Source organism: Pantherophis guttatus, chromosome 1, assembly GCF_059756535.1.
Source record: "Pantherophis guttatus breed Tessera chromosome 1, ASM5975653v1, whole genome shotgun sequence".
Taxonomy (NCBI): Eukaryota; Metazoa; Chordata; class Lepidosauria; order Squamata; family Colubridae; genus Pantherophis; species Pantherophis guttatus.
Window position 1 is genome coordinate 234,731,645 of NC_142063.1, and position 68,237 is coordinate 234,799,881.

At 37.5% G+C, this 68,237-nt stretch overlaps 1 protein-coding gene and 1 long non-coding RNA gene across 2 annotated transcripts in view; one reads left to right on the top strand and one right to left on the bottom strand.

The window, feature by feature from the left end:
- Positions 1-18,130: 18,130 nt before the first annotated feature.
- Positions 18,131-47,954, bottom strand: TBX18 (T-box transcription factor 18). Its single transcript, XM_034408921.3, has 8 exons — positions 47,225-47,954; positions 44,185-44,362; positions 41,491-41,592; positions 35,621-35,792; positions 27,144-27,311; positions 25,906-25,970; positions 22,773-22,867; positions 18,131-20,734 (listed from the first exon to the last, which is right to left on the bottom strand). The coding sequence occupies exons 1-8, from the start codon at positions 47,676-47,678 to the stop codon at positions 20,010-20,012; spliced, it is 1,959 nt and encodes a 652-aa protein (XP_034264812.2). The 5' UTR covers positions 47,679-47,954; the 3' UTR covers positions 18,131-20,009.
- A 19,542-nt stretch (positions 47,955-67,496) lies between these two features.
- The window catches only part of LOC148116806 (uncharacterized), a 7,600-nt gene continuing 6,859 nt past the window's right edge, over positions 67,497-68,237 (top strand). Inside the window, exon 1 of the long non-coding RNA XR_015731374.1 lies at positions 67,497-68,024. This is a non-coding gene — a long non-coding RNA (uncharacterized LOC148116806). The remainder of the gene's footprint in view (positions 68,025-68,237) is intronic.

The following is a 68,237-nucleotide window of genomic DNA, read 5'->3' on the forward strand; positions in this document are numbered from 1 at the left end:
TCCTCACATCCTGGACATAAACTGTTTCAACTCCTACCCTCAAAACGATGCTATAGAGCACTGCACACCAGAACAATTAGACACAAGAACAGTTTTTTCCCGAACACCATCACTCTGCTAAACAAATAATTCCCTCAACACTGTCAAACTAGTTACTACATCTGCATTACTATTAATCTTCTCATCGTTCCTATTACCCATCTCCTCCCACTTATGACTGTATGACTGTAACCTTGTTGCTGGTATCCTTAAGATTTATATTGACTGCTTCCCTATGACTATTATTAAGTGTTGTACCTTATGATTCTTGATGAACATATCTTTTCTTTTATGTACTCCGAGAGCCTATGCACCAAGACAAATTCCTTGTGTGTCCAATCACATTTGGCCAATCTATTCTGCTCTGCTCTGCTCTGTTCTGTTCTGTTCTGTTTTTGTTTTTTTGTTTTTTTAATTTGATTTATATGCCGCCATTCTCCGGAGACTCAGGGCGGCTTACAATGTGCTAAGCAATAGCCTTCATCCTTTTGTATATTTATACAAAGTCAGCTTATTGCCCCCACAACTGGGTCCTCAACTGGGTCCTGTTCTGTTCTGTTCTGTTCCGTTCCGTTCCGTTCCGTTCCGTTCTGTTCCGTTCCGTTCCATTCCATTCCATTCCATTCTATTCTCTGCTAGAACCTTGATAATCCTTCCTTTCAGTATTTGCTGTCTGAAGTAACTGCCTCATTCTGCCTAATGGTGCAATCATCTTTGACTTTGACAGTGGATTGGGCAGCATAAGGATATTCAATTCACAGACTATTATGGATCCAGATGTTTCCGGCTCAAAACTTTAGCTGGTGGCCTGGGACTAACCACTTTGTCTAAATTTCTGCATTTCAAGGAATACCAGTGCCATCTAATGTTTAGGTCATTTGAAAGATGCAACTGGTTACTTCATGCAAAGCCCTTGAAACACTTGAAAATGCTCCAAAATATCTGATATTATTACTGGTAGTTGACCAATATTGCTACTGGAGATGATTTTCAAAAGTCTTTCAGTTATAAAATGCTACCATAAAAATGGATTTAGAGGAGATGAACAGGCTGAGCCCGTGTGAGGGGTCAAACGCGTCATAAGTCATGAGACCCTGCTTTTCTGCAAGAGATTTAAGTTCAGCCCATCTTAAATGCCTCTCTTATCTCCCGCACATTTCCCTTTGTGGTTAGTTGGCCAGATTCTTGTCGAGAGCTTAAGCTTGCAATAAATCTTTATACTCATTTGAACTTCCTGAATTTCCCAGGGGCATGACAGGGTTAAAATTAACCATTGTTTGGTGGTTAAGAGTTGACAATGATTTGATGGCACATAACATAATCAACTGGAAAATTAGGTCTGTTTAAGAACAAATGAGGAGAAGAAGGTGGTATTACAAAAGCATAGAATCCCTGAAACAACGAAAGGCAAATACTGCTTTTCAGCACAGCTCGTTCTCCGAGCTGGAATGATAATGAAAACAGTGGATGGAGTAGCCTCTCACGTCAAATAATCTGTGACAATTTTTATTACAAACTTGGCCTGTTCTGTATTTATGCAGTTGTCACCCATAAGATTGCTTCAAATCTGACTGTGCTTTGGATCAATGCCTGACAATAATTCTTCACAGCATCCCAAGTTTAAAATTAGTTTTCTCTATATGAGTGCCTAAACTGTAGAGGATTTCTGCCCTTTTCAAGTTCACATTTTATGTTCTTGATTGGCAGACAAACATAACAGCTGCCTATGTTGATGGCAAAGAATTATTGTGACTTTGGATATATAAAAAGGATATTCTGCAGAGGGAGGAGAGAAAGGTGCATTTAATACACTTTTCTATCTGCATGAAGATCATGCAGTTTTGATAATGGAAGCATAAAATCTACTCTGGAATAATTTCTGAAAAATTTGGTATCCAGTTCATAACAGTAGACTCAATAGAGTAGGGGTACCCAACCCCCGGTCCGTGGACTGGTACCAGGCTGCAGCATGCCAGAAACCAGGCCGCACAAACAAGTGAAGCCCTATCCGCGGGATGCAGGCAGCACATGAAACCATGCCTCCTCCAGTCCCAGAAAAACTTCTCTATATGGAACCGGTCCCTGGTATCCCAAAGGTTGGAGGCCACTGCAATAGAGTAACCTAGAGATCTGGCTCTCCTCAAATAGGGCTATAAAATCTGAACTACAAGTAGTTGCATGGCCACTAGATGGCAGCAGAGAGGAATAGAAAATTCTTCTTTGCTGCCATCTAGTTGCAGCCCAGACAATACATTTGTAGGATCATGCTACTTTCACCATTCTGATTAAGCTTTGCCATGAAACTGTGATACAAAATTTTGGGTGTACATGCAACCTCCAGACACATGGAGCAAAGGGCAGGACTTGGGCTGCAATGCCATAATGGTGCCTTCACCAGTCTGAGTCCTTTGCTAATCCCTACCCGTGGATAGTGGTTGCTCAATTGCTTCTGACTCCTTGTAACCTGATATTGCACCAAGTATGTTGTTATAAATTGAATTGGTAGAATAAGAATCCAATAAATAGTCATTAAATACTTCTTTGAGTTCTTGTGAGTTCATGCTAATTATCAATGATAGTATCACATCACCTGATCTTTTGTTGATTTACTTTTCAATCATCTTTGATTTTTCCAAGCATCTGTAATGCCTTCACGTTACACATCTAAAATAGCTAAGCTTTGGCTTCATGATTAGGTAAACAAGTTTAGCATAATCTATGCATTGAATTATTTGCTCTTTAGCCTGGCTAAGAAGAAATCTTGAAAATCTCCATTTCTTAATTTTCCTCATTTCCAGGAAAGTACTCTAACTGATGTTTTCCCAATATTTTTTGAGCTAATAAATTTTGTCGTAACTTACACAAACATATAACATATATAAGCTATTTCCCTTATGACCACAAGGTACAAAACTATTAATGCAAGAATATCTAACTATTATTTATAAATACAGATCAAACTGATGCTTTTTCTCAACATATACATTTCCCTGATGGTGATTCTTCAAATCTACATGCCTTGATATAAGATCTCTTTTTTAAAAAATAGCTAGAAATCTTTAACAAGAAAAATAAATTGCATTGTTTGGTTTGTTTGCAGATTTATATTGGAGAAAGACAAATCATAGTAGTCAATAGTCCATCCATTGAAATGTTTTGTGAAAGCAGAACAATTAAATTTGTTTGAAGTGGAAATAAGTATTAAGATGTCTTTTGACAAAATTTTGGCTTCAATTTGGAAACTGAGTGTGTGGAGGGGAGAAGGGAGGGAGGGAGGAAGGAAGGAAGGAAAGAAGGAGAGAGGGAGGGAGGGAAGGAAGGAAGGAGAAAAAGAAAATTGACACAAAAGTTATCTTCTTGAAAATATACACAGATAATAATCACAACTACTGTTTCACTTGGAAACAAACTGCTAAAACCAAATATTAAAATGATATTCAGCCAGGAATTCCTTGGCATATCTACCTTCTCCATTGTCTCCCTGTGATTCACACTAAAAAAAAAAGATGGCAGAAGAAGGGAAGAAGAGGGCTGCTTTCATAAGTTTCTAATTCTAGTCATGAGGTTCTCCAGCTCAGTGAACTCTCTTGCTCAGCTGGCTAAAAAGCCGATCACAAATCAGACCAGCTATTTATTTTTATTTATTTATCAAATTTATATGACTGCCCACCATCTCACTAAGAAGTGACTCCAAGCAGTGTACAGCAAAAAAAAAAAAAAAAAAAAAGTGCCAACAAAAGCAATAAACACGTCAAACACATTCATATTACAAAAAAGAAAAAGAAAAAAGAAAAGCAGACGCAGGAAATTCGATCAGCAACGGAGCCGCCTCAAGCTATGCCTGGAGTTTTCAGCAAATGTCAACGTGCTTGAAGGATGACAGGGAGCAACATTACCAGGACCTCTCTGCAGGCAGGCACAGGGCATTCTCATCAGGAACACGAACCTGATCCCATCCCTAAATTTGATGTGTTATTGGCAAATACAAACATTAGCTGAGGAGAGAGAGAGAGAGAGAGGGAGTGAGGGAGTGAGGGGAGGGTACGTTCCAAAAGAGATGTCAAAACAACATCTGAGTTTTAAAAGGTCCAAAGGATGCCTTTGCATTTCAATTGTATCTATAAACCGGAGCTTTCTGGGTTGCACACATAATTTGGTTTTGAGTTCACTGCTTTAGATTATAAGAAAGTGTGTGCCTCTAATTATCTCGTGCAAATTATCCTGGAAGTTAAAAAGTCTGACCAGTATCTTTTTAAATGGACGGCTTAAGAAATTGTAGCTTGACCACCAAGTGGGTCAGGAAACAAGCCCTGCTTCCAGATGGGGAGACTACTTAAGCAGTGGAGTGGTGACAATTATTATATATTATAAAAACACAGTATATAATCTTTTGAAAGCCTAGAGCATTCAGGAATACTGGTAGTCCTCAACGTACACCCATTCATTTAGTGATTGTTCGAAGTTACGGTGGCATTGAAAAAAGTGATCTATGACTGTTTTTCACACATATGAAACTGTGTCAGCATCCCCGCGGCCACGTGATAAAAATTCAGATGTTTGGCAACTGACTCATATTTATGATGGGTCCCAGGACCTTCTGACAAGCAAAATCAATGGGGAAGCCAGATTCCCTCAACAACTGTGTTACTACTAACTTAACAAGTGCGGTGATTCACTTAACAGCGGTGACAAGCAAGGTTGTAAAAGTGAGGCAAAACTCACTTTAACAACTGTCTCTGTTTAGTAGCAGAAAGTTTGGATTCAGCTGTGGTCCCAAGTCAAGGACTACTTGTGATATATTAGCAGTGCGTATAGCTGATTTTGGCATAGCTGACTTGCTTCATTAGAAGATGCCAGGAGAGAGCTCATGCTTCAAACTGAAGGTAACACAAGGAGGACAATAAAATACCTCATAGCCTCAGAGAAGCCTTCCCTAAATTTAATTCCCGGACATCCAATGGTGCAGTGCCTGGATTCTGTCTAATTATCTGCCTGCTGAGAAATCCTTTATTGCTGCCAAACAGCCCTTTGTGGCTAACAGCTGTTCAGCTTTTTCCTTCTCCCCTGTTCCCCCCCCTCCCCATCCTTCTCCTCCTCATGTGGAAGTGTTGTTATCTCTTTAGCAGACTTTAGTGATCCTGTCTGTCATTTCAACAACTCTGCTTTCTTGTGCTTGTCAGACGGGAAATGGGGTTTTCCTTTTGTTGCAAACTCTGGAACAAGGCCAATCTATTTCTTATTTAAGTCTCACCACCACCACCATTACCCCCCCAAAAAAGTCCAGGCCTAAAAAGTCCTAGACTAGGACAGCAGCTCATGGGAGAAATCAAGATTGCCCCAGTTCCAAAAGCCTAAATGATCTGATTTGTGCAAAAAAAAAAAAGGAAGACAATTTTGTCCAGCAGTAGAAGACACAAAGGGATGGCATTTACCACTCTCTAAGTTTTTGCTTCTATGACAATAGCAGTTAAGACCAGTGGTGGGATTCAGCCAGTTCGCACCACTTCGGGAGAACTGGTTGTTAACTTTCTGAACAGTTTGGCAAACTGGTTGTTGGGAGAAATCATTAGGGCAGAGAACTGGTTGAACTGGTTGAATCCCACCACTGGTTAAGACCCATGATGGTCATTGCACTAGGAAGGCCGAAGATTTTCTCAGTCCTGCATTGTCAAACATCTACAGCTCATTAGCTTTCAAAAGTCAATGTTCTCTTTCTATAATCATGAGAAGTAGAGGTGTCTGAGATGTTTGCTCATGCTTTCTACATGCCTTGGATTTAATCTATGTTTTTCTTCTTGGCTCTGTGGTAACAATTTCTCTTTCTTCCTCAAGGCCATCATCCTCTTTAATCTCCACAGCAGTGGTGAAATCCAATTTTTTTTACTACCGGTTCTGTGGGCGTGGTGTTGCTTGGTGGGCGTGTCTTGGTGGGCGTGGCAGGGGAAGGATAGTGCAAAATCTCCATTCCCACCCCACTCCAGGGGAAGGATACTGCAAAATCCCCATTCCCTCCCCACTCTTGGGGGAAGGATATTGCAAAATCTCCATTCTCACCCCACTATGGGGCCAGCCAGAGGTGGTATTTGCCGGTTCTCCGAACTACTCAAAATTTCTGCTACCAGTTCTCCAAACTGCTCAAAATTTCCGCTACCGGTTCTCCAGAACCTGTCAGAACCTGCTGGATTTCACTTCTGCTCCACAGACATGATAGATTGCAAATATAGTTTAAGCATGTTTACTGCAACCGATGAGGAACATGGCTGACTTCAGTAGGAATAGAATGAGACTAGTTTGCTTGAATGTAAAATCTGCTACATATAATCTTTTCATGATACACTGGACTATGGAATTCATTGTTGAATAAACTGCACCTGGTCAGATCCATGTCCTAATTCAGTGAACCAGGAAAGGATTTACCAGAATTTTGATTCAGATATTTCTGTTTCCTTGGACTGTAACATAATCAAGTAAAGATGTTACAAATGTCTTCTCAGGAAAATATTCAAGAACTATTTTGGATATAATTTTGTATGTATCTACACAAATTTTCAGGTTTTACTTTTTGGCATTTTAACTTGAGGTTCAGCTTCACTTTCAATTTCATTCTTTTCCTACTGCATTCATTCTGAATACCAAAATACCTTGACTGTTTTTGTTTTTAATCAATGTGGCCTTGGGAAACCATGAAGTGCAATATTTGGGTTGTTATTGATTGTTATTGAACAAGATAGGTTTCAGTGGAAAATGAAAGCATAGCAGCAGTGGAAGCTAGGACATATGTTATGAAATTTCTATTTATTCAAAACAGAGTCGGGGCACATCTTTAAAAGCCTCCCACCACCACCAATACACAAAACTTCAAAGAAATGAATTCTGGCATGACTAGCAAAGAATGTCAGCAAAGCCAATAGGGAACAGACTACAGGGACAGTGTAAGTCATTCAAGTACAAGAGTTTCAATTGGACTCCATTGGTGGAGCAACATATGGCTGACAGCATACTCTGGAAAAGCTCCAGGGGAGTTTCAGATTTCAGTTGTCATTTTGATTGAAGAAGCACCCATGCAACATGCCATTTGCATATGCAAAACAGCTCATTTAACTTTCACTATTCACTAGAGAAAAATCCACTGATTGGGTTGCTTCTGCATCTGCTAAGTAGAATATTAGGCACTGATTGGCCCACGATTAAGTAACGAGAAAATATCTTTTGCAGGATTTCCTAAATGAGATCCGTTACATTATAAATGCAATAACTTATTTGTGGCTAAAAGAATGCAATGTTTATCTATATTTACCTTCCTTCCAAATTAAACACATCCAGGAAAGAATTTACATTGTATATTGTGATACGTTCTTTTTCTTCTCTGTGGAAGAAAAAAAACATTATTTCAGTATTGAGAATGAATTGAAAATTTATTATGAATTGTATACACACTTCTATAATTCATCTTGATATTATCTTCACACAGCAGGTGGCCAGTTAAGAACAGTTTATTAAACAATTGAATGTTGAAGATAACAGCTTATAATATTTATTTATTTGATTTATATCACTACCTGTTTCAAATGCATGACTCTGGGTAGTTTACAACAAATAAAATCTGCAAACAGAAGAAAGTACAGTTTTGAAAGATATAAATAGCACAAATATAAATTAAATAACAGAATCCACAGCTGGTCTGAAAAACTATTTACCATTAACAGAACCATTGTATAGTAGAATATAGGAGTTGCTCGGATACCAAACAAGAAGAATATTATATAGCAAAGAAGATAGAAAGGAGAGGGGAGTAGGGGGTAGGAAAAGGAGAGGGAGTGAGAGGAAAGGAAGAAAGGGAAAAGGAGAGGAAGGAAGGGCAGGGGACAGGAGTAGGAGAGAAAGGGAGAAGGGGGAAAGAAGGAGAAGTAGGATGAGGTAGGAGAGGAGGAAGGAGAAAGTAGAAGAGGAGAGGAGGCTGGGAAGGGAAAGAAAGGAAGAGAAGAAGAAGGTTTGTTGCGAAAAGAGGGAAGAAAGGGTAGAAGAGCAACTCTGAATGTAATTATTTGAATGCTTTCTTTAAGGAAAATATATATATGGATGATTAACTATTATAAGAAAATGTACATTTTATATTTTGTGTAGAAAAAATAAAACTGAAAAAACTTTTTTTTAAAAAAAGAACCATTGTATGGGTAGTTTTTCACCAGAGGCATTGTGCTGTGTTCCAATGTTGCAACTGTATGAATAAATGCTATTTGTGCGTTTGTTTTAGTGGGGAACGGATGTGCCACACACAGCTATGCAGCCTGCTTCTCTGCTATTCAGCTCTATAAACAGCTTTGGGCATGCTTAAATGAGCAGTTGTGCACAGCTGTGCTGGCAGCCATTGTACACATCTGTATCCTACCTTGTGGGCATATCTACGTATATTTGTACACCTTTAAGTAGTTAAAATTGCACATGGGCCAGAACATTTATATGAGCTGCTGTCCATTGCTGTATAAACAGCTGTGAGCAGTCATTGCAAATTAACACTTTATAAATGGATGTTTGTTGCCTGTTTTTGTATAATCTGTTACAAATGCTTGTTAAGGCAGACATTGTGCTTTGTGGACAGTTGTAGATATTTGTGTACCTTTTTATGCATTGTTGTGTGTGTTTTTGCAAGCTGCTCTGAAGGGCATGGCTACCAAAACAACAGTAGTTTTGAATTTTCTGTTATTAGGTGATGTTTGTATATTTATATTGTCAGCTACACTACATAGCGATGCTTTCTATGGACAATTGTGAATTTGAATTTGTGAATTTGAAACTGTGTAGTGGAAAGCTATTCCCTGGGCCAGTGGCCAGGGTCATTAAACAATTTTAACTTGGGCTAAATGGTATGAGCCCTTAACTGAAATAAATAAAGATGCAATATAAATCAATGAACCAAATTACTAGCCAATTCTGTCCTTGATAAATTATTAATCCTGCTGCTCATTATTATTGTTCTTAAAATGTTGTTTGCTATCTTGCTGGATATGATTATTTATTTTAATAAAGTGCCTGAAATATTGTAATAAACAAAAAACTTATAAAAATGCATAACAAGTACTTAAAATAGGTGAACAAGATACAACATAAAAAAATAAAAAGTATGTGTCATTAAACACAATTCTATATATTCTAATGCAAACATGCAAATGTGTGTTTGTATACACGTATGTATGTATGGGTATAAGTCTTCAGTCTATTGAGTCTATGCTGCCATACAGTGCTTCAAGATTTTGGTTATCACCTTTAGAGCGCTCCATGGCTTAGGACCTGGTTATTTACGGGACCGCCTGCTACCACCAATAGCCTCCCACCAGCCAGTACGCTCCCATAGAGAGGGGCTCCTCCGGGTGCCGTTGGCCAAACAATGTTGACTGGCGGCCCCTAGGGGGAGACCCTTGTCTGTGGGGGCACCTACGATCTGGAACAAGCTCCCCCCAGAGATACGGAGGATCCCGGATCTGTGCATCTGTGCACCTTCCGTCGCGCGCTCAAGACTTTCTTATTTCATCAAGCTGGCCTGGCCTAAATCTTTTCCCCTTTTAAATGTAAATTTTAATTTGTTTTTAAATTATTGGGTATTTTAAATTTGTCTCAGCCAAATTATTTAATTCGTTTTTATTCTATTTTAAATTTTTGTATTTATGTGTTTTATTCTGTGGCTGTTCACCGCCCTGAGTCCTTTGGGAGTAGGGCGGTATATAAATCCAATAAAATCAAAATCAAATCAAATCAATGCTGCAATATTACTCTTTTATTTATTGTAAGGGCATGGAGAATTCATTTATGTTGTCCAGTTGTTAAATTCCATGTACTAGGTATATTGTTCAAGAGAATATAATCTTCAGAAAATTATTTTTTCCAGGACACATATACACATATTGTGTTTATGTATGATTTAATTAGATGACAGGATAGAAGGAGACTTTTATGTTATAATGATCCTTTAGGATGAATCCACAGTTCAAACTATAAAGATGCCAAATAACAACTTTCAAAATAAGGTTCAAGTGTAGCTATTAAGCAGAGCTATAAGATTAGATTGCTGTAAAAGATCTAGTTGTTCAACATTTACTGTGTTGCATCCTCCATTTTCTGCGCAACTTTTAGAGATATTTTTTTTTTTAGTTCAGAGAGGGGGAAAGCTGAAGAAAGATTTTCTCTCCTTGCTTGCTTGGTTCCTGTTCTCCTCAGCCTGGAGTCAAGATAAGGTTTTTCAAAACGAATAGAGACTGACGAGCAGAAAGAGAGATTAGTTTTAGCACCTAATTGGAGCAGGGGGAGGAAAGATCAACAAGCCTGTCCCTCCCAGCTTTTTTTTTAAAAAAAATTGAAGAAATATGGCTGGGGGAGGGGGAGAGAGGGAAGGTGTTTTAAGCAAGAGAAAGGTTTTGGAAAACCCGTCCCTGAAACTACCTTTTATTCAAGGACTGGTTTTCCAAAGCCTTGAGAGGCAAGAGAGCTTTGCAGCTTCCTGCTTGCCAGCTGATCGGGGTGCAGAAAGCAGAGAAAGCAGCTGCCATTTTAAGGGTGCTGAAAATGGCGGCTGCTTCCAGAAGGCACGGGGACCAGGCCTAAGCGCTGCTGAGGTCCCATCTGAGTGGGATGGGGGAAAATAGGAGGGGCATTGCAGCATCCCCATAGTCTGTAATAAGAGTAAATGACCGGAGGGGTACTATGTCTGTCACAGCTTTGAAACAGATTCATATATAGTTTTGGGGTGCTGGTCATTAAGAGGCTAGTGGTTTCTCAAGGACTACTTGTGCTGATACCTTTAGTCTGGTTCCTCTCAGAAGGATAAAGAACTCTTTTTTCTCTCACCTTGAGGAGACAAAATTTCAAAACCTAGATTTTCCTTCTGAAGTATATTTATTTATTAAATTTATTTGCCACCCATTTGGCTATGCAGCGTTTTGGAGTGGTGGGAGAAATCTTACTCATTTCTCTCTAAACTGGAACATTTCAAGCAGAGTCATCACTGGTAATCCCGCTAAAAGAGTTGCGATGTATATTTTCAGATTAAGATTAAACTAGTTGCCGTGCTAGACAAACAGGAAAATGATGTCAGGTATGGTTGAACATACAAAATTGTAAATTTAGCTTCTTGAAAGCAATGGAAGAGCAGACACTGCAGCCTCCTTTCCCCAGAATAAGCGTGTATCTAAAGTAACCAACTGTCTTGCTTGAGTAAATATCAACATAAACAGGATGAGTTATGTGAGAGAAGCTCACACAGTAAAAAAAAAAGAGTCCAAATATTGATTTGTGCTTCATTTGACTGCTCCACATAAACCATTCATCAAACACATAGACGGACAATTCTTTATCAGGAAATTAGGCCTAAATATAGGGAAACTACACATTATTTTTAAGCAATTGATTTTAAATAATTTTTGTCTCTCAGTTCAATTGTGTCCAATTCTTGGAGACTGCCTGGACAATCCATGCAGTTTTCTTGAGAAAGTTTTTTTGAAGTGGTCTGCCATTGTCTCCTCCCTAGGGTTGAGAGAGAGTGACTGGCCCAAGGTCACCCAGTTGCTTTGTTTCCAAAGCAGACTAAAACTTAACACTCCACTGTTTTCTAGCTTGATACCTTAACCACTACACCAAATTGGCACTCTTTATCAATACAATTTAAATAATAAGAGTTTGGGCTGATCTGCATGACCAGCTTGTCTCAGCACCACTACAGGCTACTGATAATTTCTTGAGGGCAGGATTGTCTTTACCAGCCCACCATGCATTTCGTTGCCATGTATTTATTGGCACTTCCACAACATCCACCCAACAACTTTAACATTGGCTTCCAATGGAAAGTCAAATGGGTCATTGAATGGCCAGACATAGGAAAACATATAAATGACCCCACAAAAGAAGGGGTGGACTTCCATGCCAGCATTAGGCAATCTTGAATAGGATTCACACCTCATATGGAGTCTGCTGGGACTCACTGTATAAATTTGGCATAGTATCCTCTCCTCAGTGTGACTGCAGGGTCCCATGTCAAACTGTAGATCACATTTTGACCAGCTGTAAGCTGAGGGCACATACCAGTTCAGTATCTGATTTTCTCCCCCATGTAAACGATGCTGCGCTTCAATGGGTAGGTGGTCTAGACATTGGTATTTGAACATAGATCTTAACATTGATATTTTATTGTGTTTTACCAATCTAGGTGAAATATTAATGTCGGAAGCTTCACAATTAATATATATTGCTAATCCATGTGTGGTATGCCATATGCTAAATAAATAAAAAAAATAGGCCATCAGGAAGGGAACCCTTTTTCTCCTATGTTAAAATATAGTGTTTCCCTTTATTCATATTTACTATATTCCCTATATTCATATTTTTCAATACTCATGTTTTCCTTTCAAGATTTGGGGGGTTAATAATTTTTTTAAAAATTAATATACTTAAACTATTTCTCTGATTCAGTTTCTCTAGGTTTATTAAATAAATCCATAGTATCTGGTTGCAAGAATTTTCCCCAAGCAGAGGAAGATTATAAAGAAGAATAATATTAGGCAAGAAAATTGGAAACACTTAATAGAAAGAATCCTATTTCAAGTGAGTTTGAACTGGGAAGAAATCTATGGGAAAAGAGAAAAAAATAAACAGAATAAAGTACATATCAGAAACATGAAGTTATACCTGATAATTAACCACATAAAAGCATATAATAATAGAAGAGGAAAGATAAGAAGTATTTTTTATAAAAGAATCCCACAGGATTCCATGAAACTGTCCGAGATAAAGGAAAAATTAGACTAAGATATACTTAAAATAAATTCTAAGAGATATGTTAATAATGACATAATTGAAAACATGAAAGTAGAATAGGATCAATGTGTTTGTTTATAGTGGTGGAGACAAAGAAGGAAAACAACTGCAACAATCATTTACTGCAAAATTCAAACAGGATGAAATACAGGATAAATAATTGGAGAGACTTTCTCCCATTTGCCGAAGGCCTAATCTCTGAAGAAAGAACATTTGGAACAGGGAAATAGGGGTACACTAGATTTAAGAGGTCAAGATAAGTAATGATCTTTGAATGAAAAAGAACAAAAGAAAATAGAGGAGATATATATCAGAGATAAGAGGAATCAACCAAACCAAAAAGATGGGATTAAAGAAAAAAGGGTTGTGAGGGAGACAAAACAAAGTTAAAGCGTAGAAGTATGGAACAGGAAAGATTAATGGATTTTAGTAATATTATGAAAGAATTGTGCAACCATCTAAGAAGATACATAAAAAAGGCCACAGTAATTAACTGAACATGCATCTTGCAAATAAATATTAGAAACAAAAAAATAAAATTTGAGTTAAAGTTTTTACAAAACCAGCATACAGGTATGCAGATGTACTTCTATTATTTGATTTTGCCTGATGTTTTGGGATTACTGATGCTTTTCATCACAGAATTTAAAATGTTTAGAAACAGCCTGGTAAAATGGAGATTCTTGGTTGTTCACACAGAAATTGCCAGCTTTAATGTTCCTACATCATTTTTTAAAGCCAGTTCTGTTCCAAACTGTGGTAGGACCTCTTTTTAAATCTATTTAACTTGTAACACTTGCATTGTGGTTGTAGTATTGTGGTTGTAGTATAGTAGTAACTACACACACTAGAGGGGAAAGACTCATGCCCAAGTGAAACAAGCATGCATAAGTGTTAATTTTCTAGTTTGGACTGATAGACAGATTTCATCCTATCATCACATCTTTTGGAATGAGTTCAGACATGTGGCAAATAGCAGGGGTCTGTCAGGAGCTAGTGCAGCCCTGCAAGCCATTCATTCCTGTGCTCCAAATAAAAACCTTGCTGATTGGCTATCAACATTTGGCTCTTCATATGCCCAACATTCATCATAGACTTCACCTTCAAATGACAACAGGGGAGAGATAGCAACAGGTTTTAACATATTAAGAAAACCACTTATTTCTCATTTATGTCTGACACTCTTCCAAACTGAAATGTCTCCAAGTATTATTCAAGTCAGGTGCTATTTTGTTATTTCAGCATTTTTTATTCCTAAAAAAACCAGAAAAGGGATGGGATGGACATTCAAACAAACAAACAAAAAATAGATATCAGTAACCTCAGCCTGAAAGGTTCTTTTCTGATGCTAGATTGCCTTGCCTCTTTGCAACTATCCCCTGATCCTATCTCCAATCCCTGTAATTTACAGCTGGCTGCATTTATATCCTAAAATAGCAGCATATTGACATCAAATAAGTCTTTACTTTCCTTCCATAGCATATTAATGGATTCTATGAAAACAATTCAAAGAGTTTTATTTCCAGCTGGGCTTTTATCTTTTAGCACTTGTAAATTCCTTCAAAGAGAGTTTTATTGATGTTAATATTAAATACATATAAATAATTTGCATTCCAATATATAATATAAACTTCTCTAAGAAAAGGTGGCACACAGATATTGAGTGAATAATTTGTCTAATTGTCCATGTGTTTTCTCTGTCCCTCTTGAAATACACACTACTAGAAACCTGGTTGCAGGCTGTTGAAAATCAAATTACTTAGTACTGTAGAATCTCACAGGTCAGAAATGTGCATGAAGACACTGCACATTTGATGCCAAATATATTTCTAAATGAGACTTCTATTTCAAACCTTGCCAGATATATTGGAGAAGTTATGCTGGTATACAGTAAATGCAACAATAAACTTAAATGATATTTTTGATGACATTACCATGAATGTGTTTTTCTAAAAGTGTTTTATTTTAAAAATTTAATAGAAAGCGTTTTAGATATATGCTTTAATATCCATTCTGTAGCTTTAAAAAAAGAAAAAAAATACAGCAATGTGTAATTATAGATATGCTGCTTATTTGACATTGCATTCCCTAAAATTGGATTTTATAATCATGTAACAATGTTTTAAATACAACAGAAATTGCATTTTAAGAAAAAGCTGTTTTAATACAATACAAACTTGTCTATATTTGAAAAAATACTGCTAGGCAGGATAATGAAAATCCAAGAGTTACTGTTATCATCAATGCATAGAACCTCAGCAAGTTCAGTTATATCACATTTTGTACTACTGGGCAGTATGACTGCAAGACCTCATTTGCTGAAATAGTGGCTTTTCACCTGAAATGTCTCTTAATATGGGAACATAAAACCTGACTTTATTTTAATTGTATTAATTCTAAGCTTTTCCAAATTGATTCAATTTTTCACTTCATTAAGCTTTTTTTACAAATTATTCATCAATATCTCTTAAGGACAGTTGTTGAAAACTTTTTAACTTCCAAATCAGTTAAAAGGATGAGAAAACACAGCAACGTTTTCAGAGTTAGATCCAGAAGCCCCAAATCTTTACGGAAAGAAAAAAATATGTTTGACAATATTAGGTTTGCTATGTTGTGTTTATGATTCTAAGTACTGGCATTAACACTTGTGTTATAGCAGCATATTATAGCCCTGAAGCTTCAGAGGAATCCCACTGAAATAAAACCAGTACAGAAAGGGAACAAGCCAAATTGTTCATTTCATTGTTTTAGTGTTGCACTCTTTGATAAGTCCTAGATTTACAATCAAGCGGGAAATAGAATAGACTTTCCAACATAAGAAGCAAACTTTTTCAAACAATTATGTAATATTTGGGTCAAGAGTGTGCACAATACCGGCCAATAGCCATAGCAATTTTTTAAAGTATGTAACTACCTTAAATTTTCAATATTTCAGCATAAAATATGACATAAAACATGATCTGTTCTCTGAACCAGTCCTACAGCTATGTAAAGGGAACATAATTAAACAAATGTGTCAAAAGCATTATCCTTGTTCATTTGAGGAAAATGATCCCTAACTATGTATTTATGTGTGGTATTTGTGTGTGGTAAAAATATGTGAACCTTTGCTTTCAGTAACTGGTGTACCACCACCCCACTCCCCCTTTGAGGCAGCAACAAAACATTTCCAGTAACTGTAAGTCCTGCACTTCAACTTAGAAGAATTTTAGCCATTCCTCCTTATAGACCAGCGTCAATTCAGGGACACTGGTGAACTTCCTTATGAGAGCTATCCATTTCATTGTCCTTCTACATTTCTGTTGGCTTATGGTCAGGACTTGGGGTTTAGCCATTCCAAAACATTAACTTTCTTCTGCTTTAAGCATTCTGTCATACAATTGCATATTTTGGGTTGTTGTATTCCTGCATGACTCACTTTCTCTTCAGCTTTAGTTCACGGATGGATATAATCATTTTCCTGTATAATTGCTGGTACAATTTTAATTCAGTCAATGGCAAAGCATCCTAGTCCAGAGACAGCAAAGCAGGCCCATGATATGCTGGAATTCCATCATACTTTTCATTCAAGGCATAAAGTTCTTATTCAATTTCATCTATCCACAGAACATTCTTCTAATAATCTTCTGGCTCATCCACATAGCCTTTTGCAAATTGTAGACAGGTAACAATGCTCTTTTGGAGAGCAGTGATTTCTCCTAGCGACCATGCCATGGACACCATTATTCAGTATTCTCTTGGTGCTGGTCTCATAAACATTGACATTTATCTATAAAAGAGGCCTTTAGTCCCTTGAATATTACTCTGAATTTCTGAGACCACCAAGAATATTGCAAGCCCTGCTCTTACTGTGATTCTGTTTGGTTGACCATTTCAGGAAACAGTCAAAATGGTGTTGAATTGCTTCCATTTGTACACAATCTGCCCGTTGGACTTGTGAAATCCAAACACTCTAGAGATAAGTAACACTTTCCAGCCTAGTGAGCAACATCTTGTTTTTCAAAAGTCCACAGAACCTTTGAACCTTTCAAGCCATAATAGTTCCACAGAGCTGTGTTGAAAAAAATCAGATTTTAACAGTGAATACCCAGATTTCTGTTCTTTAAATAAGGCGCAACCTCCCACTCTCATACCTGTAACACCCCATTGATTGAAACACCTGACTGTAATTCTCTCATCAAATACACTGAGAATTCTAGAAGTCTACATACTTCTGGTACCCAATAATATGTAGCTTGGGATCATATGTTTTTGACTCGTTTAATTGAGGTTTTCTTTGGATTTGTGTGAAGATGTTGTGGCCCGCCAGCGGCCTGTGTGGATCGTGGCTGATCCCGACGAGGAGCCTGGTGTGGTGTCGCGCCAGCAGCCTGCGCTCGCGTCGGACAGCGAGGAGGCCGAAGAGGATGTGATGCCAGAGGCAGAGACTCAGCCAGGGCCTTCAGAACCTCCAGAGGTTCCTTCAGGTGGAGAGAGCGAAGTGGAGGAGCCTCTCCTCAATGCTCGAGCACGCAGGGCTGCCAAAAGGCAGGAGTGGCTACTCAGGAGGAGGAGGTCTACTCGAGAGTAGGGCTTGAGGATAATTGGCCACTCCCTTAGCCTATTTAAGTTGCACGCAGCTAGTGCTTTCTTACTAGAAACAATGTCTCATTACTACAGAGCATCTTGGAGAGCAAGCGACTTCTCTGGTTTTCTGGGCTGGTTGCCAACCTTTGTCGGACTTTGTTCTTAATAACTTTGATAAGGACCCTTTGCACGAGAAGCCTGCATTCTTGAAAGGGGTTTGTTTGGAACTAAACAGTGTTTGCGAAGCTTGGTGTGTGTCATATTCTCTGGGAATCCGAAGCTGGGGCAGAACAGAAGAACAGATCACATTTAGGTCACATTTTTGCAGAAATATTGGAAATTCAAGACTATTTACAAATTTTGAAGCATCACTGTGTATAGGACTTCATATAAGTTCCACCACAAACTCCATTGTAGTTTGTTTATATTTTATATTTCTAAATAGCCCATCTCCCTCAAAGAGGGGCTCTTGATGCCTCCCATTCATCAAAAAGCCATTCTTGAACACCAATATATAGTCCAAAGTGAGACAGAAGTATGTAAAGAAACATTGAAAAACAAAACTTTTGACAAACCTATGTTCATATAGAAATCAAGAATATGTTGGACCTGAACCTCAGGACTGTATCATAAGAATTCAAATTACTTTAGTCCGAGTTTGGAATTTAGATTCAAAGTAAAGAAGCAAAACCAGAATAACAGCTGCAGAAAGGACTTAGCAAGATTGATAACTAAGACAAAGAGCCTTTATTTTGCTTATAAGTACAATCTGAAATATTGGAGAGCTGATACAAATGGCCAGTCATTGTACCTATTGGCCCAGATCAGGTATCCTTGATCCGTGTATAGTATACTGGTAAACAAATAGCATAATACTTTTGAATTTTCCCTTGATTTTCTCCAAAATTGTAAGGATTGCTTTTTGGAATATCTGTACTCTGGTCTTTTATTTTATTAACAATTATAATCATTCAAATAAATATTTCAGAAAAAAATAAAACAAAGTGTGTTTATACAATGCAATCTAATTTAATCCAACAAATTTATATTTTGGGATAAAAGTCTTAAGAATTTGCACACTGAAGGAGAAGAAAGATTAGTGCTGGGCAAAGTTTTAAATTTAATTTCAAAAAGTGCTTCCGAACACATAGGGGCACGAACTAAGCCTGTCTGCAACAATTTAAAGGAACTACATCTCTTCCTGGGATCAGATAGCAACTGTATGGTCCTAGAAAAAGATACAGATACTTTAAATAGCTGCTGAAATATACATTTACTACATGCCACTTACACATCCTGAAGAATGTTTTTGGAATTAAATCTCTAGGACATGCTCTTAATATAAAAATGTTGACAGATTGGTGAATGGAAGAACTGTTAGCCATAACAATGGTGAAAAAATGGACATATTGCAGTTACTTTGCTTCACAATATTGTAATTTCAAAGGTCATGTACATAATTTTTAGGAACTACCAAATCTACTGAGGTGTGCAGCTTTTTGTATTATAGTTGATTTTAATATCCCAGTCAAAATTTGGAAACAGCTTATTAAATCAGTGCAAGATGTTGTAACTGGAATAAAGTTCAGATGGTCAACAATTACTAAACACTATGTTTTGGTTTTGGTAAATTCAAAAGTAGTTAGCATTCAAGTCTAATCACTTATACTGGGAGAAAAGTATGTGAGCAATTTTTTTGCAAAATATATCCACTGCCTTATCATCTTGAAACATTATCCTCAACAAGAGATAGAAAAGTTTAGAAGTCTTGCCTTGCTGTGTTTGTAGTACTGGGTTCAATAATTAACAAATAGAAAATCTATATAGAAAATCTTTATACTCTGCTCACATGGAATAAGTCTCCTTTAAATTTATTTTGTACAAAACATTACATATTGCCCTTTTCACTCTATAATTTAGCTTGTCACCACTACATCTGCAAATTTGATGCAAAGCCAGCAGATAGTCTTATGTTAGCAATGCATCATAAGGACAAGAGCACAACACAGAATCAACTGGTACATCATAAAAGCTGAGAAAGAAAATGATCCTGTCTCTTTGTTTGAAAGCATGATGCAGCTAGATGTCTACATTAAGTCTAATGAAGGCACACATGTTGGTTATCTCTCTTACAACAGAGAAGTAATGTACACATTACGGCACTGGCTCACTGTATTCAGAATAGTTTGTACACAAACATATAATACACAAGTACAACATATACATGGTGAAGTTTTTTTTGTTTCATCTACATCAGAGTTGAGTGTTGTTTTGTTCCTTAAAGAAGGAAAAACGTGGGAAAGAGTGTTGGAGGAAGTCCTGCTTAATTTGTTGCATATGGCCAAACGTGTTATAAAATGAAGTGCATGCTACTCAGAAACTAAATGGACTATTCTGATAACTAAATCAGATTAACTCAGATGCCAGAATCTGTCCAAATATTTGCCCACAAGCAAATAAAAAGATTCAATCTAATTTCCTTTGTTGTTATTCATACAATTACAAGTCATATTAATCACCTTATTCCATTGTCATTATTCCAAAAAAGGGGGGAGGGTACATTGTAAAAAGAAATGCACTGTACTTTTATTTAGAAGTATTTATCAAACCATATGTGCAGATACTTGAGATGATGACAGTGTTAAGCTTCCTAGGGTCCTAGAGTCAAAGAAATTTTGCTGCCCCCCACTGCTAAGTAAGTGCACTCCTTCTACAGGGGGCAACATCTGTCGATCAGTCATGGTTCCACTTGGTGATGACCCCAAGAAAGTTCCTTGGGAAGAAACAATTTTCTCAGGACTTGCAGCCAGTTTGGGGGAGGTGGAGAAGTTGTATCCATACAGAGCACAAGGACTATGCAGCCTGAAAGTGTTGTAAGAGTTTGGATGGGTCTGATTTGCCGGAAAGGCATTGCCAGATGGAGGAGGTATAATGTACTGGAGTTGTGGCGACATCCCTGAAATTTGCATTGATAATCCTGCCTGCGGACAACTGAATGCATCACCGTCACTACCTGCCACAGGCATATTCACTGCTGAGCCATTTGATACGCCAACGTAAGAGGGAGTTGCTGGGGTTGCAAAGGTCTCGCTGGTTTGATTTGCAAGCCTGTTGTAGGTTTCAGTCAAGGAAGTACTGTACCTGTTAAGGGTTAGACCTGAGCGAGCACAGGCTGTATAGTCAGCTGAAGCAAGGCTGCAGAACTGGCTAGTATTGGGAGTAAGGTGAAAAGCAGGAGAAGAACAAGGTGACCCAGGAAGGAGATGTGGATGAGTAGATGGTACCCCACTGGCAGATCCCTGGAGCAAACTGGAAGAACCAGTGTTTCCTGAAAGGAAATATCGGAATATTACAGAAAGGCATTTAACTATTACTGTTGCATTTTGCCCTAAAGTGGCCAAACTAAGATTATACCAGGTTAGCACAAAAATGGCTTTTTTTGTTGCTATTGTGATAAAAAATGAACAGACTAGTGGTTCAATGACTTCAAGAGTGCAAGATAGCATCTACTGCCATATCTGAGGACAGCAAGCCAACATTAAATGCAAGAATGTAACTCTTCCTTCAACAGGAAGTAATGACAGGGCAGAACGGAGAGGGAAGACTTCTGCTGCCCCTTTTATACTCCTCAGCTTTTGCCATTTTACATCAGGTTATAGGTTATATTAAAAAGTAAATAATTGTTTGAGATTCTTAGTTAAAGGCTGTTCTAAATAAAGAATTTTATTTATATTATATATTACAGCTCAAAATTTTATTTATCATGGGTATTAATTTCCTGTTGTACCACTCCATGTATTTTACAGAATAATCTTTGAAAGGCATTACAAGCAGAAAGGAGAAGAAGTAATTAAACATGCATTGCAATGCCATGACCTGAACTCTATAAACAATATGGGCGATGTAGAAATTTAAGAAATAAATAAAATAAAAATCTAGAAGATGAGAGTTGGGAATTAAATAAATACAACATTCATATTGGATCATTTAATTAGAAGGAAGTTTGAGCTGCCTACCTCGTGCTAAATATAGCGAGCAGTTGGACTTGTGCTTATATTAGCCGAAGTCTTCACACTACTATAACTACTGTGTATTTATAGAACACCTATTATTTATCTTTAGTGGATCAAACATTTGCCTCCTGTGGAAAGGCATGCACTATTGTAGTTGAACAGCTAGGTGTATAGCTTGCACAAAAAAATCTTCCTCAATCTTAGATCAAAGATTGAGAGAACCCAGGTTAGAATCTGTTACTATACAATCACTGTGGGTGATTTATAATATGCATGGTATAGTTGGTAGTGATATGTTGAAGAGCATACTGTAAGGAGAAGGGACAGAAAAAAGAAGTAGAGAAGTCCTGGGCAAAAGCTAGAATGCAGTTGGTAATGTCAAAAAATGTATTCCTTTTTTTTTTAATGTAGCAAATGTGGATGGGAGGGAAGGAATTTTAATGATTTAATGGTAATTGATGTGGTAACTGTTATTATTATTGTAATTATAAGTTGTTATAATTACAAGCAAGATCTGCCCACATCTACTTCTGGCTAGCTGTTATATATTAACTATACAAATCACATAAAACATTTAAAACCAATTCTGCGGAACATGTTTTTCTTGTTAATTCTGTATCTGGACTGGTGTCCTATGCCATAATATGATACCAAAAGTTTTTTTCTTTTCCTATGGAATCAGTACAGGACTTCATCAACTTTAAAATTGGGTTTTAGCTTCAGAACTCCTTCACAAATATTTCCTACACACAACAGTTTCATGTTATTCTGCATAAACTGAATCAACTCTTAAGTTTTATTGCTCGTACTCTTAATTTCAGGAACTTCTGGAAGAAATGAATCTAAATATTTGTAAGAAATTGTGTTAGAAGAAAAAAGTTACTGCTTTTCTAACCAGTAAATATATCGGGATATTCAATCTGGTGGATGACAGTTAAGTACTTTTTTTTTTTTTTGGCTAGAGAATCTACAGGAGGTCTGATAGCAAGGAAAAGTCTGATTCTTAAATAATTGCAATGAAGGAAACTTCTGATTGCTCTCAGATCACCTTTGTATGTGGTATGGGCTGTATTTTTTCATCTTTTTCAGTATCTGACAAAATGGGGTACTATATATTTAGTAATAATAATTTGTTCCTTAGTAGCCCTTGCTGAAATTCTCTAATATGTTTTTATTAGATTTGTCTGATTTTCAGTTATTAATAGAAAAATGGGTTGAGTTTATCACTCTAACTTTTAAAACAAACACAAGATTTTATAGCCAAATATTTAAATAGACAAAATTTATTACCTAAATGAAGGAAACAACACACATATTATATTTAGCATAATTCAATCCATAAACAATAATTACCTTGTTTTGCAATCCCAGGTATATCTTCAAATGTAAGTGTTCTCAGTGAAGGTCTCCAGAATGCATAAGATTCTACTAAAGCTTCTAGTCCCATCCTAGACAACACAACAAGAATATTTTGTGAGTTGAATTACCTAAAAGCTGTTCATATTTTCAGCACGGTATAATCTCACTAAATATGATTCACAGATAAAGCTGAAGTGCACTGCAGCTAATACGGAATAAAAGCGGGTTACAAATGTTGTTGGAGATGCAACTCAGGATATGGAATGTAACTCATGGTTACATTTTATTCTTTTACTGTTGCATATTGCACTATTATCTGTAGATTTATGAACATGATCCTGGACTGACTGCTGCATGTGATGATGCATTCTTCTTCTCTCCAAAATGCCCAAATTGTAGATTTTAGGGCTTGAGTATAGCTAAAATAATTATTATATGACTCCCGGGGAGAAATGTATGTGCTATTAGCCAGCAAAGGATTGTATATTTTTGTAAACATCTGAATTAGGATTTCCCAGAATGTCCTATCTCATCCTGAAAAATGGGGACTAAGGCTTTCAAGCAATATTAGAATTTTTTTTAAAGTTTTATTTATAACTTTCCAGGGATTTAATATTTTTCCTTCCTTTTTATTGTCTTCATAATTAATTTTGCAGTTACACGTTTTTGTTAATGATATATGTATCATTACACTTCTGTCAACCTTTTAAGCATATTTTTTTAAAAAAACGTTAAAATGTGTGAGCTTCTGCAAGCTCAAGCAAAGGTTTGAACTTTGAACTCGAGCAATTCTTTTGTACGGTAGGAAGAAACCATGACCCAATTTTAATTTTTTTAATTCATGATTTGTCGTTCTGTACCAATGGAAACCATGCTTTAAATCAATTGTTTTAGTTTGTTTGTTTTAAAAGTTAAAGCTTATATTAAAACAGGGGTGTGCAAATCACACCTTCCAAATGTTGTGGAACTATACTGTAATGTCAATTATTTGTCACCAGTGGCCATGTTGCGAGTTTGCTGGGAGACCATGTGTTGTATATCTCTATTTTAAACCATGATGATTTGGCAGAACATCTTACCCAGCAAGGACTTGGAGAAAGCTGTGTCATCTACTAAACAAATAACATTATCAACTTTGAAGTCTTATTCAGGCTTGAAGAATTTCATACACAGTCTAATGTTACATGAGAACTTATTTTCTTGATTATTCATATATTTGTAGTATAATGTTCCTATTATAATAATCATATCCACCAGAATATTAATACTAAGATAGCAACCAAGCTTTGGTTCTTTGGACCTCAAAGTCATTTCCGGTAAACTTGCTTGTGACCCATAAAGAATTCTAAAGATAAAGGATGTTGGTTTTTCTCTATGTGGCTGCTACTAAATAAAACATTTTAAAAACTAAAAATACATTAAATGCCTCCCAACTATTGATTTTCAGTATGAACTGTTTCTGCAATTGTTGAAATATTAATTTGCTTTAAAAATTTACTGCTTAAATTTAAACAGAATAACACAGTCATACAAGTAAGTGAGGCAGGGATTCTATTTTGCGATAGACTTGCATGATAACAATTACGAGCATATTCCTGAGTACAGATATATTTTCTCTTAAACTATATATTCCTATCAAAGACATAACACTTAAGCCTACATATAATTATGATTTCATTACTCTGTTCATCTCATAGAACAAAAAAAATCACATATTGGAAAGGTATAGAAAATTGCAATCAAAATTATCCCTGAGAAAATACTAAAATAGCTAGGTCCTTTTAAGTTATAAAAAATATGGGGTAGCAGTTTGCAAAATGTTAAGTGATATGCAGAAAAATACATTTTTTTAGTTTGTTTCATACCACTAGAACTTGAAGCCAACCAATTAAATTGATTGGCAATAGAGTCTGGAAGAAAAGAAAAGTACTTCTTTTGTAGAATACATAATTAACTCATGGAATTCGCTTTCTTTGGAGACACAAACCAGAATTGCAATTTAGCTTAGCAATTCGAAACAACCAGTATTCTCTCATGACATTGCTTCTCTAAGATAGTGGTGCCAGACTGATCCCCAAAACACTGTAGGAAAGAATTATGAAACAGTATATGTGAATTTTAAAAATAGCCTTAATTTTTTATCCTTTCGGTAATAGGTTTTTCATTTTTCGCTAAAGTACAGATAAAAGCCCATCTCCTGAAGAAGTGAAGCCAACATGATAATTTACATAATTGTATACAAGATGCTTTTGAAGATTATCATGATTGTTATCACCATCATAATTTATATGTCCAAATGGCCAATTTTATTAACTAAAACCTATCGTATTTTTTCTAAGTAAGGAAGAAAATATATGTTTTACTTCCTGGGGTAAAGATTTTTGTAACATTCTTTTCCAAAGTCTGTCCAAAAAATTATATTTTCAATAAAGCCTATTTTACTTCATAAGATTGTCAGTCATACACAGTATACTTCCCACATACAAATCTCCTGATTTTTACATGTCTGTAAATAATATGAGTAAAGAAAAAGGGATTTTTTTTTCACTAAATGGATTTTGCTAAGCATCCCAAAAGAAGAATTATAGGAGTTTCAAAGAAAGCAAAATATATTCAGAAAGGTGCAATAAATCTGACCTAGAAAGTAGAAATTTAAGCTCTATAGCTGAAGATTTACATATTAAATATTAAACAAATTGAGTGGGGATATAAGACTACTCTTCAAATATCTAAAAGACTATCATATAGGAGACAATAAAGGATTGTTTTGTATTGTTCCAGAATACAGGACAAAAGGGACACAACTGACAGGAAGGCAGATTCCAATGGAATATTGGAAAAAAAAACTTCTCAACAAGACAATTCCAAAATGAGACAACAAATGAAACAACTAGTGAAATAGACAGGCTTCATTTCATTGCATAGTTTCAAGCACATATGAAATGCTTTAAACTGATTTATAAACCAAGCAAGGAGTTGGCCTTAATGGCTTCTTCCAACTTTATCAATCTATACCAAATTTCAATTCCCAAATGACACACAACTTAAGATATATTACTTTTGCTCCAAATACTTATGCATTTTCATAAATAAGTTATAATTTTACAATAAATGTCAAAACATTTACCTGTTGCGCCCTGAATCTCTAAATCCTTTTGCAAAAGGATTTCTATCAATCTTGAGTCTGGTGATCTGTAAAGATAATATGTAGAAAATGTGCAGACGTATAAAATGTAGGACTTTAAAACCAATAATCTTAATATTGATGAATTTTTAAAATCACACACAGAAAGTCTACATAAAAATTGAATTACTACCATGAAATAACAATACAAGCATATTTGGTAAACACATGTCAAAAAACCACTGTATATTTAATATATCAAGTTATTATTTGTTCGATGAAACTAATTGGACAGAGTCAGATGGAAATTTAATTCCTGTAAAAAATCATGGGAAAAAAATCTAAACACCAAAAGCAAATCTCATTTGGATTGAATTGATTTTTCTACCCAATAGCTTTCCTACCATTCTGCTTCTTTGGAGGCTACAGAGATGCATTGGTAGGTAGATAATGCCCTTGGCATCTACATTTGTCAACAAAGAGAATTAACTGCAGCCTTCTGACATTTCAGCCAGTTATTTTAAATAATTAACATCTAATATTATGTTGAAAAGCACATTGTTCTATTGTGTAAATCAAACCTAGCCATGTCCAGGTTAAAAGGGTTGTGCAAAGGACAACAAAGCATTTGCATCTCCCTAATTCTTATAGTATCTGCAGATATTATCCAACAGTTCTGTGCATGATGGCTCACACCTGGCTGTGAAAGAATGTACAAGATGATAAGAACTTCTGTGGCATAATTTCTATTACTAGCAGGTTGGATATGTTTCCCATCTACCTCCTTCAGGTAGTCAGGAGAGGGGTAAAGAATTGATTCAAGAAGTGATTAATGCTTTTTTTGGGAAATGGACAGGTGCCAGCAGCCTTGAAGGAGGCGGTATTATGTTTATTCTGTATAGTTTTCAATCTTCTCTTTTTATCAGCCCTTCAAAATAGATCAGAATAAGAATTCATTATTATGTACCCTGTTTCCCCCAAAATAAGACATCCCCTGATAATAAGCCCAATCGGGCTTTTAAGCGCATGGTAGTAAGGCCAAGCACTTATTTCAGGTTTCAAAAAAATATAAGACAGGGTCTTATTTTCGGGGAAACACGGTAGGTCAGCACTGGTTTTATTGTAAACCTATAGTATAGTTTTTTGCTGCTTGCCAGTATTTCTTTTGTTTGACTTTTGATAGACTTTAATGTCCATCCTAGTAAGCCATCAGCATTAAAACAAAATAAAACAAAAGTTACCTGTTGGTTCTGGTATGCTGTGACAGTAGTGAAAACAGTTTCGGGAAAAGTGAATGCCTTCACTCCATCACCAGAAGGAATGGGTTTGACTGGGGAGAGATCATCTCCACAGTCTTTTCGAATGACATGGACACGTGGCTGGTATTTGTGCATAGAATGAAGAATTATCTATATTGAAAAAGAGAAAGAAAAGCGTTCCAGTTTTCTTCCTGTATCTTCTACATAAATATTTTAAATATAATAATATGAATTGCCTGTCTTGCTTTATTCTGACTAAAGCAAATATACATTGCTGAATCTCAAAACTACCCAGCTTTAGTTCAATAGAATGGCTTTGGAAGATACTTTTTAAGATATCAGAAGCAATTATCAAAGATTTTAAAAATGAATTGTTGGACTGAAGCTGATTCTGTTCAGGTTAGACTAAAGATTTCAGAAATACACTTGAACTTTCTGTTCGCTGAATCATGAAGAAATCATGTATTCCATCAGCTACCGAATATACCCAGTTTGCAATTTAATCTTTTATTTAATATACAGTATAAACATATTTTTTTTAAAAAAAACGTTATTACTTTATAAGGATATGATAGTAAACTTTGTCATTCTAAAACTCTTTGCATTAGGATAGCATAACTTACACCACAGCAAAGGAAATCTTAGACTTTAATTTAATCAGAATCAATGATATGTCACTGCTATGCTATACACTACAGTCATCGGTCCAAAAATAGTACAAATGATGTTCACAAAACTCCAAAAGATAGAGTATTTACCTACACAAACCAAAATAGAAGGATGCCTACAGGCAATTCTGCAAAGAAAATCCTAATTTCAAATAATAATTCTGCATACAAATACTCCTGACTAATGTTTCAAACAATCTAGTCATGACTGGTCATGAAACTAATTCCTACCGACCCTGCAATTGTATTGAATCCAGTCTTCCTTGCCAGTATTCAAAGAGTATATGCCGATTGTTCTTCTATTCCTACTTGTTCATTCTGTTTCCTAGGTCATTCATAGAATCTCAATGTATTCATCCAGGTAGCAAGTTTTTTAAACAAATACTAAAGCCCTGAGCTGGCCTTTCTATATTATGTTTCCTTCACAATGTAGCAATTTCCCCATCTAATGTCACAGAAGTGTTCAATCTCAGCATTCATAATTCCCAGTCCATGTTTAAGAATTATTGGAGTTCAGGTACAAAATACTATAGACTATTGAGTTGGGAAAAACTGTTGTAAAAAATTAGAATAGCCACTGTTCATATAACTACATATGTAGATTCATCATTAACACACTGGTTAACAATGTTTGTTTGTTTATCTGTGTGTGTTTTTAATGACCCATCTCCCTCAGAAGAAAAATATCTCTGAAAAGGAGTTGTAAAACACACTGTCCATCAGACTGTGCAAAGTCTATTACATCTTTGAAATGTTATTTCTTTTTGTTGCTTCCCAAATTTAAAATTGTTCATGTGAAACCTCTAGAATGAACATGGGAATGTTTTCATAATATCTTATAAACCATAATTTTGAAAGATTTCTGGAGAAAATATTACGTGAGTTTTAGGATGCATCTGAATTTGTTTCAAATCAAAAATGTATTACTTTTGGAAGTTGTTTTGTTTTGAAGTTTCATGGCTATCAGCCAACAGTCTATCGATTTAAAATGAATACGATTTTTAATTTTGTGTTTCATTATTAGCCACAAAATATTAAATTCAGCACTGTATGTCATCATTCCCTGGTTCCCATTTTATGATATATTATTGAACGCCAAATTTCATAAAAATTTACTGTGCCCAAAAATGGAAGGATTTTATGTTTGAAAAAAATAAAAGTCTTGGCTATCATTAGGACACTTTTAAGTGAAATCATTCCACACTTGGGAAAGTGACAGTCTTTTGGATAAGCAAAATTCCACATACGTAAACTTCCATTACACTGAACTCTGATTTTTGACAGTTTTATCAGATGCACACCAAATATGCTTAGATAAGTTTCCACCAAGTACTTTCCCCAACATCTGCATTTTTATCAGAACAAGATATCAACAATCATTCTGCTGAAGCAAACATTTCAAAAGTATTCTAGATATTTTGAACACTTTGTACTGCTTTGGTAAAATCACACTGAAGAAGAAATCACTCCATAAGTCTGAAAATGTTAATACACTTCTTTCTGTGTGAGAGAGTAGAGTGAATGAGTGAGTGTGAATGCTTTTGGCACTATCCATATGGAAAATTATTTATTTATTTTTCCATCTAGAGACTCTTTCGCACAATAAGGAATTATTTTTTGTTACTCATTTGCCAATGGAATTCTGCAAAAAATATCACCACTAGTTTTCTTCCAGAAATAACTGGCCAAAGATTTTGACTTGACAAAATGTCTTCAGATAATGCAACCTTGATGAATGATTTCTTCTCAGTACAAGAGAATTCTGGGACTGGTTGGAGAAATTAGAAGTAAAGATATAATCTTCCCTTTTAGAACGAGAGGCCAATGTATAGTGGACTATTATTTCCAAGGAAAAAAAACTAAAAAGTAAAAATTGCTGTAGAAATTCTCCCTTCATTTTCATGAAGGCAATTCCTTGGATACAAGCTTCAACAAAACTAATAGGGCTTAGACTTTGAACTTACTTTCATGTCAAAGCCTTCTGGATGAAATTAATGAACTGAGTTATTATGTTTCTTTCTTTTGCTAAAAAATACTGGGCATGCCAGTAAATGGTCTGTTACAATTACAGAAAGTCACTCAGGATTAGAATAATATTCAAGATTAGAAATAAGTATCTCTCATTTCAATTCAATATATTTTCCTGGATGTGTATATTCCTGAATGTGATTGAGATAAAAAAAATTGTGACTGTGAAATAATTTTTCTTAAAGTTCACCATGAAAAGCCTAAGAGTATTTTTGATTTTTAATACTATACTCTAGCTTGAATACTAATTATATTTCAAACTTACTGCTTTCCCTTTCCCCTGTTTGTAGATTCTTGAAACTCTTTTATTGTTTGATCATGCTTAGAAGTGCTGCAGATGAAACACAAATGTATACAGATAGAGGAAGAAATTGGTATAAATAGGCATTATGATTTTGTTGTATCTTCAAAAGATAACACAAAGATTAAAAAGTCCAACTAAAGTGCAAATTTTTAGTGATCTAAATACTGTAAAGCAAGATAAGAAAATAGATTGATAAAAGATCCCAAAGGACACTAAATTTTTTTTAAAGCAAGCAGTCCTTAAGTATCAGTATTTGTAAAACACCCAACATAACCAGAAACCAGATTTAATCAACATATCCATGACAACGAAAGCCGTATCATTGTGCTATATCTGTCCTCCTCCACAGGTTTAGAATTTCAGGACAGTGGGTCTGTACAGATAATAATAAATGAATTGCTGGAATTACTAGCCTTTCTGCAAAAATAAAATGATCAATATGTTGGTATTTTTGGAGCAAAATTTTATAGTTTTCAAGAGATTTTTGAAAACTATACTTGCAACCTGTATTTGTATCCCTGCTTCTAATTTTTATTGTCATAATTTTGGTTTGTTAGCAGGCATTACCTTCATTGTAAAAAAAAAGCATTTATTCAAAAGTATTATTCAGGACTATGCAATACGAAGTTCAATTAGATTTACTCCAAGGAACTAAATCAGGATTACAGCTAAGTCTGGATCATAAATATTACTTATTAGGTTTCTATAAAACGTATTCAGTTATAAACGATTAACTGCAGAACACTCATCTATACATCTCTACTGTAGCCGAAACAGTGTAGAGGTAAACATCTCAACTGGGGATTATGGGGAATAGAATATTACATTAGAGGACTTTTTGGTCTTGTCTAATAGCATTCTATTTTAATCTTTTTATCCTAGACATAATTTTACCCTTGCTCTGCAATTTCTAAATATGCAAATCTGCAGGATCAATACTAGTAATTATTTCATATTTAGATCCGTTGAAACAGTACATGTATACAAACATTTTAAGACAATTCATGCCATTGAAAATTAATATTTGTTTTCAAATGTTTTCAACTGGAGGCCATCAAGTTGCCTAATTATGTGTTGGACTGAAGATTTACACTAGTGGTCTTTAGAACAAACCAGCTCTTAATTTGCCAACACCCTAGTTTACTTGGACAACAAGAAGTAGTCCTGGCCAGGGGTGAAATCTAAAATTTGTTACTACCAGTTCTGTGGGCATGGCTTGGGGGGTAATGTGACTGGGTGAGCATGGCCATTTTTATTTTTTTTTTACTTTTAAAACCATTTTTTCTACAACCTCTTTGGCTAAGTTGTAAAAAAAATGTTTTCAAAAGGCTCCGAGGATCCAAGCTGAGTTTCCTCATCAGGGAACTCAACTGGGATCGTCATAGCATTTAAAAGAAAACAAGGGTTTTTTTTTTATTTTAAATGCCTTTGACGAGCCACGCGATCATCAGAGGCTTTTTTTTTTTTTTTTACTTTTAAAAGCATTTTTTTGGCCAAAGTTGTAGAAAAAATGCTTTTAAAAGTTTAAAAAAGCCTCTGATGATTGTGCGGCTCAGCTGGGCAGGGGGGGGCGGGGGACGGGGCAGGGATTTTTGTACCGGTTCTCCAAACCACCCGCCTCCATTGCTACCGGATTGGGCAAATCGGTCCGAACCGGGAGCATTTCACCCCTGGTCCTGCCTCTAGTTAACATCTTGTCTTCTGAGATACTAATTGGTATGAAGAGGCAATGTTATGAATTGTCCAAACTTCTGCCTGGAATTTGTCAATGATGCATCAAGGCAGAATTGGTCACATGAAAATGTCTCCCCTAAAATGTCTGAGAGTGGGAAGCACAGTAAAAGTTTCAGAGATACAGCAGGAACAACTGGTTAATTTTCTGAAAGGCAAAGGTAAGTCTGATTAAAATGTGGGTTGTGGTGAAGGAGAAACACTGAGATTGCCAGAGCATTATTGTGCTGATCATAAATGCAAGTGAAGAAATGGCATAATTTAAATATATACTAGTATGTTGGTATTTTTATCTGTTTTTGTTTTTTAAATCAGCGCCTCTTTTATGCTTTCACTTATAATTTCATAACCATGACCGAAACAGGCTACCCCCACCCCCCACCCTTAAGACTAGAGTTAAAATTTGGGAACTATTAAAGAAACAAACAGAATGCACAAAAATATTTCAAGAACAGGTACCATTATTTTAGTAGTTAGCATGTTAATTATTTACATTACAGTGAATAAACAAGCCAGATTTTTAATACCAGTAAAATTGTTTTTATGTTGGTGGAAGAATATAATAAATCTTAAGATAATTAAAGAAATTAAAGCAGGAGATAAAGGCAAATTTGAATTTATTTATTTGTATATTTGAGAAGAAAATAGTGTTATCAGTAAGTATTATGAAAACAAAACAAAAAAAACACAACAACAGTATCATATGGCTTAGTAATAAGAATAAAAATATTTACTCTAATATTTACCCCTTTAACTTCCATTAGTTCAACTATGAATATGCACTATATTAAGAATGTTTCAGGTTTTTATTTTATGGAAGTTATAAAATTATGAGGAAAAAATCTTTAGAAATGCCATTGGGAGAACATTTTAGGAAAAATTGTTGATATTACAAATAATTTTCAGCTTATATGAATGTGAAATAAATTCAGTTCAAAATTCTGTTCTACTGGCATTTTACTCTAGATAAAAGAAATAAAATAGTGTATGGGTATACAAGGATTTTAAAATGCGGTATTATGCTATATTTTCTAAACCTATCCTATGATGCTATTATAGTTGATAGGATTAGATTGTTTTGTAAATATTATTATTTTTTACTAAACTCAGTCAACAGGAATTCCAAATATAAAGAAATAAATTATTTGACCTCTGCAAAAATATCTATGCAAGACAGTGCAAAATGTTCTAATTCCCAATACTAGGAAATATCTCTTGAAAATATCAAAATTTCATCAAGATGAAATTGATGTAAATGGAAAATGTAAGTAGTTGAATAAACAATCTAATCTGAACTATTTTTAATTTCACATATTTTGGAATAGTAGAAAATTTACTATTTTTTATATTTTCAAATTGAGAATTATGTAAGTATTTAAAACGGTCAGAATCTTTCAATATAGATACACTTAAATTTCCACAGCATGATTACAGACATTGAAAGTACAAATGGTAAGAATGTATTTATCAAACAATTTTGTTTCCCTGACAAATCTGAACATTTTGTATTGAAGTATTTTGGCATTAAATCCATAAAATAACAAGGTATGAAATATTTTATTATTTAACTCTAAACTACAACATGAATAATAAATAGCTAAGTTTATACAGTTTTAATTCAGAGAGGATTTAAGTAAATCCATATAGAAGATTTAGAAGGTATAGAAAATTTGCTTTCTGTACCTTTCATGAGTTATCTATCTCATAGAGGTTTGAGCTGCTTCTGAATAATATAAACTGACTATAATAAAGTAGTGTTTGATAAGACCACAGCTTTCTTCTAAAAAAGAAATTAAAATTCGAAGTCACTCTCTCTACTCTTGTTCAAATTAGACACGGAAATCCAACAGTCTTCCCAAAATGATTGGAATTTCTATTATTGCTCTTTACCCCTTTTTTATTTGATTCTCTTGATTCCTTTGAGGGTCTCACAGAATCATACTTCTTAATCTAGGAATAAACTATCTTAAAAATGATTTGATTTTAACTGTCTTAAAAAGATGCATTGCTATCTAAAAGATCATTTACAAAAGAATTAAAAGTTAGTAGGGCCAATTTTCAGCCACAATTAAATTTGCCTAACACTTTTAAAGCGCTCCATGGCATAGGGCCAGGATACCTGCGAGACCGCCTGCTGCTACCAATAACCTCCCACCGGCCAGTACGCTCGCACAGAGAGGGCCTCCTCAGGCTGCCGTCAGCCAAGCAATGTCAGCTGCTGGCCCCCAGGGGGGAGAACCTTCTCTGTGGGGGCACCCAACCTGCGGAATGAGCTACCTCCTGGAGTACGACTGATCCCAGACCTCCACGCTTTCCGAAAGGCCCTGAAGACTTATTTATTCCAACAAGTCGGCCTAGCTTAAATGGTTTTAATGGGGTTTTTTAAATTTTTGATTTTATTGATTCTGGGTTTTAAATTGGGAATTTTTCAATTTTGCAGATTTGGGATTTTAAATTGGAAATGCCGATGATTTAATTTATTTCAGTCTTTTCTTAACTTTTGTACTATATGTGTTTTAAGTTTGGCTGTCCACCCTTATATACCGCCCTGAGTCCCCCTGGGGAGAAGGGCGGTATATAAGTTGAATTAATAATAATAATAATAAATAATAATGAAGATACAGATAATCTGTCAATAATAAAAGGAGGAAAAACAAGACACAATCATAATATGAACATAATAAATATCAACGTTTCATAAGAGATTTTCCAGAATTATGTAAAGATTTTTCCGATTAGATAATTATTAAGCAAAACTAGAAAATTTAAATGCAATTTAAACTATTTAAATGTAATATTGAATCTAAACCATATTTTACCTAGAATTGCAAGCTAAAGTAGATTTAGGATAATATACAAAAAAAAAAAGATTGTATTCTGTATTTTTAAAAAGGCCCTTATGTACCTCCAAAATGCAGTCTATTTTTCTAAGTCCAAGTAGCGACCTATTTCTGAATTTATGAAAATTATCAAAAAATACTCAACTTAAAACTATTTGTACGTTATTGTTATAATATAACATGAGATGTATTTTAATCATGTTTAAAGATACTAGTGTGTCTTTCTTTTTTCCTGTTTGAAAATGGAAATATATCTATAGCATATAGCATGTATTAGCAAATGTGCTAGTACCATAACTAAACAATTTAGAGCTTTCAAACACAATAGTTAAACTATACAATTCCCTTCAGTTTTGCAGATATAATGAGCTTCAGCTGTGAAAAGGTCTTGTTGTGTAAGGTGGGTAATAAATCATTATCAGAGTGAATACAGCTCTCATGTTGTTCCTTTTGAGTATAGTATAAAGCTCATGGGATTTTTGTAAAAATTATCAAATCATGAGATACTTAGTGTATCTATGGTTCCTATATGTTGAGAACACTTATTTTAAGGATTTATAGTCTATGTTTTTCACTTATTTAAAAATAAATCCAACAACTACAGAGAGAAAGGCAAAGTATACTGTTTGTTCTGTACTTTCAGTTTTGATATTTTTCATATGTTCATTTTTGTTTCTGTCCAAAGGTCCCAAAGGAACATCTGATGGAAACTATTACTAATTCACTGATGTGGCAAAATATGAAAACATTCATTAACAAAGCTGACATAAGCTTTGCTAAATCAATAAATTTTTGTTAACATTAAGTCCAAAGATTTATTAATTTATTTTTAAGAGTGGTTACCTTATGTTAATGTTGTTGAAAAACAAATATAGAAAAAAAACTCACATGACCCTGGTCATCCAGTTCATTGTTTGTAAGCTTGAGTTTGTCAAAGCTAATCACTTGCCGCATCCAAGTCTCTCCTGAGGCAGGTGAATCCGGATGAATATACACACGGGCAGGCACAGGTGAGTCAGCATTTCCAGCTACCATCCATTTGGAACTATGATAAACATACCTATGGGGGAGATTTATGACATTCACAATGAAAACATTCTTTTGAAAGTTTGTTGTAATTTAAGAATACTCTATAATTCCCCCCCTCTCCTTTAGATTTTACTTGATGGTTGTTTTATATTGTTTTTAAGTAGGGTTTATTATGCATTTTACTTCTAATCATACTGAAAATTGCTTCAAGATGCTTTGGCATGGAAAGCAATATAGTAAATAAATTATTATTATTTACTTACTTCCTAAGGCTGCCTACTCTCCAAGAGATTCTGGGTGGCTTACAAGAGGGTTAAAAACATCAAAAAACAAAACACTAAAACATCACAGAAGTAAAACCACCACACCAAGGAAAACACATTCAAAGCCTGCTATGTGCTATTAAGTTCAGGCACTGTCTAAGCCCAGTGTTTTCGAGAAGAGTCCCGTTTTAAGGCTTTCCTAAACACAGCAGAACTGGGGCCATGCAGACCTTGGGTGGGTGGGTGGGGTGGAATGTTGTTCCAGAAAGACAGGCACAGCAACATATTTACAGGGAAAAAAGGAGAGGGACTGTTTCCCTGATCAGCATTACTTCTTTACCATAAAGAAAAATAGTTATTATATGATTTAAGCTTAGTGGTCATATTTTAATAGAACAGATTCATTACTGGATAAATTAAATCAGTATTTTTCTATCAGGAAATTGAACTACAGATAGAAATATTTATTCCAAATCCCTCACTGATAATTAAAGCAATTCAAAAATTATAATTTGAATAAACAAAAACTTTGCTTGGAAAAGCAAAACAATCAGGCTTATTATCTTATGAGGTGAAAATATGTCCTTAGTACAAGAGTAAACTATGGGTTATGTAAGAATTAATCCCAGGTAAAGGTGTTAAAAGTGCAACCCACAAAAAGAAAGGGTCTTTTGTTAATGGGAAAGGCTTTTGACCCAGCAATGCTTTGGGAAGGAGAAGGGAGGACAGAGACAGCTTTTATCAATGCTCCCTTCTCCTTGCAATCCAACAATACCTTTATTTCACAACAGATTGCACCCTGAGGAATTCTCCACCAATTCACCACAGTAAAATATGATGATAGCCATTAATCTGTGCGGCTTTAAAAGAGGATTTGTAGAGGTAAGGCTATCATATGCTTATTAGTTTTGAAAAAAGTTGGGACAAAGAGCTTCCAGATAGCATATACAAAGGACTGTGGCATGTCTGTTTCATGCCTATAAGTGCAGAGAAGCATCCAGTATTGAGAAATGAAATGTTGGATTAAGGTGTATTCGACCTAATCCAGGAGGACAATTTGTATATGTTTTATATCACTGAGTTGAAAGGGTTAAACAAGAAAAATAAATCAGCAAAATCAACACCCCCTCCTTCTTCCAAGAAAACAGAATTATCAACTCAACAATCAAAGACATTTGATGCAAAGTATCTCTCTCTCTCTCTCTCATATCTATCTATCCATCCATCCATCCAACTATGTTGATTTATTTTCCTATTTCTAAACTGCCCATTCACTTAGAGAAGGGCGGGTGGTGTATCCAAACATTAAATCTATATTTAGAACATTTTTTCCATACATTTAGATAATTATTTAGCAGGAAGTTTAACATTCTTATTTCTCTGCAGAATTGAATGTAGATGTGAAATTATCTGCATGAGTTGTAACTTTAAATTTTAAAATTTTAAATTTTGATAAAGCTAGTAGTAAAAAATAAATATTTTAAAAATTAAATTAAAAATTAGGCTGTTATTTAGAAATATGGCTTTTTGTATAACACCTGCAAACATATTTGCATTCATGATGAAGTAGAGCAATCTTAAGCAAAGAAATCCTACTGAATAAGATTTAGAAAATTTATTTAAGATCTGCAACTGAAGCTGATCAAGTGCAATTCAGATTCATAAAAAATGTTTTATTAATCTGTCTTTAATTATATTTATTTGACCCTTATATGATAACTGAGGTTTCTCAGCTGTTTTAATAAATTACTGGGTCAAAGTATTAAAGTATTATTACAATATTATGCACTAGAATCAATTAGGATGATGTTTCAGAACATATGAGGACCTGGTTTGTGGGGGCAATAAACTGACTTTGTATAAAATATACAAAAGTATGAAGGCTATTGCTTAACGCATTGTAAGCTGCCCTGAGTCTCCGGAGAAGGGCGGCATATATAAAAAAAAAAAAAATGAAATGCAGAATTGGGCTTTTTTATAAATCCAAAAAGTAAATAGGTAAACAGCCAGAGTGGCACAGAAGACTAATGCTACTGTTAAAGATAGTATTTAGCTTCCAGCTGCCTGCAATTACTGCGAGTTCAATTCTCACCAGGCTCAAGGTTGACTCAGCCTTCCATCCTTTCTAAGGTAGGTAAAATGAGGACCCGGTTTGTGGGGGCAATAAGCTGACTTTGTATAAAATATTCAAAAGTATGAAGGCTATTGCTTAACTCCTTGTAAGCCACCCTGAGTCTCCGGAGAAGGGCGGCATATAAATAATAATTAAAAAAAAAAATCAGAATTGGAGAAAGGAGAATAAATATAAGGATGTTGTATTTATTATATTCAATAACTTGGATTTAAAAAAAAAAGAATGCATTAACACATTTTCAAACAACAATGGTTTTAAAAGTATTTCCAATAAATAAAACCACAATATTTTCCTCAGAGAACCACCTAATTTTATAGCAAAGATATTCTGAAAACAAATGTCCAGTTTCTTAAATTTGTAATTTTCTGAAAGCATTCATTATATTTCCCTTCCTACAAATTTAGGAATTCTAGTGGGAATTGCAGATATATACCATCTTGGCAAAGATCTATAAGACTGAAATCTTACATTAACATATTTAATAAATGTTACTGACATCCATTCCATGATTGCAAACAATTGCACAGAAGTAACAGCACATATTAAATAGCTGAACCAAACTTTTCCAGTATTTTCTATACTATGCTTTGTTGTAACTTTGAACAGTTATGAAGCAACCAGTTGTAAGTTGAAGACTACCGGTAACAGACACAAAATCACCAAACGAACAGGTTGCATAGCTAAAGTGGAACTAGAATTCACAGTCTCCTGCTATCTAGCCTCGCTTTTCCATAGTAAAAACTAGAAAGAAATATTAATTCTATGTAATTTAATTATGCATCCAATATGGTTAAATAGTTACATTCCTTGATTAAAAACCAGTTAAAAATCAGTACAATGACATAAACATTATTAAATAAAATAAAGGTTTAAATACAGAGGAGCAAAAGAGACATAATTGTTTAAATGAAATCAAATATTGACTTGAATAAAATTATTTTTGCATGTTAGCAGAAAGCTATCAACTAGGTTTTCTTCATCAGTGACTTCCAAATGTGGTACAAACCATTGAAAAAGACTCTCCAATTTACACCAAATGCGTATAAAACTTGGAAGAGATAGAAAAGAAGCCTGCTTAGAAGAATCTGACAGCTGGGCAGCTCATCTCAGAGAAGACAATTCTTCAATAAACTAACCTTATATTATCTAAGAATTTATAACAAACATTCTGAATTGTACCCATAAACAAAACACCAGACATATATTGTAGTCAAAAAGTTATACTCTTTCTATAACTGGTCTACGTCTACAGCCTGGCTGCGGCATTTTAAGTTAGCTGAAGTTTCCAATCTTCAAAAACAACTCTACATAGTTTGGAAGTGATCTAATCCAGATGTAACTATACTATGTCTTACCAGTGCCAAGTCAGACACCTTAAGCAGGCATATTTGGAACCGAGCAAATGACTCCTATGAAAGGGAAGTATCCAAACCATGATTAAATCTAGAGATATCCTCAAACTAAGTATCTGAATTCGCTTATCTTTTTATCAGCCAAGAGCAGCTAGATGCTTTCATTTTGTTTGCTCTCACCCAATCCATACCAAACTGTATTTAAAAAAACAACATTATCTTTGGATTATGATAGATAGGACTAGGAATCAGCCAATTTGTGATAACACTGAGGTGAAAAGCAAGGGACAATCTTCAAAAGTAAACTATGCTGTTTAAAAGTGATAAAAGCTCAAGGGGGATCACAAAAAATTCATTCTCCTATCAAATGTCCAATGGAAGGGCATCTACTAAGACAGTCGAAGTCAGTCAATAGTTTAAGCTGTACAATACCCTCAAGGAGGAAAATGTATATTGCATGCCATTATATGCTCCTAAACATGTTTTATTAAAATCTGGAAATCACACAACAAAATGAAATTCAAGGCTAGCTTCCTTCTATTAGTTTTTATAAACCAAACAAATATGGTTGAACCATTGAAGAATACACATGGTATATGTTAATTTTCTCAGAATTGTATTCACTTCTTTGGGCTATATAAACTGAAAAATATCCATCAAAACTGGAGAATAACAGAACTCCATTAAACTCCATTAATGATAGTATTTTAATCTAATGGGTATGAATGAATTTACCTGCAAAACCCTTTGCTTAACTGGATGTAATGATTTACTGAGCCAGCCTCATTATTTCTTCAAAGCCCAAATATAGAACTATGTATTCCAGCAAAAGGTCCATTACCTAACTAATGCACATACTATAAAAGAGAAGAAAATTATCTTTGTTCCATTTCTTTTTGAAATATTTTAAAAATAGGCTTCTGTTCTACATTGTGTCAAAGTTTCTCAAGTATTTCACTAATGTCTCTTCAACTTTCATTTTAATTTAAGAAATAATCTAATTTAATCTATCTCAGGACATTTGTTTAGCTTCATGAAGCATATACAAGAATAATTGAACAACTATTTTTGCTTTATCTTTGCTACTGGAGTTGGCATGAAAATCAACTACTACACATCTACCCTAACAAAGAAATAACCAAGGAGAGAAGGACTACCAATATCCCGTGGAATAATCATAATTCCATTATGGCCATGTAGCATCCATCTTGAAAATGTATTCAGTCCAGTAAAACAGATGCAATAATATCCCATCTTGAAATAATTCAAAAAAGGGTATTAAAATTGCTGAATATTTCTTCCATTTCCCTCTCTTTTTAAGCAAAAAAGGTATAAGCTTTAAAGGGATGCTTTATCGTAACTGCTTCATGAAACAAACTCCATCCCACCACCTTTTTATGGCTTAAGCAAAGCAAGTACATTTCTTCTTTTAGCTTTATAGTCTCCTCCAGGATTTTTACTATCTGGAAAAGGCTTCTGTGTTGTCCCTAGTAGACCTGCTAATCAAATGTCAAGATCTCAATAAGGCATCACTCACCTTTGCCTCTTGACTAGGTAAAGACATAGTTTCCATGGCGAAACAGACAAATTACAGCTGCCTTGTATATTTGTAATTTTAGCCACTGAGTAGTTCCATATTCATGCAGTGTTGTTCTTAATTGGGATAGCAAAGTGATTTGCACACAGTATAGACAATCCACTTCATTTCAGTCTTACTACTTATGGTAGATTTTTTGGCAACTAAGGAGCTGAACACTGTTGCTTACAAGATGAGAAAAAAATTGGTAACAAAGGATATTCAATGTGAACCAAATGTATAATGCAACTCAAACACAAAAACAAAAAACAATCACCAGCTTTGGGATTGTTCATGGGTGAAAAGAAGATAGGAATTTGGAAGGGAATTAAGCACAATTTTGTAATTTTCCAAATAAACTATATTTCCCTCATCCCATGTATTAAATATTAATGCTACTTTACCTGTATCTTTTGTTGTCTACAGGGACAATATCCATAGCAATGTAATACTGCTGATGAGGATCTAGGCCTGAAATTTTCACTCGCATTGCAGGAAACATCCGTCTGAATATAGAAAGAGTATTTAATAAAAAGCAGATTTGCACACAAAATCAGGAACATGATTGAAGTAAAACCCTCAACTCTTTCTCATTTAAAGTTATCTGCAGGATTTTTTTTCCTTTTTAAATCATCTGAACCAATTCACTCAGAAAATAACCCTAACACATTATGTCTCAACAACTTTTACATGTATTTTATTTGTTAGTGAATTTCCTTCAAAGAACAAACTCCATCCCACATAACTATAAATGTGAATTAGCAAGTTATTTTTTGCTTTTAATTTGTTGCTCTGTTTTAAAACTCACATCCCAGGCTGAAGTAGCAGCTGCAGCCACTCAGAAATACAATTTTCAGTTTGCCATTCTGATCCTTAAAAATGTTTTCTCAAAAGTAAATAGGTATAGCTCATTTTCATGTCTTAGAGCCCTGAACATAAACATTTTCCTTCTACCATTACATGCATACATGCACACACACCCAAATTGATACGTAAACAGATGATTAAAACTAGCAGTTCTATCATGGGAAAAGATCACTTGTCTTTATCAGCTGCTTCTAATAATTAGCATAGTGAAAGATTATAGCATGTCATCTTTTCAACTGTGAATATATGTTACAGAAACAATAAGCATAGTTTTAGAGGTGAATTTTCCAGGATAGGATTATACTACTTATAATGTTGGGGGGGTATGTATACACAACTGTGTATATGTATGAACTCCAAATCATGGTTACATCTGAATTATATACATATACTACTGGTATATAGACACACACATATATATATATCCATAAAGGTAAAATTATAAATGTGTATTTAGAAACAAATTCCAATAATGCAAATGGGATTTACTTCTGTATAAAGACAATTATAAATTATTTCCCCCACTTTTTAAGTAAAAAGACTTAAGTATAGTATTTCTAAACTGCCCATCTCCCTCAGAGAGGAAAAATTATTTCAAAAATTACCTCAAAAATTACTTCATTAAAAGATGAATAAAAAATCCACGCAGCAATTTTGCTACTGTCTAACGGAAATTTATGAAGTACTGTAATGTATTTCTCAAATTAGCTCTTGAGCTTCAAAGGAATTTCATAACAAAGAAATAGTATCTTTTTATTTTCATATAGAGGGCATAAAGTTCTATTTTCCTAAAATTCATATTTTTCTAAAAATATGAAATCTAAATTACATTCTAGAAATAATAAAATTATTAACATGTTAAAAAAACCCAAGAAGCAAAACTAGCTGTGGCTAACTAGTTTTTAACATTTTTTAAATCTGTAAGATAAAGAAAAATTGACAGGAAAATTGTGTTGCCTTGTGTTTTTTAATACTGCATTTCAATCATGAATAAAGCCTCTCTGAAAATGAAGAAGTTAACATATGGCTTCAATCAAATGTGTTTCTGTCATTTTTAATGCATTCAGATATATTTCTACAATGCAGATTTTTATCGTATTGTATACATTCTTTAGACAATAAGAAAAAGTTATTTTTAGGAGAATGTAGTTTTGTTAAAATAATGGACAGGAAACTACCATTCCTCACATTCTGCATCATTTATAATTCTAATGGCCCCTCCAGTTTCATAATTTGCTAAATTATTTTCACATATCAGCAATTTGAATTCATACCCACCGTTCTTAAATATTATTACATGTTAGAGATAATTTAAACTTCCAACTTTCAGAACAGTAAATGTTTAGCAGTGGTAAAAGTTTGAACATGAAAAATGCTTGAGACAACTCAAATTATCTGAAGGAGAAAGCCAAAGGCAACCAATGGTCTCTCCTGAATATTTTGCTTCTGATTGAAAATCTTTTGATTTTCTATCAGAAAACATCTAGAGAAATTTTATTCATACTTCAGGATGCTAGAAATGGTAAGTGAAATATTTTCACTATTATGAACAAAAAATAGATACAACAGAGAATAACATTTCAAGCCACACCTAATATTAGACTTTTTTAAAAATCTAATCATTATTGATAATAAACAATTTCAAACCAATAGCCTTTCCAAGGAATATATTGAAGATCAGCTATTAGCTGGGGGGGAGGGGGGGGAGAGAACTTCATCTTTAGGACTGTTACTAAAACTGTACCCGGTATTTTAAAATATATCTCAAAGTCTGGCAATATAAGAATATGGTAATTAACTCAAATGATTTACAGGCAATCCCTATAATACTGAATATACTTGGAGATAAGTTTGCCTTTCGATTTGGTATTTCGTTCCAAAACATATTCTGACTTTTAAGATTTACTTCCAAATCAACACGGAGGGGATGGAAGACCGTTTCAATAGTTAACGTTAAAAACGGACCGTGATTGATTATCCATTTATTTGAAAACCCATCCACCAGCAAAACTCGCTCGGGGGAAAAGGGTTCGGTTCTGTGACCGAATGCTGAAGAGCAACGTGTAACCACCATATTCTAAGGAAATATAATTCGGTCCTAAAACCTTCTACCCAAACAGAATTCCATAGCGAATGTCAGAGCTGCGCAGACTCTCAGACTTAGCTGCACTGACGGTTTGGTTGTTGTTTTTTCCCCAACCACTGAGTGGGACGATTGGCCCAGACTTTACCTTCCCGCCTTGGTAATTATCATCTCGGTGCCGATCTCGTGGAAACGTTTCCAGAGCTCCGCGCCTTGCAGGTCCACACGAGGCACTTGCGGGGCAAGTAAAGGCGAGGCAGCCTTGGCCGGGCCTGCGGGAGTCAGAGGGGGCGACGTACCGTTTAAGAAACTTTCTTCACACCCACCTGTAGGAATCAAAACAGAGGAGGGGGGGAAAGATACGAGAGGGCGGTTAGGGCAAATAAATGGCCTAAAAGCTTAGCCCGAAAGGAGAGGCGACTACGGTAACTACCATTACGCTCCCGTGTGGGAAGGGATAATAATAATAATAATAATAATAATAATAATAATAATAATAATAATAATAATAATAATAATAATAATAATAATAATAATAATAATAATAATAATAAATCCCACAGAAACCCTAACCACGAAACTAGCGCTTTGCTTTGGTTTTTTTTTTTCAATGGGAAAAGGCGCCTGAAGTGACTCGCTTGTTCTACCCTGCCAACTCTCCCGCGCGCTTCATGCGCACGTGCCTCCCTTAGAAAAGGGCGCGTGCTTTTCGTCCAGTTTCCCCCCCACCCCACCCCACCCCAGTGCTTTTTTTTTTTTTTTTTTTTAAGGTACGGCTACAGCTCCTCGAGCCTAAATTCTACGAGGGGTGTTTGTAAACGGGCAACAATTGGGGCGGGGGGGGGAGCGCGAAGAAGCGAGGTGAAAGGCTCGGAAGAAATGAAGGGGAAAAAAAATCTCGCTGGGAAAAGGCGGGAATTCATTCCCTTCCCCCACCGCGAGCGTCCCTATGTAAAAAAAAAAAAATAAAAAAAAAAATAGCGCGAGGCCCACCCGGCGCGGCGAGATAACGTTTTAAAGAGCCGGCGCGTTCGTGCGATCTGCCGTCTCGCGCTCCCTTGCAGCAAAAAAAAAAAAAGGCTTAAACGTCAATTAGGGGCCGCCGCTTCCTGGAAATAATAAATCGCCTTCAACCCGAAGCAGTCTAGTCGGTTTCACATTCGCTCTTTTTTAACGGCTATTATCGACAGCCGTCCCTTTTCCAGGGCCATTTCAACTGAAATCACCCTCAATTTAAGGAAAGACAGCTTTCGCCATGCTGAATGCTTTGCATGTCTTTTAATTGCTGTCTCTCTCTCTCTCTCTCTCTCTCTCTCTCTCTTTTTTTTTTTTTTTTTGGAATGGATTGGAAGCTGATTGTGGAGACTTCACAGCGTAGGCCCCAAATCCTACTTAAAAGGCGGCAGAAAGGAAGTATTAACTGAAATCCAGACCCTCTTCCTTTCTGCGCTGATTGTATCTAGTACCAGGCGTGCAGGGCCACCCTGGGTGTATTGACTTGAAAGTAAATTGAGACAACAAAGAGCCTTAGTATTATTTCATTTTCGGATGTATTGTAAAAAAAAAGGTTCATGGGTTTTAGGCCTCTTTATCAGATGCACCCACAAAAACACCATTACCAAACAAATAAGCAAAAACACCACAATGGACTTTGGTTATTTTGCAGGGACTGCCCAAACAAACAAATAAATGAATTTAGCAATCCAATCCAAAATATATTTGAAGATAAATCTGTAAATTTCAATTAGTTTAAATACCAAATTCATGTTTATAAGAAAACCTGTGGTCACCCATATTTTCTTTCACTTGAAGGAAAGTATGTAATACCTTATTTTATCAATTTAAAGGGTAGAAACATTACTATAAATATATTCAGTGTATTTTGATTTGCATACACTGAATTGGACCATAATTAAATCCAATGCAGCTGTTGGGGGAGTTAAATATTAACATCTATATTTTTGAAGTACTGTAACTATCGAGAAAAAAATAATAGGTTTCATTGTCATAAATAACATTTCAGTCCAATTAAGAGAGAGAAGCTGAAAAACAGTAAAGTTTATCTGGTTAAAAGTGCATCCCATCCATGTTTAAGTTAATATAAATCATTAAATCATTTTTCTTACTAGTGATGTAGAGTAAACTAGATTATTTTTCTTAGAAATTAAAATGTAATGTCTGTCCACAAAATATAAAGATCTTGTTTTAAGTCGAACTAACTCAGGTTTTAGATCATATGTGGTTCATCTGAGAAACCCAGAAGTGAATGACCTTTCTAGACATATCTATGGGGTATTGAATGGAGCTTATTCCCATTTAGTTCAATTCACCACCAGATATGTTTTGAAGACTGCAGCCTAAAAACTCTACCCTGTCAGTAATGATAATAAATATAACTCTTTCGCTCCGTTATGCAAACCATATAAGAACTGATAGATACTAAGCTTAGACACTACAAAACCTTCTGCAGCTTAGCATTATGGGCCAAAACATCGAGTTTGGTTATGTCTGTATTGTACAAATTCAAGCAAATGGGTTCATTTTTAGGCTGAAGGCAACCCTTGTGGGATTTTTAGTCTCCTTTATTTCCAATTGGACTTATGCTTTTTTCCTTCTAAATTGCAAAGCCCCTGGGGGCTGAGTCTCCTTCAATTGGGGAAAGAAATTTGCAAAGCAGTGGTTCTGGAGCTGAAACATGCTAGTATATATACTCAGTTGGGGCAAATCCCACAGAAACCAATTCCTTCCAGAAACAAAACAAAACAATAAAAATTACACTTCACTTCTTTTCGTTTTACTGTGTTATTAGTAGTTTACTATTGTTATTAGTAAAGACTGAACAGGGCATTAGAACTTTGCTCGGTTTTTTTTTTTTTTTTTTTAATAATCCTGCATTTTCTGCTACTACAACCGGACCCTGTCGATGCTTCTGAAAACCGCAGGACAGCTCGGTCTGATTTATTCAGGGTAAATTGAAGGGTAAAGGACAGGCCGCTGAGGCTGAGCCAAGCTACGACAGCCTTCTCTCGGTCCGAGAAGAGACGTCAGCCTGGGGATTGGGACCATTGGAAGTCTTGGGAGGGAAAACCTCCCCGTTTTTCAGTTATGATCTACAAATGTGGCGGGGCGGGAAGGTCTTTCTTAAGCGGAGAGTGGGGCTGTGAAGGCAAGAGGACGCAAGGACTTACCGGGAGGTACCTCCCGGGCGCCACAGTTCTTCGCTACTTCAGGCGCGGCCGAGCAGATCTCAGCGCCGGAGGGCGAAGAAGCGCTCTGCCCGGCGCCTTCGCCGGAGTCCGTGTCGCAGCTATTCCCGTGGCCGACGCCGCCGCTACCTTCGGACGGCGTCTCTTCCCCGTTGGCTCCAGCCAGCTTTCGTCGCTTCTGCGGCGGCGGCTGTTGTTGCGATTGCCGCGGCTGCTGCTGTTGCTTCTCGGCTCCGATCAACGCCTCCACCGAGAACGCGTGAGCCTTGAGGCTCAGCACGGTGCAAGGCGAGGCTCTCCGCTTCTCTGCCATGTCGGAGCGGCCAACTGGAACCCTCCCGTCTTCTCTCTCTCTCTCTCTCTCGCCCCCGCCGGCTGCTTTGCTCTTCCAGGCCGCGCCGCTCGCCTTCGCTTGGCTTCGCCGCTCCTTTTGCATCCACCTTCTAGCAGCCTGAAGTGGGTCGCCGAGTGTTCTCCCCTCCTCCTCTTCCCTTTGCAAGCCCAGACGATCCCGGTATGCCAAAGCGGGGCTTCTCGTCCTCCCCTCCTCCTTCTCCTCCCGCAAGCTCTGCCTCGTCTGAGGGGCCGAACAGCTCTGACATGGGTAACAAACGCTCTGCGGACACAAATTAGGGCTTGGAATTGAAATTTGTTGCCTTGATCTGTCAGCACTTCCAGGCAGGAGACCGGTGGGAAGAATTTGCTCATTAGTGTCAGTAAAGTGGCTGGGACGGGGCGGAGCCCAGCGAGGAGGAGGGCTGTCAATCAAGACGGGACTTTGGCCAATCAGAAATTAGGAATAGCCTCCCCCCCACCCCCTGTTGCTTCTTCCTTAGAGGGTACTAAAAGTGCCTGATTAGAGAGGCCAAAATATGGGCTTCTTGTGCTTCTTTGACTTTTGCTTTCAGGCCGTTACAACCTCTTCATTTTTCTCCCGACCGAAACGACGGGCAGACGGGAGAACTGAAAATCAAGTCCTTGCTCTTTGAGTGAATTATTATTATTGTTATTATTATTATTATTTATTAAATTTTTATACCGCCCTTCTCCCGAAGGACTCAGGGCGGTGAACAGCCAGGATTAAAATACATATAATATGAAAATTAAAATAATTTTAAAAAATAATTATGGGCGAGGTGCTATTTCCCCCCCCTCACATTCTCAGTTATCTGTCTTTAAAATGGGAACAATGCAAATAGAAATATCGTTAGTTTTAAACAAAGAAAGTCAACATTTCAATGTGTCAGTGATCAATAGATGAGACCAGTTTTAGTTTGCTTGCCTACTCGAGAAATATAACTCTTGCTGTTAATAACTTTATTCCATATGAGCAAATAAGCTCTTTTAGTAGACATATTTCCTAAAAACAATGATTTACTCGTTTCCAAAGCCAATTTATCAATGTATCATTTGCCAGATGATAAGAGTATATCATTATCTCTATTTATACATATATGTATATATTAGACAACATTCATCCCGACTGGCTTGAGCATTAAAGATTCTCCCTGGAACCCAAAGCCACTAACAATGATGAGGAGGAGGATATGCCACTGTAAAGTTTTAGAGTAAGATGTTACCCAGTTCTCTGTTGTTTCTCTTCCCATTATTTCTATAGGGATTTCTTTCATTCCAGGTCTCTAATGAAGACCAAGGTGTCCCAAAGCAATAGGGACGGGATGCCATCCATGGCCTTCCAAGCATGTATTCCTTTTAAGATAATAACTGGTGGCTGTATCCCCTCTAACCCGCCTGCATACTTGTGCATGAAACTGGCTGGCTTGCTATCTGAGCTGACATGCTTCTTCCCGCACGCTTGCAGCTGAGGATCAGCTTCAGGTACTGTATTGTGAGTAGCTCCTGCTCAGGAACCACTTTTCTGCCAAGGAGAAAACATAAGAAGTCTCTCTTTCTGTGTATGAGAAAGAGATATATCAGGGTCCCTTTTTATTGACCCCCAAATATGGCAATCCGAGCTAGAGAACTTTGATGTTGGGACTAGCCAAACCTCCCCCCCCCGCCCAATTTTACAGGCCTGCAATACCCCAAAAGCTCTTTCCATGCTACCTTCCAGAATCTATAAACTGGGAAACATCCTTGCTTTCCCCCACTACCTCCACCCATCACAGAAAAGAGCCACACTAGGAAAGGTAAGGGGCTGCTCGCTGAGCCTTCCAAGGAACCTCTGCAGCACTCAACCCTGTCCCATGCTGGTAAGGTAGCCAGAGCCCTTCCAAGGCACAGAAGCATGAACTCTGCCTATAAAAAGTGACTTCCTCCAATATCCTAACCCAAGGCTGGGACTTGACTAGGGCCAGAATTGGGCTAGATCACCTGCTTGCAGAAGCCGTTAGCTGGTAAGGCTTGCAGGAATATCATCTGCAACTCAAGAGGCCAGGAACTTTGCTCTGCAGCTGCTATCCAGAGCTGCTCCTGTACACGGAAGAGAAAGATAGATTCGGCTAGCAAAGATTAGCATTAGGGAGAGGCCTTTCTACACAAAATTTATTTTTCATTGGGTACACCCAGTGCTTGCATATATCTTTTGCTCACATCACTTCCAAAATGTTCCTGTTTCTGGTCCTCACGTATCTTTTCTTACCCTGTTTGACTCCAGATGATCCAGATACATGCTGTAGAAGCAACCAGGGGCCCAACTGAGCAGTTGTAACTCAGAAGACATACTTTATGTGACTATTTCCACAGCTGGGAGAGAGCATTGAATTGAATGTTCAGTATCTCCCTTCACTTCTTGTGTCTTTTGATAGCAAACGTTTCAGTGATGATTTCTCAGGTGATGGAGATATACAACAAGCCAAAAAAAAATCAAAACAAACGCCAAATGTGCCAGATTGTAAATACTTTTGCTGAAATGGAGTGATGGAGTTTTGGGTATTTGCTTGAAATCGAATTCATTATGTTAGCAAATGTTCTCAGAATAAACATGCACGTCTTATGGAACTGTTGCCAAGTTAATTTGCCTAATGAACTGATGCATTCCTTGAAAAAAAATTCATCAGATCCAAAGCAACAAGCAAAGAAACAAAACCGATCCCTTTCTAATATTAGACAGGCTTGGCAATTTTGCTTTGCTCTGAGGGTCTCTGTATTTCGGTCAGAAAATGAAGTTTATTTATCATTAACAAAAGGTTTTCACTGGCATAAAGCATGAACATCAAAGATTCATCTCAATATCCATTTTATCATTTTATAATTTCACCCCACTCTAATATTTTCCTTTTGGCTTTTCAGATAAAATATATTTTCGAGGGAATTGAAATACTGTCATTCCAAAAGAGCCCTTTGAAATAGATTACTCCAGAACAAGCAATCTTGTTGCTGATTCCAAACAACCAACCTGAATATACTCATTTTGGTTGAACTTTGAAATGTGCCATAATGTGAATTCTATAAATGTGAACATTTTCAGAAGAGCCGCTTGTCTTAATCTATTGCAGCAAAAAAAAAAAAAAAAAAGTCTTAAAAGATTTAACAGCAGTTAAAATTAGCAGTTTATGGTGCTATAAGAAATTTTAAATGTGAATATAATAATGGTCTCTTAAAATTCATTTTATTCTGTAGCGTGACTCTTCATTTGTATATTGCAATATAGTTTCAGTGCTGGTCCCCTTTGTAAATCACTGATTGATTGATTTTACTCTCTTTTAATGAGGAATCCCTTTGCAAGGTGAATTTAAAAATCAGTAACCAATAAAATTTCATAAGTTTTACATGCCTGTTTTGCTTTTTGCTTTTGATTTGGGATTCTTGCAAAAAAAAAAAGGTGTTTTTTCTAATATCCTGCAAAGGAGAACTTTAAAAATTCAGGAACAGCATTGAACACCAGCACAACTCATTTGCAGCTTCAGTGGCAACAGTGATGGAACTAAGAAATATACTAAGAAAAGGAATGTACTAGGGAAAAATGTTCAAGTGTTTTGAAGCCCATTGCTTTTGTGTTCCTTTTCATTTTACTCATGGACAAGGTCTCTTAACACCTATTTTGGCAACAAGGACAAAGCAGCGTATGGGTCTAAAATCAGACCAGCCAGCCCCAGTGCTGCTCCCCCACACTCCGCCAAAAAAATTTCAAAGCTATTCAGAATCCCACCACACAAAGCTAGGAAACTTTACAGAAAAGGAAGGAGGCATCTGGAGTCATTTCAGCTTTTCTGCCCTTCCTGTCTCACACATTCCCTTAGCCTTACAGACCATCTTCTGTAGGGTCCAGCCACCTTCCTCTGACCCTTCCACAGATGCCAGGTATTGAATTTAAGGAATTAGGTGACCTGTCTCCAGGTGAGCTGTTGGTTCCCTATAACCCCCTAAAAAAGAAAGAGATGTTTTCTCTTCCAGTGAGGATAACTTCAGTGAGGGTTCCTTGGTGCCTTCTGAGCATGGTTATTTTTTCTTGCAGATGTTTCATTGCCCATACTAGGTAATGAAACATCTGCAAGAAAAAAACAAAGCTCAGAGAGTACCAAGGACCCTTCATTTCAACCCGAAGCTACAAATATTCTCTTCTCTCGGTAACTTCAATGAGTTATCCATACTCGTCCCTCTCTGTAGAGATGACTGACAAGAAAGTTTGTTCTTCTAATGAATTCTCATCTGAATTTAGTTATTCTCGTACAAGCCTTCTGCTTACTAAAGATTTCATTCTGAGAAAGCTAGCACAGTTTTTTTTTAATTAAATGGTCAGAAGAAGTACCATACTTGAAATTACTGCATATGTGCAATCTATTTACCTTCCCTTATTTAAATTTTGCCCCCCCCCCAAATTCTGTATTATTTGGGGACCAAAGCCTAGGACAATGAGAAAGAGGGAAGATTTACTTCCATTTACATTTAAGCTTTCCCAATCTGGCATGCAATATATTGCAGATGTATTACAACTATGACTTTTATCCCCCCCCCCCAACCACTATGTCACTGAGGACAATGGGCTCTGTAGTATAAGGAAATAGCTTCAATGTAATGAAGACTGTTAGGAAGGCTGGGAATAATAAGAGGTTAGTAGAGTAGCATATCTGAAGCACCAAATTGGGAAAGATTATTTTGGAATACCCAGTTCCACTCATCTTCATCATCTTTGCAACTTCACCATTAAATATCTTTCAGTGTTCCTTCAATCTTGTACATTGCATGGGGATCTCTATGAAAAAGCAGCAGAATATGTTATGCTCAATAAATAAATACATTTCTTAAGTAAATGTATTTCTTCAGTTTGTGTCTTACTATAGAAATGCCCTAGAGAAAAGGTAGGGCTATTAAAGAAAAATATTTTTTTTTTCCAGAGGAAACCCTCCCCTAAAATTGGAAACTCTTTGCACAAATTGAAAATAAACCCAATCCAATACATGAAATCTTCCGGATCCATTAGATCAGTTCTGAATGCAAAATTGTGTGACGATTACAAATATTTTCTTGGTGTCCTCAGCAAAATTTTGTTTCTCCCGTGTGTCTGGATTTCATTGGGTCTTTGCAACTACATGTCAATATTGCTCACTGATTTTGTTTCACTGAAGAAAGAAAAAGAAGAGTGTTTTGTCAAGCGTTGTTATTGCCACAACTTTCTACACACACAATGGTAGTGAATTCCAACCACTGCTAAGTAAGCACGTGTTTTAAGATGCTAAAATAACAGTTGAAAATAAACAAGAAAGGATATTTGTTGAATGAATTTAGGATCAAAGCATTGTAAATTTATTGATGGAATTTCATGATGGAATTAAAAAGTTTCACACTGGTTTAAAACAATTTCCCACGGGCAAGGCAATAGGAGAGATATTTTAAGAATTCATTCTTGATCTCTGTTCTGCTAATAAAGACCAATGTTCTTATGTCCCTAGAGAGATAAGTTGTTGTTGGTGTGGAACCTATTGCAAAAATGCATACGGCTCCAAATCAAGGACCTTTGAGCTCTAAATGGTTGCCTTAAGGGATAGTGGCCATATAAAAACATATATTCATTTATTTCATCTGAAAGTTGGTTCAGCTGTCATCTTCTCTGCCTGGGAAAAACCACCCAATGCAATTTCTCCCCTTAGTGACCCCTTTATTCAGTTGTCTACCATCTAATTGTGTGAAGGACGGGAGACTGAAACAAATCTTTGTAAAAGAGTGAATCTATCCTATGTGAAGGCTGAATTATCCCTTTTCTTCTGCTTCCCATTTCTTGGGAATAATTATTGGTTTTCTGTCTTTGATCCTAAATAAATTCATTTGGAAGCAGATTTACCTTGGGAAGTTTATTTTCAAACCACTATTTGTGTTCATCTGATGCATTTCTGGAGTAACAGAATAAGCTGCCCTTGACTCAAAGGGAGGGAGGAAAGAAGGAAAGTTAGGAAGGAAGGAAATCACTTCAAAAGATAGTTGTGTATTTCACTGAGGTGGCTTGCAGGTAAATCTCTGGCTGTAGCCTTTGGGGGTTTTATGAGAATATTCCACCTTAGCACCATCTATTTTGAGTTTAGCCAAAAATGGAGATAACTCTTTTATAGATCGCTCTCTTAGTTCCCTCGGTTTGTTACCATAGGAAAATAAATTTAGTCGCTTAATGCCTGGGAATAAGCCCCATTGTGACACGCACCAAACATTGCTAGCAAAATCCAGGATAAAACGAGAGCGATTTCTCCCCCACTCTCGTCATCCAAATCTCAATCTGTTTTCAAGTAAATATGAAGACGGTTCCTTCCTTCTCAACCACTGAAACCCGCCCCTCCATCCCTTCTGTTTTCCTGTCCATGTCGCCGCTTCAAAAAAAAAAAGAAGAAGAAGAAAAGAAAAAGAAAGGCAATTTTAAATCCTTCAGTTAAAAAATACTGGGGGGGGGGGAATACAGGAGATCAACGTTTTAAAAAGGAAGAAGAGGCAGAAAAGCGATTTTTGTTCTCTCTGGTGGACTGTTCTCCTCCTAAAGACGGGCAAGTGGCGGGGAGCGGCGGTTTTAGTGGAGTATATTCATTCCTTGCTAGATCGCGGTTTAACGGCCCCACCCCAAGCTTATCTCCAGTTTGTAAGTCTGGCTCGCGGAGTAGTTAAAATCCGAACTGCACTGCGCTCTGCAAATTTCTCTGGGTAGCGAAAGCGTCCTCGGCATTTGCCAGCGCCGGACAACTTCGCTTTCAGGTTCGTTTCTATTTGGGCGTCTTATCGTTTCCCTGGAACTCGACCATTGCAACGCGTAGATTCTTCGTTGCAATAATATTTCCAGATAGAAAAGAGTAAGGTACGGGTAGGAAAAGGAAAAGAGAAGGCTTTCTCGTAGCGGTGGCTTCTTGTTTTGAGCAAGTTTTAATCCAAATTGGACCGTTTCTGACTAACGTGGGTGAAGTAAAAGCGAACTTCCCGAATATCACCATTGCCTCGGCTCCATTGGTCTCCTCCGCAAGATGATTTAAGATAGATATTGCCCCAGCTGATCCAAAGTCTGGTTCAGAGGGTGGGTTTCAGCAGGTTCGGACCAGTTCTGGAGAACCGGTAGCGGAAATTTTGAGTAGTTCGGAGAACCGGTAGTAAAAATTCTGACTGGCATGGCCCCCATCTATTCTCTGCCTCCCAAGTCCCAGCTGATCCAGAGGAAATGGGGATTTTGCAGTAGCCTTCCCCTGGAGTGGGGTGGGAATGGAGATTTTACAGTATCCTTCCCCTGCCATGCCCACCAAGCCACGCCCACCAAGCCACACCCACAGAACCGGTACTAAAAAAATTTGAAACCCACCAATGGCCTGGTTGCTTTGCACACATTTACTTGGGCATAACTTTATTGAGAATTGGCTATTAGTTTCATTAGGAACATAAATATCCCCACCCTTCCGCAGACTTTAAGAAGTAGGTAATCTGGTGTCCTTCACATATTTTGGATAGCAGCTTCCATCAGTCTCAGGCTGCATGACAAGGAAATAGGAAGCATCTTAGAAATGGCTTCCCCCCCCCCCCCCCCGAATAGATAGTTCACAGTGCCGTTTCCCTGTGATAGAGAGGGATGGCTGTGTTTCATACACGTATCAGCGAAATACCAAGCTTAGAAAAGCTGCACCATACCATCTGTTGGCCAAGGAAATTCTAAAACAGTTTTTGCTTTTTAATGTGTGAATGTATATTGCTATATAGATAGTCATCGACTTACAACAGTTCACTTAGTAACCGTTCAAAGTTACAACAGCATTGCAAAAAGTGACTTGTGACCATTTTTCACACTTATGACCGTTGCAGCAGCTGCATGGTCATGTGATTTACATCCGGATGGTTGACAATTGTGTCGCATGTATGACGTTTGCAGTATCCCGGGATCATGTGATCCTCATTTTTGCGACCTTAGGCCCAGCAAAGTCAATGGGGAAGCCAAATTCCCTTAACAACCATGTTACTAATTTAAAGAACTGCTGTGATTCACTTAACAAAGGTGGCAAGAAAAGTCATAAAATGGGGCAGAGCTCACTTAACCAATTTCTCACTTAGCAACATAAATGTTGGGCTCAATTGTGGTCGTAAGTTGAGGACTACCTGTATATGCATTTGAAAGCGTTTCTAAAATCTCAGGCTGAATGCCCAGCACCATCTAGATAACAGTTGCCCTAACTTGATTGGAAAGGAAACCAATAGGCATGCTCTAAATGGCTTAGAAATAAGGGATTACACTCCCAGCCTTTTCGACTCATTTTCATTTCACGCAAACTGTGAGAAGTATTGTAGATAAGCTGAAAGTCACCCAGTGAAGTTCATGGTTAATTGGTGGGTGATGCAAGTGATGCGGACTAGAATTTTAGTCTTATTCTGACATTCAAACTCCCCCCACAAACCAAATCATTTTTAGAACTCCAGGTGGCGGAGGGAACACACTTCATTTCCGGCAAAGTTCCACCTGCAGCTCAGGATCTGAAGTGTCATCTAGGCATTTCCTTGAGTGTTTTGTCGGGATGCCTATTATACACACACAAGTACATATGGTAACTTAATGTTAACATTGGGCCTTTGATTTAATGACAGCTGTGTCTCTTTAAAGGGCAGATGCGAGTGTGCTGGTTTTTCCGCCCATTGAAGTCCTTGCACAATTCTCCCACAGTAAATAGATGGCGAGAAACACGGGCCAAGACTTCTTGTGTCCCATACTTCGATCTGCGTCAGACTCGGTGCGTGAATATTTTGTTTGCTTCCATTTAAAAGGAGCCCCCTGTGGATCTCGGTCTTTGTGGACAGAGCACTGTGGAGGTCACAGGTGGCCGTGGGAAAGGGAGAAGGCGCTAAGTCAGGCGCTGGTCCCAAGGAACACCAAGTAACTGGGCCAGGCGGCCGACGGTTAGAAGCAGAAGCAGCCCAGTTTTTAAGCAAAAGGGAATGTGAGTTCGTGCTGTTCTCAATCCTGAATAATTATTTCCTGAATAAAATTTGTCCAAATTTGGGAATAACGTTGAGCTGAGATATTCGGTGGGATTCAGTGGGACTTCGCTTCTGACTTGGTCCTACTTCCTGGTTCTCATCAAAATGAATGGAGCGAAATTGCGTTGGCCCACCAGATTTCGGATAGGCAAAAGGAAAGGTAGAAAGATCAGAATCTACTTCTCAGGATCTGGCCAAGATGATTCTTGCTAAAGAATTTGAGGGAAAGGCGGCTTGCACTTCCTCAGGCGCACTCTTGATTTTTACATAGATCCCAAGATCCCTGGTTCAAATAAAGTTGGAGCCTATGAGAGAGATGTTTTCCCACAAGGTCATGTCCAGCACTTTGTAGCAATCCCAAACTCTGGGAGGAAGGGAGGAGAAGAAAAGGACTTTGAGAGTTGAGAAAGATGTTCTTCAAAGCAAGGGAAGTTGCTGTTTTAAAACACTGGAACTAGGCCTGGCCTTTCGGTGATGATTCAAGAGAGGTAGTGTGGAATCGTGATCAGAGTGTCCAGCTTTAAGAGTGTCCATTCTCAGCTATGAATGCAGGCTGAGCAACTTTGGGTGAGTCATTCACAGGCCAGCCTTCTTCAGAAAGTTATTGTGAAGAAAAATAGGACAATCAGTTATGTTCTCCACCTTGAGCTCTGTACAAAAGGCAGAATATCAATTTAATAAATGAATAAAAGGAAGTCCACTGTGCATCACTGGCCTTTTCCCAAGGGAGATAAAGCACAGGCCCCTTCAAGCCATATTATGTTTATGATTTCCTTGTCGGTGGAAGCGTGTGTGTGTGGGGGGGGGGGGAATTGGCCACAATTGGCAGCATTTCTGTATTAGGAGGCATTCGGCCTTTGCGGATGGGAATGGGAAGTAGGAGGCATTGGGTCTCAAGGGAAGGAGCTGCAAGAAGCAAAGAACATTTGCCAATCTCCTCTTGAACAAATTGATCTCTCTCGTAAACGCAATGGAAATGGACAATTTCAATTTTGGGCCCTCTTAAAAAGGAAGGCCTTGCAAGCCAAGTGAGCTTGTTTGAATTCCAGAGTGATTGTCTATCTTCTATTCCTCCTTCTATCTATGCCTTGAACTAATAAGATAGTCCAAATTCTGCTCAGCTCCTGGTGACTTCATGGATCGTCAATTTTCCTGGCAAATTTATGGAGGTGACTTTTACCGTTTTAAGCTTTGGCATTTGAAAAAGCATTGGCTTTTTCAATGATTGCCCATATCTGTATTTAGCAGATCCGACTCTGTTTAGGAGTGGTGACTGTACAGCATGATAAAAAAAAAATAATCAAAATGATGTTCGGAATAGGGCACCCAAAGTTCTACCTGGTTTTTTTATGCACATCTTGACATTTTGACCACACCCTGTGACCACCTCTTGTGGCTTTTCAAAAAAAGGAAGTACATTCCCCCCCCCTCCCCCCCCACACACAAAACCCTGCTCCTTTTTCTTTCTATATAGGTAGCCAACCAGGCTCTTGGGCCATGGTCAAGCATGATAGATGGGCAATGATGAAGGGTGTGGTCTCTACAGGGTGCTACTCTAAATTTCCTGGCTTGCAAGAACTGGAGTGATCCCCTCTGGCCAGATAGGATGGCCATTAATACTGGGCAACAGGTTTTGCCCAAAGCTGGTAGAATGGCATCCAAGGCAAGCACTTCCTGGCTCAATACATTTCTGAGTTCCCCGGGAGCAGACACAATCTCCTTCACTTGCCTTGAGTCAGATGCCCGGAGAGGCTGGTCACTCCATGTATCTTGCCCTAGGGAGGCTTTTTTTTTTATTATTTATATGCCACCCTTCTCCAGAGACTCAGGGCGGCTTACAGTGCGTTAAGCAATAGCCTTCATACTTTTGTATATTTATACAAAGTCAGCTTATTGACCCCACAAACTGGGTCCTCAATTTACCTACCTTAGAAAGGATGGAAGGCTGAGTCAACCTTGAGCCTGGTGAGATTCGATCTTACTTTAATTGCAGACAGCTGGTGTTAAATTACAGTGCTTCTGTCTGTTGAGCTAAACCAGGCTCCCTATGTGCCAATATATGCCAAATATGCCAATAGGCTTGGCATATTTCCTTCTGGTTAGTATGGCTTTCAGCAGTCTTATAGCATGCACTGCCAACCGGCTGTGCCAACCGATCTATCAATCCACCAAGAGTAACAGGGCTTACAATAGTGCAATGGTGGAGGTGATGGCACCCTTGGATTGTTCCATTTCACACATCAAGCCTGCCAGAAGCAGCAGAAGCAGTGTGAGAGCTAGTGACAGCTCCAAGAGGAAGGGTGCAGATTCAAAGGGCACCTCAGAGACAACTGAATGAAGAAGGGCTGTTTCTTTCAGTTATCAGGGCATCAAAGATACACTGGTCCACCTACCCTGCTCCACCCCCCAATTGGGATTCTTGAATGGCAGTTCAGAGAGAGAGGGTTTCATATCTCATATTTACAACAGAGTTGCCCAATACATTCTCCCTTGAAAGTTTGGCAATGAGTGAGCACAGAAAAATATCATTGTCCTGAGCCTAAAGTGATGGAAACCACTTTTCTGTTTCTCCTTCTCTTTTAGGTTCCTGCACCAAACACAACACACTTGATCTGGTTACTGAATCCATTCTTTTCTTTAGCTTTCACAATCCATCGATCTGGAAACTAGCTTAACAAATTGCCTTTACACAACAGGTTAAGCCACCTTTCCCAACACTTCCTAAGTTTTATACTAACCAAATGTACTATGCTGTGTACAGGTTGTGTCTAGGTTTTTATTTTATCTGGTTAGGCATATTGTGTAAATACTGTAGAACATTTAAGGAACAAAACTCCTTAAAAACTGGGTTTTAAAACTGAGATATGAAAATCAACATCATTTACATAAAGGTAGTAAGTATCAGTTTGTAATTATTTTTCTAGTCTTTCTCTCTCGCCTTCTCCTTCCAAAAAAGCCAGGGTTTGAACCGCACACTAGGAAAAGTAAATGAGACATTCGGTAGCCAGGGGGATGAATATATCTCCATTCACTGGAGGTGTGCCTGAGTTTAATGGAAACTTCAGTCTTCTGACGGGGTCTCATATTACATGAAATATTCCATTAGGAAGCGCTATCTGCTACAGTTGTCCCGAAAGGGGGGAAAAAAGAACAGAAAAAAAGTGAAAAAAAGAATTGAACTACACACTGAGGTTGCATGTTGCACTAAAAAAACTGTACTAATGTTATAAATTTTGTTTTTAAAGTAACTATTGTAAACAGATCTTCGCAATAAAGACACCTGCAACTTTAATTTTTACATTTTTAAAAAAAGATGCCCGGGCTTGATGAAGTCCCAGGGGGGCATGCATAGACGGGAGAATGGAAAGAGACATAGTTTGAACAGGCAAATATATATATATAAACCCTTCTTTTTTAAATTTGGGGGGGGGAATGGGAGGGAAGTTTTAATCTCAGGTTTTGCCACTGGGAGACGGTCATCGTGTGCCCCCTATTGGCTAAATAATTATTTGCAAAAGCAATGGGGACAGACTCTGAGCAGGTCTCTCCCTTGGCTCTATGAAAGACAAAAATGGGAACCATCCAGAATCTGAAGCAACCCCAGTTAAAATTAAGGTTGAGTCCCAGGAACTGGCGCATTCACTTGCTTATGAGTCACTTTGAATTTACTTGAGGTATTTCGGTATAGAGATTCCATGCAAAAAGCTGATTTAATAAAGACAGTTGGTTTACTCGGAAGCAAGTCTCACTAAATTCAATGCTAGGATTGCAGCGAGAAATACTCGCCTAGTTAGTATTTCAGATGGAATTCCATTCCATTCCATTTTGGCTTTTGTTTTCAAAATGGCTAAAGGAACTTGCAGACAATTTTTTTTTGAAGAGCCAGAAATGCGGAGACAAGGAATATTATATGCAAGTTTCTTCTAGTTTTACCAAACTTCTCGCATTACAAGCTACGGAACTCCTGAGAGCAGCTTAAATCACAATGTTTTCCGTGCCATGGCGAGTTAAATTAAGACAGTTTACTTTTTGCATTGCCAGGTTCCCAACCAGTTCGAATCCATATTTGACCAGTTTTATGACATGTTCAATCTAAAAAGTTTAAAGGAAACTTTCAACTGTAAAGTTGAAAGAGAAAAGCTAGAAGTGTGTTTATTGTTACGAATTTGTCCCGCAGTGCGACTTAATTTTGTATAGAAATGATCCTTCCCATCGAAATAAATTGCTGATATCTGTTCAAATTCCTCGCCATGTTTCTGCGGGAGCAATTAATTTCGGGCTGGGAGGTCATAATATGTTTTCCCGCATTTTCTGTTCACCCAAAAAGGAATAGAAAGGATGCACTTTCTCTTGGTAAACATCTCTGTCTTTGCATCATCCAGTAAATTGTTCCCCACAAGCAAAAATCACCTTGAATTCACCTGAGTATTTCTGCATGGAGGTTCCGTATGCAAAAAGCTGATTTAATAAAGGGAGGGGAGAATCCACACTTCTGATTTACTCGGAAGCAAGTCTCACTCAGTCCAATGTTTAGGATTGCAGCCGCGAAACAATCGCCACCATCCAAAGGTTCATCCGAAGCGGGAGGCTGGCGACTGGCTTTGCAGGAAACCATAACTTAGCTGCGATCCTTAAATTTAACTCGGGGGTCATCCGTCGCGTGCAGAAAGGGCGGAAAGAGCGAACCAGGCGCTGTCGGCAGAAATGTGCGCGGCTCCATTTCGGGCTGAGGACCGAAGCAAAAGACCGGACTTTGTGAAAGGCGCCCGGGGAGAGAACCAGACGCGCAGAGCAGATGGGAAGGCGAGGCTGGAAAATCCGGATTCCGAGCATCGCCCGAAGACGGGGCCAAGCGGAGTCACCCGGACTCCTTCGCTGAAGCAGGCGGGACGACGGGTCTTTTTTGCGCGAGGTGGGCGGGGGGGGGGTTCGTCCAAGCAGATCGACGCGAGAGGATCCTTGGTGCTCTCCCAGATTGCTGGCTTCCTTGCAGACGCTTCGTTATCCAAACTAGGTAACATTATCAGTACTAGTGGTGTCACCCAGTTTGGTCCGCAAGAAAACCAGCAAGCTTCGGAGAGCCCCAAGGACCCGCTCGTTTCAACCCCGAGCTATAAATATTCTCCTTTATTGGAGATCGGCGAGCGCTCGGGACAAGCGCTGGGACTGGAAAACGCCTTGGCTGGGCCAGACGTTAGGAGGAAGATCAGAAGAACTGGAGCCGTCTGCGAAGGACCTTGGCAATTGCGGATGAATGGCCGCTGCCCTGTATGTATTTATGTATTTATGTATTTTGTCAATCATATATAAGATAACAGGTAAAAGTATAAACATCATTTGGATACGTAAAAAGGAATATTAGGACAGGGACGGTAGGCACTTATGCACGCCCCTTACAGACCTCTTAGGAATAGGGTGAGGTCAACAGTAGTAGGATGGCTAGATGGGTGGAAGAGTGTACCAGAGGCCTCTGAATGTGTGTGTGTGTGAGAGAGAGAGAGAGAGCGAAAGGGAGAGGGAGGGAGGGAGGGAGAGAGAGAGAGGGAGGGAGGGGGAGAGAGAGAGAGAGAGAGAGGGAGATATGGGTGGCTGGGTGTGGCTGGAACGGGTTTCCCTGGGAGCAAACCCCGAGATTGTTCTGAAAACAACTGGTGGTCACCAAAGGTAATTCGGGCAGGGATGGATTTCCTCCCCCATTCCTTCACCCTGCCCAGAGCTGCGTTTCCTACCAGTTCCTCTGAAAGTGGCCGCGGATGGGAAACAGCCGTCTCCTCCGGGTCGCCAAGTCAGGCAGGGTAAGGGAGACTGGGAAGTGCCTTTTGACGGGAGAAGATTGCAAGCATCGCTGACTTGAGAAATATTGGGGGGGGGATGATCGCCCTGTTATTGCGCCTTGATTTCAGGCAAGGGAATAATCTAGTTCTTACTGCGCCCTGGGAGGGAAAGGGAGGCGGGAAGGAAGAGGAAGGACCTTCCTCCCCCCACCCCAAATCCGTGTTTTCGGTTTCTGTATCCTGCCGACAAAAAAATCTATTTCCCCAATTTACCCTTCAGCACCATAGGTACAACGATAATCATACGTACGGCAGAACATCGAAAGTTCACGCTACAGTGCCTACCTCTTAATCTGACTAAGTGTTGTGGGTTAGTCCTTCTCGATTCTTAGGATAACTTTTTTTTTTTTTTGCTTTTGATTTATATGCCGCCCTTCTCCGGAGACTCAGGGCGGCTTACAATGCGCTAAGCAATAGCCTTCATACTTTTGTATATTTATACAAAGTCAGCTTATTGCCCCCACAATCCGGGTCCTCATTTTACCTACCTTTGAAAGGATGGAAGGCTGAGTGAACCTTGAGCCTGGTGAGATTTGAACTTGCAGTAATTGCAAGCAGCAGATGTTAATAACAGTGCTTTAGTCCACTGTACTACAGGCTCTTGTAAAAGAGCCGCAGGAACACTCCTTAGTCACCTATCGGGGGTGGAATTCCTGTTGGATTATCATCACCATCCCGTGTTCAGCAGCTTTCTGGACTCCCCCCCTCCCCCAAATCTCATTCCATCGGTGTTTTCTGCTCTTTTTTCAGGATAGCTTACTTTATTGAGCATATTTTTCCAACTGGTTAGATGTAAATATCCCTCCCGCGTCCTTAGGAGTCCTGGAATTTCCTTCTCAACTTACATGCTTACCCTGTGTAGCAATAAGTGCCGCTTACCTTCAGTGAAACCTACTTAAGGACATCCCAAAAGTGCTTTTTCAAGAGGCAACTGGACTTTCTGGTTTTTCTTTGGAGACGTTTTGCTTCTCATCCAATAAGCTTCTTCAGCTCTTGGATTAGAAGTTTCTTGAATAAGAAGCAAAAGTCTTCAAAGAAAAACCAGAAATTTAATTTAATTTAATTTAATTTAATTTAATTTAATTTAATTTATCGCATTTCTATGCCGCCCAACTCCCGAGGGACTCCCGAGGGAAAGTCCAATTACCTCTTGAAAAAGCGCCTTTGGGACAACCATGACCTGGATGGCTGAGACTCTCCATAGACATTTAACTACTTAAGGACAAACATGAGTGTCAGCGACAATAAAACACAATAAAACGAGATAAGATGTAGTGAAGTGAAATAAAATAGCTATGGGTGAGGTAAAATGAAATGAAGTATAGTAGATAAGTAAGTGTAGTAGGTATAGTAGGTATAACAGTATAAAATAAACTGAAAGAAGAAAACTTTTTTTTTTTTAAGTCAGTGGGACTTATCTCTGAAGAATCAGGATTGAAGGATTGAAACCAGAGTATTTTATAGGAAGTCTCTTCATACAACATGCATAACCTGATTATGGAATGAATCTATGTTCTGGTTTGGGCATTAAACTGAACCATAAACTAACAAAACAACTTGGGAACTCCAATCTACTAAAATGAACCAAGTTTAATTCTAACCATGGTTAGGATATTGAGGTTCTGTTAAATCTTTAAATGACAGGGTTAGGAGTATTGTGTCAACATAGCCACTTTAAACATAGTATTATGTCAAACATTGGAATTCAGCTCTCTCTATATCTTATATCTTATATATCTATTCCACTAATAGAAAACAAGACAAAAATGAAATTAATCAATACTGTATTAAAATTAAGTTAGGGCATTTCAGACAAATTCAAAGGAAAAGAAATTCCCCCTGGATTGCATTCAATTCCCAGGTTTACACAACCCATCAAACCATAATTTGGTTTGGTTTTGACTATTGGGATATATGAAGCCAGCCATTGTGGCTTGTATATTAGCCTAGATGTGTGTAAGTCATCAAATCTTGGTTAATGAAGGCTTAGGCTATTCCAGATAGTGTATTCTATTTCTTACATAAAATAAATGAATTTAGGATTGAAGTTCAAAATAGAATGTATGAATTCTATGTCTATAAGTAAATCAAAACTGCCATCTGGTGCCTGCATATGCTGGCTAGAAATTCTAGGAATTACACTGACATCCATCCCATCTGGCAGGCTCCAGGTTGGCAAAAGCTGCATGGAAATAGACAAGGGGGGACACATACTGAACACACTGAGACTGACACAGACCAAAGAGGTGGTGGTGGAAGAAGTCATCTAAACCAACATGTCTGTAGAAGAGTGAGCTCACCACCCAGAGTGAGTTGGCATTTGGGATCCATTTGGTGCTGTCTGGGAAGGAAGGTTCAAACAGCCCCAATTAAGTCTCCTTAATTGGAGAGTTTGTCCCATAAAATGGAATAGGAATCATGCATGTGTGGGAGCATGTGGAGAAAGGGGTGAAGCCAGCAAGGCAGCAGAAAAGCAGGAAAGGAAAACTTCCAACAACAAAGGCAAGCATCTCAGCTGCAGGCCCCAGTAAACAAGGAAAACTGCAAGCAGTGAAGTGAGAGTTGCAAAGCCCACATGGCCAGGCACAGAGCTCCACAAGTCGTCTTAAGAAAGGGAGAAATATGGGTGCTAGGGAGAGGGAGAGAAAAGGCCATTAGTAAATCTAGAGAAGAGTTGAAAAGGTTTTTCACGCAGATGGACTGAGATTGGCTACAAGAGCTGAAGAGGGGAAAAAGGAAAGACTTACAGAGCCAAGACATATTGTAGCTATGTTATAGTGTATAAACGGAGGCTAAAACACATGATGAACAGTTGCAGGAACTGGGCATGGCTAGTCTAGTGAAGAGGAGGACCAGGGAAGACATGATAACAGTGTTCCACTATTCGAGGGGCTGCCAGAGAGAGGAGGGGATCAAGCTATTTTCCAAAGCACCTGAAGGCCAGACAACTGAACAAGGAGAAATTCAACCTGGAAATAAGGAGAAATTTTCTGACAGTGAGAACAACCAACCAATGGAACAGAAGTTGCCTTCAGAAGTGTGGGAGCTTCATCACTGGAAGCTTTCAAGAAGAGACTGGACTGCCATCTGTCAGAAATGGTGTAGGATCTGCTTAGGCCCTGGGAGGGGGGGTTGGACTAGATGACCTACAATGTCCCATCCAACTCTGTTAATCTATATCTAAATAAATAAAAGCATAAAACTTAATTTATAGATTAAATGATATAGAAATAGTTGTATGTTTGGAGTAAGAGGAAGATGGTAGATTAAGACAGGTGGGAAAATGGAGGAAGCTTAGAAGCAGCATTAAGATTAGAAATAAGGAATAGTTTAATTTTGTATAGTAAAACCATTGGGGGGGGGCGAAGGGGGAAACAATTGCAATCTTGGTACCAGATTAAGAAAAACTCGAACAATGTCACACCTGTGTTTCCTTCTTTTATAGAACCCAGTTCTTTAATCTGAATTTAGGAACAGTTAAAATTGTCATATCTTCATAGAATAAAGATTACACACACACACACACACACACACACCATCCTTAAAATTAATCAAAGTTACTATCCTGCAACCAGTCAGTTTTTCTCTAGACATTTACTAAGGTACTTTTCCTGCCATCTGTGTGCGCTAGAGGGAAACTCCAGAATCCAGCCTGACCAATAGTGGCAGATATGGAGGGCACCTGGATGGTGAAGGCTGCTCTGGAGCCTGTGTCTTAATACTGCCAGTTCATTAATTTGAAAGGCAACCAATGGCACTATTATTTTATTTTATTTTATTTTATTTTATTTTATTATTTTATTTTATTTTATTTTATTTTATTTTATTATTTTATTTTTATTTTTATTTTATTTTATTATTTATTTCATCAAGCATGTATTTTATGACAGATACAAATGTAAACATAATTATAAATACATGAAAGGATATGAATAAAAGAAAACATTAGGACAGGGATGGTAGGCACGCTGGTGCGCTTATACATGCCCCTTACAGACCTCTTAGGAATGGGGTGAGGTCTATAGTAGACAGACTAAGGTTAAAGTTTTGGGGATTTGGGGAAGAAACCACAGAGTCAGGTAGTGCATTCCAGGCGTTGACAACTTTGTTACTGAAGTCGTATTTTCTGCAGTCTAGTTTGGATCGTTTTACCATGAGTTTGTATCTATTGTGTGCTCTTGTATTGTTTTGGTTGAGGCTGAAGTATTCATTGGCTGGTAGGACATTGTAGCAGATGATTTTATGTACTATGCTTAGGTCATTTGACAGTTGTCCCTGCAGGTCAGATTTATAGAACTAAATTGGAGCCCTCCAAAATTGGAGGCCGTTAAGTGGATCACTCCCATCCAAGTGGGATCAGTGGAGTTTGCCTGATAAGGGAAACCTGCAGTGGTCACCTTCTCACTCAGTCCAACCTGTTCACAGGGTGATTGTGAGAGAACCTAGGAAGAGGGTTGTATGCGCCTTGAGCTAACATTGAACAAAAGAAGGAGAGTCTTACTCCTGAATGATGTGTGGAAAGGAACACATTGAAATTCATCCAGACTCCCTTCTCTGCTAAGGCTGGAGATTAATCCAAGGGAAGTGATGGGGGGCAAGTGAAGAAAGACGCTGCATTTAGAGGAATTGGAGGGTGTTTTAGCCTGCAGTTGCTCCAGTCAATTTTTTTCCCAGTCCAAATTAGGGGACTAGTCGGGGTTCAGCTTCTGCCCTGATTTCCTGCAAAGTCCAAAGAACTCAGAGCCTTTGTGCTCCTTTTTATTGATTTATTTATTTTATTTGTCAAACACGTGTAAAATAACAGATATAAGTATAAACATGATTATGAATGAGCTGGGAACGACTAGCACATATATGTGAGGGGAACCTTTATCTTTTTAAATGGGGACAGTAGGACAGGGGCGGTAGGCACGTGGTTGCGCTTATGCACTCCCCTTACCGACCTCTTAGGAATGGGGTGAGGTCAACAGTCTAAGGTTAAAGTTATGGGGGTTTGGTGAAGTAACCAGAGTCAGGTAGTGCATTCCAGGCATTGACCACTCTGTTGTTGAAGTCATATTTTCTGCAATCGAGTTTGGAGCGGTTTACTTTAAGTTTTTTTTTTTTTTTAAAACAAACTTTTATTTTCATTTTCATTTTTTTGTTTTAAGGTTTACTTTAAGTTTGTTTCCTTATACAAGGTGCCTTGAAAAAAAACAAAAAAACACCCTTTTGCCTCCAGGAAAGAAAAATGTGGAGAAAGAAGGATCGCAGCGTTCACTAGAAAAGCCGGAGGGGAGAGAAATTGCAAAGAAAAAAGGAATAAACCTCCAGCAGGGGATAATCGGAGGATTCTTTCTCCATTGACCCCCGAACCAGAAGCCTCCGCCAACCTCAGGCCATCTGTCTGACACTTCCGGTGCGCTATCTAAGGCAGACGCCCAAATCCGACTTCGTTCTTTATTGCCCCGAGGGCCGAGGGCAATAAGCGAAGCTTCCCCGTGCAAGGAGATTGCAGTCTTCGTTGTTCAAGATGCCGCGCGTGGCCTTCCTAGAGAACGGCCGCTGCGGAGGCTCATTGCAAGGTGAGCTGAATCTGATTGTAGTCTAAGCCGGAAGTCCCAGACTGGAGCGATGCACAATACAGTGCATTGAAGCGATCTTTCTCGTCAGAAATCTAGACTGGGAAAGGCTCCCTTGGAATTATCTGATCTCACCCTCACATTGAAGCAGTTTAAGAGGGCTGGAGCCAAGACAAGATATACATCTGGAGCATTAGTCTTCTTTAAAGAGGGGCG

Bases quoted from the DNA above. Each gene is read 5' to 3' on its own strand.
- TBX18 (XM_034408921.3), bottom strand. From the start codon at position 47,678: ATGCAAAAGGAGCGGCGAAGCCAAGCGAAGGCGAGCGGCGCGGCCTGG. The intron at 41,593-44,184 runs GTAAAGTCTGGG...TTCTATATTCAG, and splicing joins ATAATTACCAAGGCGGGAAG to ACGGATGTTTCCTGCAATGC. The intron at 22,868-25,905 runs GTAAATGTTTTG...TGTGTTGTCTAG, and splicing joins AGAGATTCAGGGCGCAACAG to GATGGGACTAGAAGCTTTAG.